Source organism: Glycine max, chromosome 14, assembly GCF_000004515.6.
Source record: "Glycine max cultivar Williams 82 chromosome 14, Glycine_max_v4.0, whole genome shotgun sequence".
NCBI classification, from domain to species: domain Eukaryota; kingdom Viridiplantae; phylum Streptophyta; class Magnoliopsida; order Fabales; family Fabaceae; genus Glycine; species Glycine max.
This window is the reverse complement of record NC_038250.2, coordinates 49,353,833-49,404,831: the sequence shown is the minus strand read 5'-3', so window position 1 is coordinate 49,404,831 and position 50,999 is coordinate 49,353,833. Positions and strand designations below refer to the sequence as shown.

General features: G+C 32.7%; 5 protein-coding genes across 14 annotated transcripts in view; 3 read left to right on the top strand and 2 right to left on the bottom strand.

Annotated features, from left to right (window-relative positions):
- LOC100777310 (protein FREE1) overlaps positions 1–6,571 on the bottom strand; it is a 10,284-nt gene extending 3,713 nt beyond the window's left edge. Inside the window, exons 1-6 of one of the 9 annotated variants that reach the window (XR_001384483.2) lie at positions 6,147–6,571; positions 4,821–4,907; positions 4,604–4,736; positions 3,857–3,931; positions 2,924–3,027; positions 2,115–2,254 (exon numbers count right to left, since the gene is read on the bottom strand). Coding sequence is in view for 3 of the 9 variants with exons in the window: in XM_006596476.3 (XP_006596539.1) it covers positions 2,987–3,027; positions 3,857–3,931; positions 4,604–4,736; positions 4,821–4,907; positions 6,147–6,296 (486 nt within the window). In the remaining 6 variants the exon portion in view is untranslated. The other 8 variants (XR_418186.3, XR_003264576.2, XR_001384485.2 and 5 more) reach the window with 8 other exon arrangements.
- A 4,643-nt stretch (positions 6,572–11,214) lies between these two features.
- On the top strand, positions 11,215–14,197 carry LOC100777835 (reticulocyte binding protein 2 homolog b). 2 transcript variants are annotated; one of them, XM_003544978.5, is made up of 3 exons: positions 11,215–11,533; positions 12,382–12,763; positions 12,855–14,197. In XM_003544978.5, exons 1-3 carry the CDS (start codon positions 11,462–11,464, stop codon positions 13,946–13,948), a joined length of 1,548 nt encoding a protein of 515 aa, XP_003545026.1. In that variant the 5' UTR covers positions 11,215–11,461; the 3' UTR covers positions 13,949–14,197. The 2 variants fall into 2 exon arrangements, with proteins under 2 accessions (XP_003545026.1, XP_006596541.1); XM_006596478.4 differs by having other exon boundaries at positions 12,382–12,772.
- An 881-nt stretch (positions 14,198–15,078) lies between these two features.
- On the top strand, positions 15,079–23,523 carry LOC100778365 (vacuolar protein sorting-associated protein 35B). Its single transcript, XM_003544979.5, has 22 exons — positions 15,079–15,256; positions 15,327–15,423; positions 15,700–15,823; positions 15,916–16,104; positions 16,399–16,492; positions 16,696–16,752; positions 16,843–16,932; positions 17,031–17,153; positions 18,451–18,525; positions 18,593–18,652; positions 19,319–19,435; positions 19,532–19,771; positions 19,844–19,909; positions 20,106–20,195; positions 20,284–20,373; positions 20,898–20,987; positions 21,230–21,298; positions 21,663–21,743; positions 21,836–21,943; positions 22,395–22,498; positions 23,006–23,119; positions 23,199–23,523. Exons 1-22 carry the CDS (start codon positions 15,164–15,166, stop codon positions 23,419–23,421), a joined length of 2,394 nt encoding a protein of 797 aa, XP_003545027.1. The 5' UTR covers positions 15,079–15,163; the 3' UTR covers positions 23,422–23,523.
- A 2,956-nt stretch (positions 23,524–26,479) lies between these two features.
- Positions 26,480–32,004, bottom strand: LOC100787093 (ABC transporter B family member 13). The gene is made up of 10 exons (XM_003544341.5): positions 31,629–32,004; positions 31,401–31,455; positions 31,034–31,209; positions 30,727–30,927; positions 30,347–30,606; positions 29,944–30,257; positions 29,478–29,701; positions 28,499–29,285; positions 28,098–28,339; positions 26,480–27,969 (listed from the first exon to the last, which is right to left on the bottom strand). The coding sequence occupies exons 1-10, from the start codon at positions 31,896–31,898 to the stop codon at positions 26,746–26,748; spliced, it is 3,753 nt and encodes a 1,250-aa protein (XP_003544389.1). The 5' UTR covers positions 31,899–32,004; the 3' UTR covers positions 26,480–26,745.
- Positions 32,005–42,619: 10,615 nt separating this feature from the next.
- LOC100778906 (synaptotagmin-2) lies at positions 42,620–49,256 on the top strand. The gene is made up of 12 exons (XM_003544980.5): positions 42,620–43,136; positions 44,473–44,571; positions 44,679–44,729; positions 44,838–44,961; positions 45,598–45,716; positions 45,864–45,965; positions 46,417–46,491; positions 46,609–46,685; positions 46,765–47,011; positions 47,169–47,519; positions 48,260–48,391; positions 48,896–49,256. Exons 1-12 carry the CDS (start codon positions 43,026–43,028, stop codon positions 49,022–49,024), a joined length of 1,617 nt encoding a protein of 538 aa, XP_003545028.1. The 5' UTR covers positions 42,620–43,025; the 3' UTR covers positions 49,025–49,256.
- Positions 49,257–50,999: the final 1,743 nt, after the last annotated feature.

Genomic DNA, 50,999 nt, shown 5'->3' with positions numbered 1-50,999 from the left:
ATGATTTTCCCGAGCCGATTTTTTGTTTTTTTACAGTACTTTAAAAATTGATTTCTGAAAAACCAATTTCATAACGAGAATTTTGTTTTTTTTTCAAAACTATGTTATTAAATTAGTTTTTCAAGAACCGATTTCATAAAAGGTTTTCCTTTATCCTTGAGCAATAAGTTTGGATGCAACAGAAGTATCTGTATTTATAGAAGCTTTCATATTCGTCCATTTCTGTACATTCAATCTACTCTACGGATAGAGGGAGGAATACATAAAGTTGAACATGGTAAAATAAGAAATTGAAAAGTATGAGTAATGTCTCAAGCCTACCTAAACTCATTTGACAGAAAAATAAATATATTAATCCCAAAATAATTTGTTTAGATTTGTTTTGAGTTTATAATTTTGAATTTTTCTTGTTATTTCTATGCAATAATTTTGGTGTTTTTCTTGTTTATTTGGGGTTCCTACTTAGATTTAACCGTCATCACTCAGTAAACACATTATGCTACATTCTATTCAAAAGCATATATCAACATCTCTTGGTACCCATTGATGAATGCATTGGGTTAATTATGGTAACGCAGACCTCCTTCAAAGTGGGAAAAGACTGGATCAATATCATTAGTTTGTGCCAGTGTTCTTTTCATTATCTTCTATTCATCAAAATAAATATTTATTGCAGATTACTAATGATATATTGTGGTTGAAATTGTTTGGCAACTCAATCCTTGGATTTGTTATTATATTTTGATCAGCTTAAGAATTTATGTGCTCATGCAAGAATTAATGGATTATTGTGTTGAGAATAATAATAATATATGTGTTCTAATTTTAATAATAAAATATTTTATTTATTTTTTATTATTTTTTATACTGTTTTGATAAAATAGTTAACTTAATAAAAGTCCTTGATTAAAATTAAAGTTTTGTTATGATAATAAAGATTATGAAAATGAGAAAAGTTTCTTATAATTTTAATTTGAATTGTTCTTGATCATAGAATTATTGTAAATATGATATCGATAATCTGGATAAACCAATATATATGTAACGATCTTTATTGGATAAAAATTAATAAATCTAATCTATTAAATTACACATATAGATTATGTATATGTAAATATCATCATTGAACTAACTCAATTGAGAATTCATAACACGTACTATTACCTTGATATGTTAATAGGAAGTTCTCATAAAAAAATATAATAGTTTTTCTTTGACTTGAGATTATTATAGTAATTAAAAAATCCATAAACTCTTGGTAACACTCTAGGATAATTAAGACCACAATATTGAATTAGAAAAAAGAGAGTTTCTTAAGTCATTCATTTATTAAATGTGTTAACTTATTAGAATTTAACACTAATATTATACTCTAGCGTTAATCTTGAGCGCATAGAAGAAAATATTACATTATTCTTTTATTGGTTCTTGAATGTAAAAGATATCACTACATATTGTTTAGACATCAAGGAGTGTTTTTAGATGTCTAACTTGATTGCTAAATTAATTATAATTAATTTACCGGTTTAATATTGAAAATACGAAATCACACGCAAACAAGTGCTTCAATATTTGCAAAAAAGAAAAATAATTTATTTGATAATTAAATTAAAAAATTTAATTTAATCAAATAAATATTTTAGTGAAATATTATTATATTCTTTGCTATCACCAAGAATATAATTAATATAAAAAAAGAAGAATATTATTTTATAAATGTGAAAGTTGTTCATAAAATAAAAATAATATCATATTGTTACGTATCAGGATCAAATCATATGATTAGTTATCATAATTAGTCATACGATTAATTGTGAATATGAGCAAGCTTTTTAAAAATATAAGATATTTGATTTTTTTATGAAGATAAAGAAATATGAAATTATTTTAAATAAAACTTTTCATTTTTTTCTTTTGTTTTCTCTGAAAAAAGGCTAAGTTCATATCTCTTCATCAACATTACAAATAGATAAAATCTAGAAAAAGTCGAACCTAATTTTAGACTTTGAGAAGTAGAAAAAGAATTTATTTTATTTCACTCATCAAAGAGTTGAATAAATACATGTAGAGTTTTCCCAATATCGAAAAACTTTATAATTAAATAGTTCATATACGATATGTGATCATTTGATTATGAACACTAATCTTTTCTTACATATTGGTGAAACTGTACTTACCTCATTAATGCACGCGGAAAGAAGACATATATGGCATGCATCGTGATCACTTTGCCCCAATCATATATCTAGGGAATCTGTGTAAATTTCATTTATTTGAAAATTAATGAATTCTGGTATTGTCGAGTTCAAAATTTTTGTGGTTTGTAAACATGCTTAAAAAAACAAATCTAATCCGTGTAATATTAAGGGTATTTTACTAGTTTGTTTTCAAACTGTGTTTTGATTTCTGTTAACCTTGAAGTTTACTCTGGTTCTAGTTTTTGTTTAACGTTTAGCTCATTGCGTCACATTTTAATGGATACATAAACTATTCCTCCTCACAAGTTTGTCTTTTTTCCTGCCAAACTCCATTTTTTAATGTATGTCCATGATATGTTAACAATTTAAAAATAGAATTTTCGTTAAAAAATAATTATTGTTTCAAAAACATATAACCCATTAATATATTTATTGTTAGGCCATTAACTTATTAAATTAATATATTTATTGTTATTAAGCAACTTGTCCATTGTTGGGGGAAGTTACACGTACACTTCCCCATATTAAACTAAACGTTCCCTGAGAAATGCTACTTCGTGAAAGCCAAGAAGTTGAACAATTGTTCCACCCACTTTTGTATCTCCCTGTGCAGTCCAAGAAAAGGGTGCCCTTAAGTTATAACCCATGTGCAACGTGACTCACACACACACACACTCTTCCCTTTTGTATCTCCACAGAAGAAAAAAAGAGAAACAGGGGCATACCGGTGCGGGGTGATGGAGGTGATGGCGCGGCGACGGAGGCGTTTGGTTCGCTTGCGGGAAACATCAAGGAGAAGAAGGTCCTCGGGTGCATTTTAGTTCAGCAGCTGGACAATTACAACTTCATTACTGTTCTTCTAGGCTCTTTTTAAGTACTTAAAACGTTATAAGATAGATACACAACCAAAATTTGAAGTATTTTCCCAGGCTTAAAATGAAAGACCGCACCCTAAATAACAGTTCGGCATTTCCTTAAAAATATGTGAAAATTTAAGAATTGAGTTTTATTAAGAAATTATATGAAAAACTTCTTTGAAATTTTCATCCTAATTTTAAAGGGATACCAAACTAACTCAAAAGTATTAGATATGTACTTGTTACTTAAAGTTGTTTTAAACTCTTGTAGGTGGGCACTCTAAGTTATGTGTCTCTAGAAGCATTATCTGAAAATGGTGTTGTTCCTTGCTGCAGGAGGTTTTTCCCATGAGATAGATGGGAGGGTTGTGGATACTAATTAAGTATTAGTCAGGGACATGAATTGTAGGATTTATTCATTTGCTTCCATAATTAATCCATATCATAGAAAAAGTGTTTTTTAGTTTTAAAAATAAAGAAAGGAACATAAGAAGCTGTTTATTAGAAGTATAGAAATTCTAAACAATACCACGATGTGTACTTTTATTCTTTTAAAGATATACATGCTTTTAAAGGTTAGGGAGAAAATAAACTAATGTAGATTCCTGGGTCTTCGTTTTCTTAATTTTAACTAACTGGGCACTGTATCTATGTGGCAAGATCTTTTCTTGTGTATTTATCATATTCTTTCATCTATAATCTATAAATTAATCCGATCCATCTGGTAATAGAGCCATGCTATTGCTCACACCAACTGCCACTTAAATATTAAATACTAGAGATTTTGAAACTGTGACTGACCTTGTTGATTTTCTTGCTTAAATAAGTTGTACTTGGTCAGCCTCAAGTTTTCAAATGAAACAGCTAAAGCCTTTTCTGCAGTAAAATTGTAACTTTGACATCCAGGTGCTGTTAAAATTCGTTCTTATACAAATAATTATAATCTTTTTTTCTGGGAGACAGGTATTATAATTTCAATCTTGAGGATAATAACCAAGGCATCACTCCTACAAGCCCCTAAGGGCCTCAAAATAAGTACTCACTTGTACTTCATGGTTGCCACCATTTTCCTCCTATGTTGTATTATCTTTAGCAACTTGCAGCACAAGTTACCAGTGATGCAGCAGTATCATCAGAGGCTTCATCAGGACTCAGGAGAGCACCTTATGCACAGGGACAAAATTTTGGGCAGTGGCAGGAAAATTTAAGGGGGCAGCATTTGGAATTTTCATAATCTACATAGTGTCTCTGTCTATTTTCCCAGGATTTATTGCTGAAGATCTTGAATCCAAGCTTCTAAGGGATTGGTATCCTATTTTACTAATAACAGTTTATAACAGTTCAGCCAGGCTACTATTCTATCCACTCTTTGCAGTGTCTTCATGGACCAAAGTGGCTGAAAGCTGAAGTTCTTTTTTGGTTAGTATAGGCTTAATTTTTCAGTGCAATCTGTCTTAGTCTTACTGCTTACTCTGATTATCATTATTCTATCTAATTTATCAGCAACATAAATACTGGCAAACATGAAGAATGAATTTCTCTGTATACCTGTATGGTGGGCAGTTACTGTATCCAAAAGTGTGTTGGTAGTATAACTATTGGATTGCAGTCTTATTCGTCTTGGCTCAACAACATCCACCGAGCTCTTAGACCAAAATGCAAAGGTAGATGAATCGAATTTCTGCATAATTCAATTAGAAAATGTTATATTGAGATTGACTACAAATTAATTTCAAATTTTCACAAAGGAAAACAACAAGCTTACATCACATCTTGTTATGTTCTCAATTGGATATATTCTCAATGTTCGACTAGTATTTGGATCCAACATACGAATTCCATCCAAACCAATCTGAAAGAATTAGCAGTGACAAAATCACCAATTAAAATCAACCACCATGGTAAACAACAAATAGTTTAATGAATGCATAACAAAAATTATGCTAAATGTCTTCGGGATAGAGATTCGCAGAAAAGGTAGGTTCCTGCATAGTGCATACCTACTGGATTCTGACTTTGCATGCAAGTGTAATAATACAACAACAAAAGCTTTGTCCCAAGTGAAAGCTTTTGAGCTGAAAGAAGAAAAAAAAATGATTGCACATACGGACCATCAAAGTGCCAAAAACACACATCTCTGCTAACATATTCCCTTTTGCTTTTCAAATAATTATATTAGGAGGGGCTGATTTTTGGATACCCACTTAATTACAATTATTCCTTCAATATCTTTCATTTTTCTTTATTTCTCTTCTTGTCACATCACACATAAATCATATCAATCACTTAGGTCTCCTCTTTTTCCATCTCTCTCTAACCGATCACACCCAAGGTGCGTCGAAGTATTATTTCCCTGTTAGAAGATATACCTTTCGGGAGTATATTTAGAAATCCAAAGTTGTAGCTTGCCATTATACTCCCTCTAGAAAAACAAGTGAGAATATATTAGGGCCAAGTTCCTAGATTCAAACCCATGCTGTCTTCATTGTACATAAAAATATATATATATATATATAAATACCCCATTTGGTTTCCTCATTTTCTATTTTTAATGAAAATAGGAAATGATACAGAAAATGTGTTTGAGTGTGTTATAGGAAACAGTTTATCTGAAAATATTTTTAAAATAAATCTTAAAACTGGAATTTTTTTTTGAGAAAAAAAATGGAAATAATTTTAAACCCTCCTACAATACAACATCCTCCTATATCAATATCCTCCAATTTATTAAAATTAAATTAATCAAAAAAGTATTGAATACTACTACATTTTATGTCTAAGTGCATTTTCATTTCCATTTTAATAACACATTTCCCATAAACTATAAAGTATCTGGGAGATTATTAATTTACTCGTCCAATTATTAAAATAAAAACATCATATTATTAAATTATATAATATGATAAATAATTAGTAAAATTATGTTTAAGTTTTTTATTTTTTAAAAACTTATTTAAAAATTTTCAATAATCAATCAAACAAATTTTATTTAGTCCCAGATGATTTTTTATCCAGCGTTGCCTAATTTACTGTCAACCAACATGCAAGTGCAATTTAAGCGAAAACTAGCAGCAGAATAAATGCCTAGTACCTGACAGAGAACATCCACAGTGCTCTGACCACCACTTTCCGCCAACATCTTCACCCGAAACTTCTGCACTCCGCTTTCACAACCTTGCTCGTCGCCGTCGTCGCAGGGGAGGAGCAGCATCACCACCACCGACTGCCCTCCCGTAATCATCGAGTGGAAGATGATTTCGGCGCCATCGTCGTAGGATTGGAGATGTTGCAGTTGGTGTTGGTGAGAGGGTCGAATTGAAGGATTGAAGGAGTAAGAGGTTGGGGATAGGTGAAGGGAGATGCGGATGAAGTGTAAGGCCGATGGAGATGTCCAATTCTCCCAAAAGTATAAAGGATCCAAATAGGAATCACAATGAGAGAAGTCGGAGACGGATTTTAACTCTTCTCATTCCCATGAAAAGGTTGGACTCATACGGATTCGGATATAAAGATATGGGTTTGATATTTGAATACTCATGTCCATTCCCATAGAATTCAGTTATACCTATGGCTAATTTGTTACATTATTTTTTTTATAATTTAATTTACTTATTATATAATTTTAATTCAAACAATATATATAAAATAATGAATAAAAAAATAAAGAATTAAGTTATATTTTTATTTAAATGTATAGTTGTAAGTTTGTTATTTAACACTAATTCATTTATATTTTTTTAAAATTATAACAATAAAATCTTTGATATATATATGTTATGACAAAAAAATATAAAAATATAACCATGACAAGTGTGAGTATAGTTTGATATTCATTTCCGTTTAAAAAATTCAAAATAATACTCGTGTTCAAGCTCGTATCTTATCAAGGTGGGTATTTTTTGTTAAAGTCAATAGAGGTTTAAGGTTGTAACCACATGTTCGAGATTAGTTATCATGCCTAGATCCAAACGTGACTCACATCCCTATAGTGTTCGACTATATTATCTCAGAGACTTCCCTCAAGGTCAACATAATCTCCTTTAGAATCGTTGATATAGAAGGTCCAAACACAAGATACTAATTTTGAAAAAGGAATATTAAGTAATTTAGTATAATCCTTTTTGTTATCTTTTTTGCTGATGAAGCTCTCCACCAAGTTTTAATAGTTAACTTGCTAGAGCATATATAGTTATTTTCTTGTTGAGCTCGTTGTTTTAATTATAACTTGCATAGTTAGTGTGGAGCAAAAGAGTTCATTAGGTTTGCAGTTGATTATGTATAAAATTGAGGCAAAATCATATGCCCTTGTTCAAAGTGTTGTTACATAAGGGGGGTTAGTGTGCATGAGTTGAAATAATAGTTAATGTAATGGGTTGAAGTTGCTAGTCAAACTAATGGGTCAATAGTTGAAATGCATGAACTAATGTAAGTAATATGATACTATCTTTGTTCCTAAATATAAGTTTTTTTTTCCAATTTTGTTTGTCTTTTTTATAAGATTATTTTCAAAATTTTCTTTATATTAATTTGTTTACTAAAATACCTTTAATTATTTCACAACAAATGTTATGAATTAAAAAATAAATGCATTATATATCTTATAAGGGTTAGAGAACAAGATTTGCAGATATTAACTAATCGTGTATAAAGTAATTAAGTAGAAAGAGCAAGATGGTGAATCTCAATAATTTTAAGGATGATTTTGGAAAAATAATACAAATTGTTAACAAATTTAATGTTATTAACTAAGTTAATCAAATTTCTTCAATAATGTGAATTAGTTAAAATAATAGTATGTTTAGAGACGTGTGTAGTATTTATATACACGTATATATGATTTATGTCACAAATTTTTAAAATAATTATGGTGGTGTAGTGGTAAGTTACCATGCTAAAACTTGCAAGTGTTAGGTTTGAAACCAAAAGAGTATAACATTTTGCATCCCCCCTTCTCCTAAAATTGACCAACAAATCATTAAGACATGTGAAAGGTGAATGCATGTTCAAAAAGTTGTTGTAGGCATACCAAGACAAGGTAGCTATTGTGAATGCACATATCAAGAAAATCGTTGCACCTTATCACACAAAGGACACAAATTTGAAAAAACATAAAATTCAATTTCTTTGGTTCACTAAAACTTGTTAATACCGAGATAATCCAAATTTTGACAGGTTTTGACTAGTTTAACAAAGTCAACACATGGTCAATACACATGTTTGCTTTTATATTTAACTCGAACTAGTCATAATGTTGATTCCCTGTTCGAGTTGGTTTTAAAACAATGATTTATTTTCTAATTGATTTGATCAAAGTTATACATGTTAAACAAGGCACAATAACAAGAAAAGTGTTGTGATTTGGGGAATAACAAGATGCATGCTACAAATGATACAAACACAAATATGAGCATGATGGTGAAAGTTTTAACTTAGTTGTTGAATCAAGCATGATCGTGTTTCATCTTTTAAGGTCATACTAAGTATGAGCACATACATATCTTTTTTTTAAAGCAAAAACCTCAAAACTCAAGCACAACCGTGTTTTGCATTGAACACGATTGTGCTCCTTTTACAAAGCAAAATTGCATAATTTGAAGCATTGTCGCGTTAGGGATAGCATAATCGTGCTCTCTTCTTGATGAAATTTTTGCCTTATAATAATTAAGACAATATCTATTTTTTCCTCCTAAATTCCTTTTTCATTAATTTTTAACAAATATTCTTGAAGATCCCATGTCTCCAATACTTGGAGGAAATGTTCTACTAATAAAAGTTGATCAAATCAGTTTGATAACTAATAGTAGTGGTGCAAGCAATTACATTTGTGTGGCTTTAGTTGAGTATTATTTAGTGCATGCAATTAAAATTGGGTTAAGTAATTGTCTAATTCTTTCTATGTATAACATGTGAAAATTTGTGAGTAAAAAAACAAACTAAATTCTAACCCTCATTCTCCCGCAAGCCATAGCAATGTATTTTGTTTTGGAGATTAACTCAATCTAATTGTAAGTTGTAAAACAAGTTTAATGATTTCATTGAATGGTCTCTGTGAGTTATAAAATAATGAAGAAACAAATATTAACCGATGACTTATAAGAATTACGAAGAAATATTGAATTAATAATTGTGAGGTTTTTCTTTGTTAAAAATTAAAGAAATGACTATTTTAAGGTTAGTTGGAGTGGATTGGGTTGCTAAAAAAAAAATAAAAAAAGCAAACCCAAATTGTATTGTAAATCAGACTAAATTAAGTCCAACCTATGTCACTATCACCCTTAACTAACATAATGCACGCCCAATTTGGTGCAATGAAAAAAATTTACGAGACTAGAGTGAAATTTTTTAAATACAAGAGATCAAACTTTAAACTAAGATGTAAATAACCGTTTGTTTCATCTCAATGACTTTTAGCAAAATAATTATCATTTCATTGACTTTTAGCAAAATTATTGTTATACAAATAAAATTTGTCATGTTTAAAAGTAATTTTATAATATTAAAACTAACAATATATCAATAATTGAATAAAAATATGAAGAGTACAGTGATACTTCATGTATTTTATTTTGTTATAATTACACATGTACTTTTTGTTTTCAATCTACAGAAAAATCTCCTAACCTTTCTTCTTGTTTCTGTACAGTGACATCTCCCTTTTTGAAATAATGTTTATTCTTTTTGCATATTTGATAATGTGATAGACACATGTTTTTTAAGTTTTTTTTTTCATATTTAAATCATCCTCACGTCCATCAGAAAATAAGGTAAGTTTGGATAAAAATCATGTTATTGATACAATTTTTTATTTGTTACTGGAGATACTCATTCAAATATTAAAATTTTGTCATCTTTATTGACTTAATTATAAATAATATTCCGCACAATTGATTGTGGGTGAAAATAATCCTTAAAAGATAAAGTTAAGCTCCAAATGAAAAAAAAAGTATTCATTAATTCTCATCACTTTAATTAAAACATTTATCGTTTATAATTATGATAATCAACTAAAATGACAATATTGGAAAATGTAATTTTTTAATTTTTTTCAAATATTATTTTTAATTTTTAATTTTTAGTTGAAGAATTTATATTTTGACTTTATTTATATGGGAATTAATTGATATTTTAATATTTATTTATGCTCCTTTTTAGTTTCAAAAACCAGAGCTTTTATTAGACTTACCTAAAAATAATTATGTTTCTCGTTCAATAAAATTAAATATGCTAAAATATATATTTTTTTAAAATTTTAATTATCAATAATGAGTGCATGCAAAAACTATTTTAAATTTTTAAACAGGTTTATGATTCAGCAACTCAATTAAACGCAATTTGAAATTCATAATTTTTTTTAAAGGGAATTAGCTCTCTAACCAATCACAATAATTTCGTTTTTAAAAAACAATAACATAAGAAAAAGTTAACTTAATAAGTAAAATTAATCAAGTAGAGATTAATTTATCTTGCAAATATATTATTTAATTAAAAATAAATATGTTTAATTTAAATTTGATTTGTATCTGAATCAAATTATTTTAAAGTTAGATTTATGACACCTGGCATCCGAACTTTAAAGAATTTCCTAATTTTATCATGTTTTATCTAACCTGTTTTTTGATTTATCGGATTTACAAATATAACAAATATAGATGTATAGGCCTAGGACAATTTCATTCAAAAAAATTACTTGAATAAAACACAAAGTGAATATAAATACAAACCAAAATAAAGACATTAAACATAACAAATATTTTGTTCTTTAAGAAAATAAAATTATTTTTGTTTTTTTAATTATAATTTTCATTTTATTTTATTATATATATATATATATATATATAATACAGTAAAAGTGAAAATAAATTAATATTAATTTATGAATAAAACTAAAAAAAAAATGAATCTAAAAGCCTCCAAAATTTTTGTGGCAGATGCAATTGGCCTTGCTTTCCCGCGGAGCTTTTAATTTTTTCTTTTGATTTGGGGTCTTCCCCCCTTCATTAAAAAAAGATAATCGTTAATTTGAAATTGTTTGGAATTCATATTGTAGCGAGGGTAATATCGTAAAAGCAGCAATACGCGTGGCCGCGTAGGCATCACGAAACCGTGTGGTAACAAAGTCGGTTTCCGTGGCTATAAATAAGCCCTTGGCCCCTTTTATTCTTCCTATTTGGCTGAGACGATTCAGATCTTAGGGTTTCTTCTTCTTTTCTTTCTGTGGAGCCCCATTGACCATAGCCGCCAGCCAGAGAGAGAAGAGAAGCCTTCGATCGTAGGTTTTCTTACCCTCCTTTCTCCCAAATCGGGCCTTTCCGCTTCTCGATTCGCTTCCGCAGCTGAGCGATCTGGAAAACCCAGAAAAGAACCAACCGAACGTTTTATATTTTTCGGATAATCAATCAATTGAAGATGTCTCGTTGCTTCCCTTTCCCCCCTCCTGGGTATAGGGCACGTGGCGAGGCCTTGATCAAATCGATTAAGGTTTGTTGAGCCGTTTCGATTTTGCGTTTGTGCTCAACTCTCTCTGCATGTTGTTTCTCTGCATAAAACTGCCACCCCCCCTTTTTGCGCTTGGGTTGTATATTAGTGCCAAACGCTGCCGTTTTAAATGTGTTTTGATCGAACCCTAGAACCCAGATTTGGCCATGTTGTGAGCAAAGATCTGTTGCCCCGCGGTCATTCTCTAAAACTTTTATAATATTATTTAGGGTTTTCTTTTGGGTAATTAGTAAACCGAAATTGTTTTGTGAGACCTAGAAAAAGGGTTTCGGTTTTTATAAGGATTTTATAATGCATGCAGTTCTTCCAAATCACTAACAATTGTTTTTAATAATTGGTGGGTGTTTTTCACCTATGTTGCCTAAAAAACCTGAAATGTTTTTTTTTAAACCAATAATCTCTGTTACGTAAATGGTGAATTCAAATATTGGATCGGTTTTTTGTAGTTAGGATCACGTTAGGTTATATAATCTGAGGTATAAAGATGCGAAATCATATGAAACTCGTTCATTTTGATTAGTGGGTGATTGGGTAATCTTCGATTTTCTCACTCATTGGTAGAAATGACTCAGGTTATTTTACTATTTTGTGGCATGTGATTGCTACTCTCTTGTATATATGAAATAAAATGTAAATAGTTATTGTTCTTGCAATTGTTGAAACGATTGTTCTTGACTACCAAAAGATTTGTAAATTGTAAAGAGATATGAAATAGCTCTAGTTCTTGAATTGCATGGTGAAGCAAAGATTGAAATGCTTGCATAGCATGTTTGTTTCTTTGGACTTCTTCCCTATCATCTATTTGAAAATGTTATTCTGGTGCTTTAAAGCTCCGAGAGGAGATGGAGAAAGCAGAGAAGGACCGGAGGGAGAAGAAGGAGAAGAAAAGGGAAAAGAAAGAGAGGAAAAGAGAGAAGAAGGAGAAGAAAGAGAGAAGGAAAGCGGAGAAAGAAAGGAAACTTAAAGACGGAGCAAGTGCCTGCCCTGGCACTGATGATGGCAAAAAGTTTAAGCTCATCAACGAACTAAAGGAAACCAAAGCAGATGGAAAATTGCAAAAGGGTGAAGACAGTGAGAATGAACAACATGAGAGGAGTGGAATTACAGAGGAACTTGACCTACCTGTCACTTCTGTGGAGCCTTGCTGCCTTTCTGACTGTACTCAAAGCAGTAAGAGAAAAAGGAGCTCCCCAGAATCAACTCATGATCATGGTGAGGAAGGTTTGAAACTAGTCATTTTATTGTATATTGTTGTGTTTGGGTTAACTTTGTATAAATCTAATTTGTACTTTCTGTGAAACAGGATCTGCTATTAAAATTCGACTTCCGTTGAGGAAGCATAGAGAACCTGAAGAATTGAAATCCAAATCAAAATTTCAAGCGGGGTGTTCTTCTGGAAGTGTGGGGGAAACTGCAAATTCCTTCACTAAAACTACACTTGGAAGTGATCGTCAGTCACAATGTCTCAGGATTACAGAGCTGAATCGGGTACTTGGAAACTCTGATTCAAGACATGGCAAAGCAATGCAGAATTCAGTTCATGGAGATGTTGTGGTCACTAAGAATACCATTGGAAGTAATCGTCAGTCACAATGTCACAGGACTACAGAGCCCAAACATGTTATTGGAAACTCCGGCAAAGTGATGCAGAATTCAGTTCATGGAGATGCTGCGGTCATTAAGAATACCATTGGAAGTGATCGTCAGTCACAATGTCTCAGGACCACAGAGCCCAAACGGGTTCTTGGAAACTCTGGCAAAGTGATGCAGAATTCAGTTCATGGAGATGCTGCGGTCATTAAGAATTCCATTGGAAGTGATTGTCAGTCACAATGTCTCGGGACCACAGTGCCCAAACGGGTTCTTGGGAACTCTGTCAAAGCGATGCAGGCAGTTCATGGAGATGCTGTGGTCACTAAAAAGAACCTTGGAAGTGATCAATACCTCAGGGTTACAGAACCGAAACGGGTTCTTGGAAATTCTGATTCTAGAAATGGCAAAGCAAAGCAGAATCCAGTTCATGGAGATGCCGTTGTCACTAAAAATACCTTTGGAAGTGATCATCAGTTGAAAAGTCTCGAGATTACAGAGCCCAAACGGATTCTTGGAAACTCTGATTCTAAACATTGCAAAGCGTTGCAGAATTTGGTTCCTGGAAGTCAAAAAGTTGAATCTTTGTACGAATCTTTGTTACAGATTCCACCACTAACGTATGATGGATTGGACTCGGTATATGATGATTGGTTATTTAGTTCTGAACCGAAAGAGTCAAGGCCCGTCTCGAAGAAACAGAAGTGTGATTCTGATGTCTTTCAGCTTTCAAATTCTATGTGGCCTCGTGCACAATACTTGCCTGAGGTCGAAGTATATGCGTTGCCATACGCAGTTCCGTTTTGATTCTTTTGGATTATTTTTTGACAATAGGTGGTAGTTTGATGAAAGTAGGGAGCTGTTCTGTGTTCTAATTGAGAACCGGTGGATGATTGTTTTTTTGAAAGAGAAAAACAATTACATGGCATATGGGCAAAGATTGCGTTAATATGTTCAAACATGATCGATGTAATTTTGTCATCCATACTTGGCGGTAGTAGTATTTGTAGAATGCACAGACATAAATATTATAGTAGTAAAACAGTTTTTTAGCAAGTGATTGCGATTATATTAAAATCATTCACAGTTTCACACCACTGAAATGGGTTGTGGGCCAAGGGAGCTGTGCAACGTAGCATGCAGTTTAAAATTGAATGTGATAAAAGTGTGAAACGTTTTATGGGGGTTGGATTAGTTGATAAAGAATTAAAGACTAGCTGATGAAACATGGTTTATCAAAAGGTAAAAATTCAATTGGGATAACTATTCAAAGTTTTACTGAAAGATTGGATTTACTACCATATGTTTGTTTTTCTTGAAACTTTCTTGAAAGTCAATTATTCAATCAAATGATACATGGACAAATACTACTTATAAAAATGTTTACCGCAAGCATATGCAATGGAGTCATAAAATGAAAGTCATTTGATCTACGGACAATATTTTTGTGGTAAAGACTGTTATTTCAAGCAGTCTAATTTAGGTCATCAACATTAAGGACTAAAAGTGTTAATTGAATTTTTTTTATAGAGATTTTGACCTATGGGATAGTAAACCTTAAAACTAATGGTTTAATAATGTATGAACTTTTACACTATTAATTAATTAGGCACCATAATACTAAAAGTCAGTTATCATTCATTTAATTTGTAATATAAGGTGATGAAGTATGATTTGAATTTCTGGTATTTATATTTAATGTCCGATGTACAAAATAAAAAATAAAATTTGTAAATTATAATCAAAGAACCGTGTTAAAAAAATATTTACATTTTCAATGCATGTAAATATAAAAAAATATTAAAAGAACTCACTAAAAGATAATTCAAACAAAAAAATTAAGAGAAAATTGATATCTAAATTAAAATTTGGTTACCAAAATTACACTTTTTTTTTTTTTTTTTTCAATTTCGTCAATCCATGGTGGTTTTACTTTATTATTGGAGTCAATCATCTTCACCTGCGATTCAATTCAACGTCTGAAGAGGAGGAGCGATCTGAGGTGAGGAAATTAAAAGAGCAATGCTAGCACAGGGATTCGAGGACGAAGAGAAATGGCTCGCCGAGGGGATCGCCGGCATTCAGCACAACGCATTCTTCATGCATCGCGCACTGGTATTCACTATTCTTCACCGCAGCACTTCCTAACCTAATTTCTCAATTCACAATTTGCTCTCTCTCGCAGGACGATAACAATCTCAGAGACGCTCTCAAATACTCCGCGCAGATGCTATCCGAGCTTCGAACTTCCAGGCTCTCACCTCACAAATACTACCAACTTTGTAAGTAAATACCTTATTCGTAAGCAAGTGATTGGACACAACTAGTTAATGTGCTGAAGTCAAGATTGAATCGTTTGGATAGTACCTGAGTTTAATCCTTGACTAAAACAATTCTTTGTTAGGCTTTACTTAACTTCCGGTGAAACTCCGATTAGTCAGAGTCATTTTCCCCTTATGAATTGAAGGGTTAAGACCAGAAAAAAAAACCTTCTTTGCTGATTCCAACTTCTAAGCTCTCACTTCAATTATTCATTTCTATTTGGCGTTGTGCCTCAGATATGAGAGCCTTCGATGAGCTCAGGAGGTTGGAGATTTTCTTCAAAGACGAAAGCAGACACGGGGTTTCCATAGTTGATCTCTACGAGCTTGTTCAGCACGCTGGAAATATATTGCCTAGACTGTAAGCGTTTTTTGCGCCCAATTTTTTTTTTTTATTGTTGCTTACCAAATGCCAATGTTCCTGCTTATGATTTGAACTTAATTTACTGCCAGGTATCTCCTTTGCACGGTAGGATCTGTTTATCTCAGATGCAAGGATGCTCCAGTAAAGGATGTTCTTAAAGATCTAGTGGAGATGTGTCGTGCTGTTCAACATCCCATTCGTGGTCTATTTTTGAGGAGTTACCTTTCTCAAGTCAGTAAAGATAAGTTGCCTGATATTGGCTATGAATATGAAGAGGGGTAAGGTTGTTATTTGGTTGTTGATGAATTTATGTTTTTAAATGTCTTGTGCATCTTGTCATTTTAATTTAGAGTAATGTCGTTATATTCTCCAACAATTGTTCTTTAATTTAATAGTAGGTGGTAAATTAGAAAGTAACTGAAAAATAGCTTTTTTTTTGTTTTTAAATTTAATTCCTATGTGTCTTTGGTTTCAATTTTCAATTTGGAAAATTATATTTTGGTATTATGTTTGGACTGGGTGTACAAGCATTAAAGGAATGGAGATTGAAAGGTGCCTCTGTTGTCCTGCAGGGAATCTAATAGTGTGATGGACGCAGTTGAATTTGTTCTACAGAATTTCACAGAAATGAATAAGCTTTGGGTTCGGTTGCAGTTGCAGCATCAGGTTCGTTTAACTTCTTTAACTCTTTTCTAATCTTATTTTATGAGATGCATAGCACCACAGTACTTGCATGCCATAGCCATAGAGGTAAAAATAAATCATGAGAACATGATTTCTGGCCATGCAGGTGTTATGGTGCTTGTGAATCATGCTTAATCTTTGGCTATCCTGAGCTGTGGCCTTCAATTGCTCTTTCTGGTCTGCAGGGACCTGCTCAGATAAGGGAGAAGAGGGAAAAAGAAAGGAACGAGCTTCGTGATCTTGTAATATAAAAATATGATACTATGTCCTGATGAAGCAATGTGTTATACGTTTTGATAGATATATGTGATTTCCTTTTCTGAAATTATTAGGTGGGGAAAAATCTACATGTTCTGAGTCAAATAGAGGGCGTGGACCTTGAGATGTACAAAGACACCGTCCTTCCTAGTGTCTTAGAGCAGGTCTAATAAAGTACATTTTCTCCCCAAAATATAATTTTTCTCTTATTGTAACCCTTGATGTTATATTGTCTCTCAGCTGTTTAAATTGGCTTGAGCAGGTTGTCAATTGTAAAGATGAGCTTGCCCAATTTTATCTTATGGAGTGCATAATCCAGGTTTTTCCAGATGAGTACCATTTGCAGACACTTGAGACTTTGTTAGGTGCTTGCCCTCAATTGCAGGTGGGTAAATTAGATTGGAAATAGATGACCTCTTTTGTGCTTGGGATTTTAAAAATTATACTAGTGGTGACTGGTCAACCTTGTAGAGGCCTAATATACTTGAGTTTAACTTTGTTGTTATTATATTGATTCCTTCTTAAGGGTTTTGTTTTACAAGTATGTGAAGCTCTATGACTTATGAATTGCTGATCATACATTTGGTTGCTCATGAATTTAGGCTATTTGGAATGGTGACCACTGACCTATTCAATTAGATTTTCAAACACCTTGGATTTGGTGCATAAAAAAATTGCACATGATATGCTTAATCACGTGTGGACAATTGGACATACTTAGAGTGTATTTAAATTAAGAGATTCTAGGAGTCAATGTAATTTTTAAGACTAATAAAATAAAATATCTTGATTGGATACTGAACCGGTGAATTTTAAAATCTGTAAGCATTTTGATTGAGTGTAATAAAACAGAGATTTTGGAATTCTGCCTATTGAAGTGGATTTTCAAAAATTCGTCAAGAACTGACTGCACTGTCTTCTTTCTTTCATACTCCTTTAAGCTTCATTGTACATCGTTTATTTTGTACTTATCTCAACTATCATAGTTTATGGCTTCAAGCTATTATTAATTCACATGGTCAACGAATCATCAGACATTTGCTATGCCCACCAATCATTTGACAACATTCCTAGTCCAGATATGGAAGCTGTAAAATTATTTACTTATAATCATTGTCATTGTCATTTTTGATAATTATTTGGTTGACTTTGTTATTAACCAATCATTGTTTTGTTATGGATGTTGATGTAAATTGTTTGATGAGATGCTTGAGAGACATGAGCGTCATGGACAACAATATTGGATGGGTATACAAGGAATGATAATTTTGGTGCAGCTTCTATCTAATCTTCTTCATGGAGGGAATTTCAATTTCACTTCTTGTTACCCAGATACATCATTTTTCAAATGAAGAAAATTAAATTGACAAAATTTGATTTTCTGTATTTTAATTTCTGAAAATTTAAAATTCTCCATCCAAACGCAACCCAGTTTTATTTTTTGTTTCTTAATTGTATCTAGCTGGTGGTAGGTTTCCTTGCAGATGACCAAGAAATTTACTGGATGGCAGTGGTTCACCCATGTGACTTTCTTTTAGAATATATGTGGGGATTCTATTATAAGTGAAGAGTGAAGCAACAGAAAAACTTCTCATAGATCAATTCTGTTCTATTTTTCTCTGATTTTCTTAAAGCTGAAAGCCATTTTTATCTCCCCTATGACTGACTTGATTTATTTGCAGCCCACAGTAGACATCAAGACAGTGTTATCTCAGTTAATGGACAGGTTGTCAAATTATGCTGCCTCTAGTACTGAAGTAAGTTGTATGCACCTTTTGTCAAAAATTAAGCTTCCACGTGTTGTTGATATCATTTCTGCCTCAGGTATTGCCCGAATTTCTGCAAGTGGAAGCATTTACCAAATTAAGCACAGCAATTGGCAGGGTAAACCAGATTTCTTTCAGTTTGCAACTTTTACTCATACTTATTTTGGGAGAACTATAGAAAAGGATGTCCTGATAAAGTTATGGACAATGAACGAACTAAATGTGGTGCTGTTGTCCAAAGGCTGTTACCCCTTCATGATAAATATTTCCCTTTGATAATTTAGTACATGTAGTGATACCTCTTTACATTGTTTTAGTATGGATTTCTGTACTAGCCTTTCTTTTCCTTGTTTTAATTTTTTTTATGAATTCATATGTCAGAAGTTGTATAAGTTGGTAGTGCACTGTTAAAAGTGTTTTGAATTAAAGGTTAATCTTCATGGTTGTGCTAGGCTGCTAGGTGTAACTTATAAATCTGAGGCTATATAACAAGGCCATATTGATTCTTTTTTGGTGCATATTTTAAAAATTTCTTTGTGGATCCAACGGCCTTTACTTGGTAGTTGATCTTCTGTGTAAAAGGAAAAGTCCTTTTCAACTTTCTACGAGAAAAACCAAATAGTGGTTATAGTCATTTGATTTGATAGGAAGAAAAGTACAGAGAAACAAAGGAATGATATCCCATTATCCCTTCTTTGTGCCTTCTAAATACTAGTTATACCTTATTGTATGGACTATGGAGCTGCAATCCAATACCATATAAACTGCATTTGGTTGGTTGCAGGTGATAGAAGCACAAGTTGACATGCCTATTGTGGGAGCAATAGCTTTGCATGTTTCTCTTCTTACATTTACTCTCCGTGTTCATCCAGATCGACTTGATTATGTGGACCAAGTACTGGTATGTTACTTTCAAACATCACAACCTTTTTATGAGATGTGGTATGGACATGAATTGCATTTTAGCTAAGCTGCATCATTTCTGGAATTTGTACAGGGATCATGTGTCAAGAAGCTTTATGGAAAACCAAAGCTTGATGACAATAGAGCAACAAAGCAAGTTGTTGCACTTTTAAGTGCTCCACTTGATAAATACAATGATATTGTGACTGCCCTGACACTTTCCAATTATCCTCGTGTAATGGATCATCTTGATCATGAAACAAATAAAGTTATGGCCATGGTTATTATCCAAAGCATTATGAAGAATAACACTTGCATCTGTACTGCCGATAAGGTATGTTAGTTTGCTTATGGCTCAACATAACAACTTTATCTCTATGTAACAGTGTTCAATATGCCTTTGAAGGTTGAAGTTTTATTTGAACTAATCAAAGGGCTTATAATGGACTTGGATGGAACAACTGTGGATGAGGTGTGCCTGAGTATTTATTATCTTGGGATTTTGTTTATAAAGATATGATTGTTCTCTGTGACCTGTTATTTTTGAATTATTTATTTAACATTTCTTTATATGTCAAAGCAATAAATAATCTATTATTATTCCCTACATAAATATAATATTTTCTCAAGATCATCCTATTTTAAATATTTTTCCATCTTATACACAGGTTGATGAAGAAGATTTCAATGAGGAGCAAAACTCTGTTGCTCGCCTCATACACATGTTTCATAATGATGAATCAGAGGAAATGTTTAAGGTAACGATAAGTGTGTTCATAGTCAAATTGAATTGCACTGGTGTTTCTCTATTAAGTGCTTCATATAACACAACTCATTGACCTTCAGATAATATGTACCGTAACGAAGCATATTATGAGCGGAGGACCAAGGCGCTTACCTTTTACAGTTCCCTCCTTGATATTTTCTGCACTAAGGGTATCTTTCTTCCTTGACGATGATATTCTTTCAATGTTTTATCTCCAGTATCTTTAACATGCTTCTTGAGTTGAGTTTTATATGATGGTTGTCTGAAAATTATATGAATGGACTTGCCTGGTCTTGTCAGGTCCATATTCCACTATAAAGCTACCGATGGTGATCCTATGAACCATGTACACCAGAGATTTGAGACTAAGTATATATGTAAAACTACAAATACTTACAATAATTGTACAGTTATATCTTGAGGTCTTATATTTATGATTTAATAGCCTCATATTATTTTGAAACCTTGTGGCGGCTTCAATGGCGATGCATATTCTTACCCATTAGATTTATAAAAATCCTAATAGTTTTCTACTTCCAATTGGATACTTGATAGCTGGGGCAACAAGGTCTGAAAATATTTACTTAAATTGTATGAAACTGTAATTGGGGGTTTACTTATTGAGATTTGAGAATGATATGTTGGAATGAATAACTCTTTCTTTTTTGCCTTTTTGAATCATATTTTGCTGCAGTTGATCAGGCAATTGCAAGGGCAGGATGGAGATATAGTGGGAGAAGAAGTTCCTACAACACCAAAAAAAATATTTCAGCTTTTAAATGAGGTGATTTAAAAATTTATAATCGAAGTGGAGTGGAGGTCTGGGGTAGAATAATTGTCTCTCTTTATTAGTACAAGTGTACAACTCTAAAATATTTTTTGTTAAACTATCACAGAATAATTTTATCTGGTTTTAGCTGACTACTGTGTAGCATATATTAATTATCAAGTCATTTATGATATTTATGCAATGGACAAATAATGTTACCATAATGTGATGGACAAATAATAGTTATTTTGTTACAGGTAATTGAAGCTCTTTCTTCTGTGTCATCTCCTGAACTGGCCCTGAAACTGTATCTGCAATGTGCTGAGGTATGCTTCACTCTGCAAACTTGAATGATCTAATTGGTTTTGCCTTTGTTTCTCCTCCCTATATTTCCAAACAACTCTGAGAAGAACCAGAAAAGGGGATTTACAAATGAAGTTGTGGCTTGCAAACTTTCTCTCTGCCACCCAAACGTATTTAAAGGGCATCCCCCCCCCCCCCCCCCCCCCCTCCCCAATTTAAATTGAATGATTTTTAAGGGCTATGCTCACACTGGCTGGCTATAGTCATACAACCATGAATTTTAATATTTTCCTGACATTGTAGAGACTCTTTATCCTGATTATTACAAATCTCTCATTTCACAACTGTTTCAGTAATTTTTTTTCTCACTTTTATTATTAATATCAGGCTGCTAATGACTGTGACCTTGAGCCTGTTGCTTATGAATTTTTCACTCAGGCATTTGTATTATATGAAGAAGAAATTGCGGTAATTATTAATAAAAACAGTTCACTTTAACATTTTCTTAACATGACTAAGAAATGGCCGTACTAATCTGTCTCTGTTTATAATGGTTTTAGGACTCCAAAGCCCAGGTAACTGCAATACATTTAATTATTGGGTCTCTTCAGAGAATGAACATCTTTGGCGTCGAGAACAGGGATACATTAACACACAAGGCCACAGGGGTATAGTCTGGTTACTTGTTTTCCTTTTTTTGGCCCCTATCCTTTTCCTTTTAAGAGTTTGTTTGGATGAGGGGTGATGATGGGAATGGAATAATCCTTCTTACTTGGAGGTTTAAAATTTTTTAGAGGGAAAGGGAATACCAGGGCAATCATTCAACTTCTGCTCCTAAGGTACTTAAAATAGTAAACAAGGATTAGGTTGAAATGTTACAATTATAATAAACCTTTCCTTTCCCATTCCCATCACTAATCACTCATACATGGGAGGATTGGGGAAGGCAACCAGTTCCATCCCCGCCTTCCCAACTTAGTTAAAAAATTCAGTATACGTCAGCCATGTGATTAGTTTTCTTAAGACCCGGACCATTATACAAAAGGATTGTGGCAAATGTTATTAATCTCTTTCTATGTATTCATGCCAAGCCTAACATGATGCTCTATCTTTTCACAGTATTCAGCAAAGCTTTTGAAGAAACCTGATCAGTGCCGAGCAGTTTATGCATGCTCTCATCTCTTTTGGGTTGATGATCAAGATGGTATTAAAGATGGAGAAAGGTATGCTGGTAACTGCTCAAATTGGTTTAACTAGGATGATTATATCGGTTTCATGCATCTTTGCCTCTTACTTATGTTTTCTGAAATAATGATCTTCTTTCGACAATATGGAATCAAGTTTCATAAAGTATTTATGCTTCTGCATCATAAAAAAAAAACTTCGTACCCCATTGCCCAGAGGCTCTTCGCTATGCGAAGGTATGGGGGAGGGATGTTGTACGCAGCCTTACCCTTGCATATGCAAAGAGGCTGTTTCCGGATTCGAACCTATGACCAACAAGTCACCAAGGCACAACTTTACCGCTGCACCAGGGTTCGCCCTCTATGCTTCTGCATCATGATTTATCAAATGTAATTATGGCTCTGCATAATTGATGCACATGTTTAGAATTGCTTAAATTAATTTGGGGTAGAACTTTACTGTATGCTGAACAGTCTTCAAATTGTCATCTTTCGTCTTTTCTGTTTCTTTCTCTTGGGGTGGGGCTGTTGACTGTTTGATTACAGGGTATTGCTTTGCCTTAAGCGTGCTTTGAGGATTGCAAATGCTGCTCAACAAATGGCCAATGCAGCAAGGGGTAGCAGTGGTCCAGTGACGCTCTTTGTTGAAATACTGAACAAGTTGGTTACCTTTTGCTATAAAACTACTTGTTATACTATCTTCATGACTTTCTTACTTACGGATGAGAGTGGGTTCCAGGTACATTTACTATTTTGAGAAAGGAAACCCGCAGATCACTAGTTCTACTATCCAAGGGCTTATAGAATTGATCATGACCGAGATGCAGAGTGACTCTGCATCAGCTCTTCCAGCTTCAGATGCCTTTTTTACCGGCACATTGAGGTACATCCAATTCCAAAAACAGAAGGGCGGTATGCTGGGTGAAAAATATGATCCCATCAAGGTCTCAATCCCTGCCTAACATATCCAAGACACCCAAATGTGAACTTGTATGAAAAGCCAAGCATGTTGTTGTGAGTGTTCATCTTCATCTTAAAAAACAAAAAAGGTTTATCAGTGTTCACTACTCGTGCATTATAAAATGTTTGCAGTGGCATCAAGTTTATTTTGAAGTGAATAATTTTAAATCTTCCTACAAATTCTTCTACTTGCTAAATGAAGAAGTAATTGAAAGTATTTTATACGGCAAGATATTAAATGTACTCACATCTTCATTTAATACTTCTGTTGGGAAGATTAGTAGGAGGATAAAGTATATAACATCACTCTTAATGTACAATTAGCATGTGCAGTTTAATTAAAACTGCATGAATTGAATGTTCATTACTCTTGCATTTACATGTTTGCAGTGGCGTCAAGGTCATTATAAAGCACGATTGGCATTTGCATTTAATGTTTTATCAAAGCCATATAAATTGGATGTTCCCACACTCATCAAAGCTTTTTGAGGTGTCCATTCCTTCCTGAAATTGCATTTTATCATTCCTAATCATGGTTTCTATCGCACCACAAAAGCCCATCCATTGGTCACATCCTTCAATTGAGACAAAATTCTGGTAACTTAAACAGGCAAAACCCACAAAAATCATGGACGGAATAAGAATTTAGGGCTCTGAATACTATCACATTCACATAGGCAGGTAGTACTTCTCGTCAATTGCTTACATAAAACAAGAAATACTCGATTACTCGCATAGGATGAAATGTGATAGGGTGGGTCACCCATAAATCTTGTGATATTAAAGCCTTTAACATGTTGTCCAAACTAAATAGAGGATATAGGGAAGATAAAGGTTAGCATGCAACGGCCTGTCTGTGTCCTTTTAATTTCTGTTTCAAGATCACAACGATTGAACAGGCTCTGTGCCTTTTTGTTTCTTTTTTCTTTGGTGGTTGAAGAACCACTTTAACGGCAATATCAAAGGGGGCTTTTACATTCGGTTGTCACAATAACACATGCACGTCCACGCTAACGACCTGAAACAACACAACTTATAAATGTTAAAAAAGTGATGCCCAACAGAACTATGCTGCTTTTGGGCAAGAGCACCAATCAACTTTTTTAATTCTTCTCCCTTCAAGAGTGAACAAGTATTTACCTGAAGATGAAATAACTTCAAACAGCAAACCCCTTCTCCCAATAAAAAAGAAAAGTACGAAAATTAGGTATTGTTTGGTTCAAATTTTTTAGGTTCTCGTTTTCTTAAAAATGAAAAGTCCCCTAATTTGCTTTAGAGAAGCTCCTTCTTTTAAGGCTTTTATTCATTAATCAAATTTAAATAAAGCTTAATTATTTAGTTCCCAAATTATTTTAAAAGATTCAATTTAATCTCTTAATTTTTAAAAGATTTAATTTAATCATCAATTTTTTTTAAATACACTTCTTTGGTCCTTTTCACCCAATCAGATTGCGATTGTGAATTTGTGTGATTTTTTGATTATGAATGGTGACAATTTTTAATCCTCATTATATTTATTATTATTTTAAAAAAAACCCGTTTCTCTCTCATGTGCATGGAAAAAAGCATTCTTAAATCATGAATATCTAGTTGATGGAGTAACAGCCATGGACAAAAACAGGGAAATTGAAGGCATTTGTTCCATTGACAATGTGTCCCCGTAATCTAATTCAAAAACCTATTGATGCGATCTGGCTATTAAAACAATCAAGTCGAGGCAGAGGGAGGAAATGAGGGATCCCTGGTGACCAAGTACTCGAATCTATGGGGAGAATGGTGGGTTCTTCCTCTTCGTGGATGCCAAAGGTGGGGCATTTTCATATCTAGATATTTCCCCTACTTCCTGCACTATAAGAATGTGCAGACAATATTAATCTGATCAGGGCTAAACATGCACATCTACCTTCACTCCAGATTAAAAACCTTACTTTTAATGATAGTAAATATACTAACAGTTAAAGACCCTCAAGATTCATAAACAAAAATACTTGAAATTCACAGTCCCAATAGCATCAGTTTAATTAGATGAAAATGATCAAGTTGATGCATTTAAAAAAAACTTAAAGACTAAATAGAATATTTTAAAATTTGGAAATCAAATTAAATTTTTTAAAATAATTTAGAAACCAAATTGATAATAAAACTAAAAATAAAGGTCCAAATGTAGTTGGCTCAATTGCTACCTTATCATTGCAGAAAAGTATAGGCAATCTCGCTAGTAAAGTAGAAAAAATAGCGATACTATTGACTTCATGAATATCGATCAGGATCAAATAACGAAGTGCAATCCATCAAGGAAGGAGCAGGAAAGGCTTACCTAACTTGGTTCCAACTAGAATTATCGAGCTCCTTAATGACTATTCTTTTGAGTCCAAGAATTCCTTTTCACCGGATTTATCACTGTAAATGCTTACTTTGGAGATATCCAGCAACATAGAGGTTGGATTCCTCCTCAAAAAATATTCCCATTTCAAAAAATATTATTTTTTAATATATCATTCCCTAATTGATGTGAAAACCAAAACCAAAGACACTAACAACTTTCTCGGTTATACCGTTGTAGTGAGTGAACAAATGGGTAAAAGATCACCATCCTAATTAAATTCTTTATATTCAAGGTGTACACGGTACACCTTCGCAGTAATATTTTCATGGCTGGCCTTGCTTTATAAAAGGCAAGTATAAAGACACATGGTTCTGAATTACTCAGGGGTCTTAATCTATTTTTGCCCTCTTGATTTGTTGCAGTCAATAAGTCAAACTACCTCACACAATGTCCTGAAAATAACAAGCAAATTCTATATAATTGACTTTAATGGTGGGTGGCAGTGTTAGCAGCAGTATCCCATACCCTCGGGTTAACGGTGCTTCCGAAATGGCAACATCAGCACTGGAATTGTCAAAACGGTTGGCACGTAGTACTTTTATTGATGATGACAAACATAAATGAAGAAGGTGAAACCATGAAAAGCTACCATTTAGTGAAAAGGAAGGATCAAAGATCTTGTAACTAAAAAAAAAGTTTCATGAGATTTGAAGGAGGATGGAGTGAAAATGAGAAAAGAACAAATTTTGATTGTCCAAAGATCTTGTAAAATTCAAAAAGAAATTACAAAAGTTGTAGCATTCTACAACAAACAGCCAACCATAGGCTTTGAATTTTATCATAGTACTCGTGTATATAAACAGAAAAATGATTGTGGTATGAAAAAAAACATATTTCAGGCATGCTTTTGAGAATAAACTAGGCCTTGCCTCAATTCAAGTTGTAAATTGCAAGTACGCTTTGAATTTCTACAATTGTGAAGCTGCAAATGAATAATTCATCAATGGTCTTGTTGGTCACGTGTTTCATGCTGTAGACTAACCAATTGCTTGTAGATGCTTGCAGGTTTGGCCATCAGCCTCTCATGGCTTCCCATTTCAGCAACCCTGCCATTTTGAAGCACTGCAATGCTGTCGGCATCGCGAACAGTTGATAGCCTGTGAGCTACTAAAATAGTTGTTCTACCTTCCATAAGCTTATCAAGAGCCTCTTGGACCAGCCTCTCTGATACTGTGTCTAGTGCACTTGTTGCTTCATCCAACAAAAGAATGGATGGATCTTTCAGAATAGCTCTAGCAATTGCCACTCTTTGTTTTTGTCCTCCTGACAACTGCGCCCCTCTCTCACCAACCTCAGTTTTGTACCCTTCTGGCATTCTGCTAATGAATTCATGAGCATTTGCTGCTTTGGCTGCCTTCATTACCTCTATTTCTGATGCCTCCTCTTTTCCATACTTGATGTTTTCATAAACTGTGGTTGAGAACAAAGCAGGTTCTTGCTGAACCAATCCTATTCTCAGCCTTAAGGATCTAAGGTTTAGGCTTTTGATATCACATTCATCTATTAGGACTGACCCCAAATCGGGGTCGTAAAATCTCATTACCAAAGAAATCACTGTGCTTTTCCCTGAACCACTTTGCCCCACTACTGCCAGACTCTTACCTGCTGGGACTATGAGGTTTAAGTTCTGAAATATGGTGATATCAGGTCTCATAGGGTACTTGAAGCTAACATTTCTAAACTCTATCTCTCCTTTGACATCAGTTATCATCTTTGAGTTGGGGTCATTTGGGGTGATGGCTGTTCTCCTTTGGATAATGCCAAAAACTGATCCCAATGCTTGTGATCCCTTCACAATGTCTGGGGTAAGAGCTAGTGTTTCTGCTATTGCCAGAGAAGTGATGATTAAGACCATGAAGGACTTCATGATGTCTCCAAAATTTGACTCATTCTTCTTGATTAATACTGATGCATACCAAAGGCCAAGTGCATAGGAACAGAAAGCCAATAGCTGTGTTATGCCATAGCCAAAACCTGATATGTGGCCACGTAGAAGAGCTTGTTTGTTGGGTTTGTTCAGTTCAGATGCAAACTGGATTGAGATTCGATCTTCTGCGCCAAAAGCAGCAACGGTACGTATGTTGGCAATAGCTTCACGAGCCAAAGAAGTTGCTCTAGAGTAAGCATGGCCATAGTCTCCTCCAAACCCCTTGAGAAATAGTTGCTGCATAAATAATTTCAACTTAGCTATTCTGTTTGGTTATATACACTAAAGAATGATGCATGAATCATGCACTAAAACGTCCATCGTAAAAGAGAAAATGGTAAATGAAGTGGATTTATGAGATTAACCTCAGTAATAGAAGCTCCTATGAGAAGGGGAAGGCAGGCTACAACCACTGCTGTTAGTTTCCAACTCAATGTGAAGCCAATAACAAAAGCTGTTACAGTGAGAGCTACATTTTGAACAATGGTTGAGAGTCTGTCAGCTAGAGCACTTCTTACTAATGTTGCATCCGCAGCTAGCATGGCCGTTAGTGAGCCTGTGTTGTGCTCATCCATATCAAACCATGCAACTTCATTGTTGAGAATAGCTGCAAGTTAAATTAATAACAATACTTTTAGTTACATGAAAAAAAAATAAAAATAAAGAACATGTCAAAAGGTGAAGTTAAAATGACTTGAGTTTCTCAGGCCAGAAAAAAATTAATGCATGTGATTCTAATAGCAATGCTTTTGCAGCCATGGAGCACCTGAGAACATTAATAAACGCACACGGGCAGTGAGACGCTCTCCCATCAATGTATAGAAGTAGTGTAGTAATAGATAAATAGGTATAGTAATAACAGCTACTCCAAGAAATATAAAAGCAACCCAATCAACTTCTTGCTTGATTTTAGAACCCTGAGGAGAATAAAATGCAGTCAAAATGTGAGTGATTCCAAGTGCAAAGAGAGGGGCTTCCATGCCAGCCAATATTGCACCTACTGACCCAAGTATTGCATAGGGCCACTCTGGAGCATTCAGTTTCAGTAAATCCAAAATTGATGGAGTGGAAGTAGTCTTTGATGGCAAGTGTTGATCTCTTGATTGCAGTTCTGCTGCTGTATCCAACTTCAACGGCTCCTCTAAGGTCAGGTTGTCTGAAGGTTCTCTAAAACTAGAATTTCTTGAACTTTCGGAGCAAGATATTGATCTAGAGTTTGTGAGGCTTTGTGATGCTTGCAAACTCACCAGATTCACATACTCTCCATTGTTGGACATTAATTCCAAATGAGTCCCACTTTCAACCACCTGGCCGTTCTTCAACACAACAATTGTATCTACATCGCGTATGGTGGATAATCTATGAGCAACAACTATTGTTGTTCTGTTTGACATTATTTTTTCCAATGCCTGTTGGACAATGAGCTCCGATTCAGCATCTAGAGCACTTGTGGCCTCATCTAAAAGCAATACTTTTGGGTTTCTTAGCACTGCTCTTGCTATGGCAATTCTTTGCTTTTGGCCCCCTGAAAGTTGGGTGCCACCTTCTCCAACCTGAATTAAAAACAAAATGTCATTTTGCCAATATAACTTTTTTTATGTTCAATAACCAATTCATCTCTAGTAGAAGAAAGATATTATGAAGCTATTGAAGGTAATTTATTTACACATTTCTACTGGTAAAAAGTTATGACAGTGGAAGTAATTTTATTTGTATTTCCCATCTGTGGGTACTGCAAGACTCACCTGAGTTTGATAACCATCAGGTAATCCTTGAATGAAAGAATGAGCATTTGCAGCCATGGCAGCTTGTATGACTTTATCCATGTCTGCGTCTTCCTTTCCGAATAAAATATTTCCAGCGATTGTTGTGGCAAATAGTGCTGGTTCTTGACTAACCAAGCCCATCTGTTCTCTCAACCATTTCAATTGAAGATTCTTTAGGTCATATCCATCCAACAGGATCTTACCTAGTGAAAATTAATGCATTAACCTCTCCTCCTAAATATTGAACTGTACATTGACAAACAAAAAATGGTTGTACTAACTAACTAAATCAAAATGTGGGGTATGTTTGGCATAGGTGATTTTGGTTCCTACATTTACATCTCTCTTCGCTTGGTGTATCTCTCTTCTATTTGTTCCCACTTCCCAAAAAGGGCCATGGAAATTTCAAACGAATAACCTACTCTTAAATGGTAATATTAATTACCTGAAGTGGGGTCATAGAACCGTTGAATTAGTGAAACGATCGTGCTCTTTCCGGAACCACTTGGACCTACAACTGCTATAGTCTTCCCAGCACTCACTGAGAAGCTCAATTTTTCAAAGATCATATTGGATCTTGAGGGGTAAGCAAAGCAGACCTCACAAAATTCAATTTCCCCTGCTACTTGTGGGACAATATTGCCATCATCCAACTTTTTAGAATTTCTTGAAGCGGACGCAATCATGTTCATGATATTGGCTGCAGCAACGCGCCCTTTGGCAATGGAACCAAGGTTTGGAGCAGCTTGACCAAGAGCACTTCAAAGGATCAAAAGTCAAGTTTGTAATCCAGAACAATATTATTTGAGTTATTATCATATGATATTAATCAGTTTTGATGGACTTACAATCCACTAAAGATGACATTGATAATTGTTGTGAACGCTTTGCCTCCATTTGTCTTATGATGCCTCACAAGTATGCTAGCATACCATAAAAGCAATGCCCAAGCACAAAATAATAGCCCATATGTGAAGCCTACTCCAACTCCTTTTGCAAAACCACCCTTCTTGCCCAACTTCAGAGCATTATCAAGAGACTTTGAGTATGAGCCAGCTGCTTTCTCTTCTCCTACAAATGAGTAAACAGTACGCACCTGAGAAATCACCTGATCCACCCAAACATTGGGACAAAAAGAAGTTATGTTATGCAAGGCATAGTTAAGAATAAGATACCAATTTAAATTTTGAAATAGGCTCAATAAAATCTCAATTCTAAATGGATTTACCTCTTCTGCAACCTTTCCAGCTTCAGCATAAGCTGCTTCACCCTTTTCTGATAAAGTAGACATAATTATTGTATAAGCTCCCCCAGCTACAGCTATCAACGGAACCACAGCCAAGGTGAGTAGTGTGAGCTGCCACACTGAGGTAAATCCAATGGCGAATCCAACAATGAATTGGGAAAGGTAACGAATGGCATGGCCTGTCTGCATTGAGTTCAATAGACAAGATCATTTCATCAACTAAATAACCATCCCCCAAACTAGCCTTAACAATCTTAAACAACACATCTTCTTTGACTATGTTACATACCTTGTCTCCAATTGCATCTTGTACCAATATTGCGTCACTCGAGATGTGGAAAATGATATTAGCATCCCTGGCTTCATTGTCAAAGAAATTAATATCCTTCTTTAGCACTGCCTGCAAATATTTCAAGCGCAAACGTGCCGTTTGCCTCTCCCCTGTTTGCATCCAGAATGCAACACCTGAAAAAATAGTAGTAAATAGTGATCATGTGATGGGTGTGGTTATATGGGTCATAACATCTCTTGTATATCCTTCATTGAGCCCTTTTCTAGTCAATGTGAGAAAAACTAGTAACTACTCACACTGGATTTCCAACAAGAACATTACTTAGAAAGAAAGAAAGAAATGAGGTCCAAGTTATAAGATGTACCCATCCAAGCTGATACCAGAACAACTCCTCCAAGATAGACCAAATACAAAGCATGCTGCAATGGAGAAGAAATCAACATTTACTTCATTACATATTCACATAAAAATAAAAATGTCCAACACAAACACATTAGAGTAGAGCCTCATGGTTTATAATCATGCACCTAACAAAGTACAACAACAAAATAAAATAGTAGGGATACACATAGCTAGAAGATGGAGATAGCACCTCAGAAATTCGCGAGGACAATTTGTGAGGATTATTAGAGAGATGTCCCAAAGAGTCGATCATACGACCAAACAAAATGAAGAAAACGGGAAGAGCAGCACCATGGACACACGAACCGACACTTCCGAGGAACATCAAGACACAGTCAGTTGCATCAGCCGCAGCAAACAAGCCGAAAAACGAAACACTATCGGTTTTGGATTGTTGGACCGTTTTAGATGTTACATTTTGTTCTATAAGTGAATCTGGGGCTAGTTCCACTTCTGCCATTGAGTTTGAATTTCCTTTGCTAGTGCAAGTTGATGATAGATTAAGCAAAAAAAAATAAGTGTTAAATGCTATAGATAGGAGGTACGGTTGCTGTTGTAGTAGTTTGTCTATTCCCGCCAATAAATATAAAGTAGTTAAGTTTAACTATGCCAACGAACTCTTCGGTTCCATGACTGAATTATTGGAAAAAATATTCATGGGGTGATAAATGGTGAATGAGTGGAAAGTGAAGGCGATTACGTTAGTTATTAAGCCAACAACTTTCTCTGCCGATTTTGTGGCTCTAAGAGCACCATCTTTGATCATGTGACCTGTCACTCCATGATCCCATGCTTCTACACAAATGTGGTTCATAATTTCACTTGATTTATTATTGCTTGGGTCATTGATTGTGAGATTGAGATGTTGAGAAATATTCCATGATGCTCTTTTATATAAGTTGAGCTTAAAATGTATTAATAAGTTAAAATTAGTGAAACTTATTTATACTATAAGGGCATTTGTTTTGTGAGAAATTTTTTCATAAATTTGATTGACTATGAGGAATATTTACTTAAGTTTTCTAGGAATTAAATAGTTATTTGATATTTTTAATATTTACCTTAATGTAATAAAAGTAATATGATATTTTTATTGTAGGAAAAGAAAAATTAAACTTGAAAAAAATAAGATTTTCACCTCTTTCATCGTAAAGTTTCCGTAAAAAACCGTTTAAAAAACAATTTCAAAAAATATCATTTTTTGAGAATATTAATTTTTTAAAATAGATACCAAATATGAAAAACTAAAATTCTTAAAAAAATTAAAAGTTTCTCCCTTGCCAAACACACCCCTAATTAAAATCAACTCATGAACTTTATTAACTTTTCACTTTAACATGCTTTTCTAGTCCACGGGTTAGTTTCTATTGTAGAAAAACTAGCTGAAACTTTGTTTTAGTCATATAGGATTTGACTTCAAGAGCCCGTTTACTGCATTCATATCTAGTTACGAAACATTAATGATCCATAACTAAGTGTAGCAATGTGGGGTTGAATCTTTAGGTCTGTGTATGTGAAAGTGTACCTGTTGAGTTAATCACTTAAATTTGAGCGATTATTTTTTTAATTTTCGACTAGAAGATATCTTGCATTTACATAAAAAAAAAGATTATATCCTTATTGAAGATACACGAATGCATCAAGTTTTATGGGGTGGTGGTCCTTTACTTATTTTCTATTTTTTTGGTGTTGGCTAATATATAAAAGACCTCAAACTTCGGAAGGAAGCATTGTCACGAGCTTCATTTACATTGAGCTAACATGCCATTATCGCGTTTAGTAGTTGATTGGCATAAAACATGTTAATTAAATATTTAGGCGATTAACATTAATAATTGGAGCAATATTTTAGTTAAATGTCTACAATATGTGATGCACTTGTTTATCATAGTTTTGGACAGTTACTTTAAAGCTTTTAATAGTTATAAAAAGTTGTACATTCTCGTGCTTTTTTACGTACCAATTAAAAGTGTACAACTTCTTGATTTTATATAACTTAAATAAAAATTATATTCTTTTTGCGTAATATAATCATTATGAATTTTAATGATTTAATGGAAATAAACGGAGTATAGTAATTAATTTATTAGCAATAATAACAAAAAAATTATTAGTCAAGTTTTGTTGCGTAGATTTATTTTGATTATATATTTTTTTGTCAATTAATAAAATAATGGGACAAAAACTTGAAAATTTGTTTTTTTCTTAAATATTTAACTTCGATTTCCTAATTATCTAAAAGTTTGATGGATTCTGGATATCACATCACATACCTATATACACATTAACATCTTAGAAGGATTAAAGTCATTTAAGATGTGTCCGTAGACAACTTAGCTATACCCGTATTGTAGTTAATATGTACATTTTGCTTATAAATGTATATAAGAGTAATTGTGACACCAAACACCTTCATAAAGGTGTGATTAGAAGTTCAATTTGTAAAACTATTTATAATGATGTGTGAGCATAGATTTCTATCTAAAACAAACATTTTTCTTAAGCAATGTTTAGTAAAGGAAATATTTTATTTATCTGTAAAAATGAAATATTTTATTTTCAATTAAATCCCTTATTGATTTTTTAGGAATAAGATCCGTGATTGTTTTATAAAGTAGAATTGATTATCATTTAACTTTATCGTCAATGTTAGAGGAAAGTCTTGTTCCCACTTGTATAGATGAAAAAATTTATTCCCACTTATAAGGAGATGTGTTTGTTTCACAGATATTTTTCTAATTCTCGAGAATATGAGGTTTGAGAAATTTATTCTCATATTTATTATTACGTAATAAAATAATTATTGTTGGATATATAACGTTTTTTTTTTAATATTCAAAGGTATAGTTTAAACAATATCAAAGGTAGACTTTTGCTATATCCACTCCCTTTACTAATTAAATTTTCATTTTTTTTTGTTTTTTAATTTTTATTATCACATATATCCTTTTATAGTATATACTTGTAACTAAAATTATGAAATTTGTTCTGGTCATTTGATTCGGTTGAAGTAATGGGTCAATGGTTTAACCGGTGGGTTAATAATTAACTCGGTTTGATCCAGTATATATTAAAAAATTTAAAATTATATATGTATCTTTTATATATAAGTATATAACTAACATTATTTGATTATGAAAAATTCATTGATATTTCAAAATCTAAAATAACAATTGAAATATTAAAGTTGATAACACAAGTCCACAAATAATAATTCAATAACACAATTACACAAGTCTCAGGTTTCTTTTGGAGCATTTTTTTTATTTTTTTTACGTGAAACTGGTTTTAAAAATCGGTTTGGGTCACCGATTTTATCCCAAACCAGTTGGGTTTGGCCAGGTCATCCCGGACCAGATACATGATCGATCCAATAACTAAATCGATTCGATTATGCTACCGAATCTCGATTGAACCGATCTGATCGGCCGGATCGAACTAGGTTTTTAAATTATACATGTAACGATGATACATAATCATTATTTTGATATGTACTTTATGGAACAATGTCTTATTAACATTTCGAAAAACTATTTTTCATAACACAATTTTATTGTTAACATTTTGAAAAGTATTTTCAAAAACATTATTTTTGTATTCTGAAAAGTACTTTCAAGATTTTTAAAATAAAATTTATGTTCCAAAAAATCATTTCTAGAATGCTTTTTGTGTTTTGAAAAGTATTTTCTAAAATATTACAAAAACATCAAGAAAATTGAAGCAAAACACTAGGACCATTTAAATCCTATATAAAGAAAAAAGTGTACAATGGTGAAGAAATTAAAGTGAAGAAAACATATAGTTGATATTAGTCATTCTGATGATTCTAAGAGGCGGTATGCTACATCAACCTGGACAAATTTAAGATCTAGTCATATGTTGTTGTAAACATATAATGAGACATTAATGGTGATTAGTGACTGGAAAAAAATATAACAAGATATCGGGCAAGAGAGAAATAAAGGGAGATCAAAACTAAAGATGGAAGAAGGATGAAAAAAATGAAAGAGGAGAGAGCGTGATGAAAGAGGAGCATGTGTTGTTGCTATGAAAGAGGATAAAATTTGAAAACAAAAGATTATTTAAATAATTTGATTAAAAAGGGAGAAAGGGAGTGCACTTAACAAAAAGTGAAGTGGATATAGCAGCCTATAGCCTATCTCAGTTGTCACTACGAGAGTACGAGACTCATTTAGAATTATTTTTTTCTCTCATTTATCATATTGGAAAAATAGTTAACTTATAATGAATTGTCTTTGTAGGTATTCCTTCATCTTCATCCGTGCTCATCGCATAAAATACAGGCACTGACATAATGTAACTGACACCAACATTTTCACTGCCAAAATATAGTAGCCGTCCAACCAAAATACAACCAAATCTAGCTTCAATTTATTGCATTATAGCCTTAAAAAATGTTATACCGTTAAAAAATAATATATTGATAAGATTTCTCATATATATATATATATATATATATATATATATCCGCCGCCGTCAGTTAAAGCCATAGCTAGCCAAAATGGTCATGAACTACAGTACATGTACAAGGTCAAATGCATCAAAAGTTGAGATTTCTTTTTAGCTAGCATGTGTGTATAGTAGGAGTAGGACAATGACATCTCATGAGGAGAAAATTCACAGAAAGGGTCAGATGGAACTTATCATAATGGATATAGCATTACATATATAAAAGAAATTAACTTCATTTTTTCATTTTTTTGTGCACCCCAAATTCAAAAACATTGGTGGTGCACATAAAGAAAACAAAACAAGTCATTGGCACAATGGCATTGCCCCTTTCTCTTGTAAAAAGAGGGGGAAAAAAAAAAGGAAACAAGAGATGCGTAGCAGAAAGATACTAAGTAGTGTTAATTAGTTTCTGCATTGCAACTTAGCTTTGATCTTCTCATACAAAACTTTGGCACCGGCAAACTGCTTGGTGGCGGTGACAGATCGAACACCCAACTTGCAAAATCCACATTTTCAGTGCCAAATCCAAATCCATTACCTCCTATTGCCGTTGACCTAAACGACGACGTACAAACCCCAGGAGAAGTAAGAAGCCCCGCTGTTGGTTTCTTCTTATAAGCTTCTTCCTCTTGCATTTGTTTTGATTTTCTGGTTCTGTTTTTTCGACTCTTGACAGTAGTACTTGGAGAAAGAGAAACACTGGGCAAAGGAAGTAGTGGTGGTAGCTGGTTTTGTTGATGATAGTAAAAAGAAGAACGCAGTGCAAGCGGATTCATGAGACCTGATGCATAGGTTGCTACATTATTTCTCGAGTTTTTCATTTTATTTTGCTTGTAGGAAGAACCCCTTTGTTCCCCCGCTTGGTATGGTTTCAAAACACCATCCATGTTTTTTTTTATACCAAAACAAACAATCTTGTATATTCTTCCAAATATTTAACGAAAATGCATGTAGCAGAAAAATGATAAATAATGGTAAAGCAAATTCAAAAGGCTATATGTAATAGAGATGGAAAAGCAAATTAAAGCATATGAGTACTTGACCTAAGAAAATCAGATCAACAGAAAACCTATATAATATTGTATCATATAAAAGATAGCATGCATGCGTAATGTGGAGATTTTGATCCCACGGAATGGATCTGTGTGTTTATTTTCTATGCATGCCGTGGATCTACGTTCATATCCGACCTGATTCGGTTATATATATATATATATATATATATGGTGGAGTTCACGCAAATTTTATTTTTACACGGTGCATAATTTAATGCAATGTGGTGTGGTGTATATTTAAAAGGAAGTAAAGAAGTCGCCATTTGCTGCGGTCGGCTACCGGAAAAAAAGAATACTGTAGGACGGTGACCGCCGGAGTGTTGAGTACCGTTGGATTGTGTCACTTGGAATATATAGCCGTTCAGAAGAGGATGACCGTTGATAAATATTTTTTGGGACTTGGTCAATCAATGAAATTAATAACGTCTTTATAGTGGAAGTGGTGGACATCTTTGTAAAAGTGGAGTGATTTTTAGAGTTTATTTTTGCTATGTACTCATGTGTAAAAATTTAGTGTTAATTATCATACACTTGCAGTGTGAATATAAAGTTTTTTTTTTATATATATTATCAATCATTTAAAGGTTAAATACTTTTTAGTTGATTTTTAATGTAATTATCGTAAAGTGAATAAGTTTACTGTATATGATGTTTGGTTATATATAGATAATAATATAAAGATCTTTGTACTAAAAATGCATTTGATTAAATTATTTTTTTATAATAAAAGAGAAAGAGAACCTCAATATAGTTTGAGTTGAGGTATATTTGGATTAATTATTTTTAAATACTTATTTTATATAATTAAAAATTATAAAGAATAAATAATTTAAATATATAAATTATATTTAACTAAAATTTATAATAAATAGTATCTTTAAATCTTAAATTATTTTTTAGATTTAATTACATGACATGAACAATTTAAACAGTCATATAAAATTATTTTTAATTATTGAATTATTTTTAAAAAAATTGAAATTCAATTTAGAGTAAATAAAAGAGGATAAATGGTAAGATGCACCTTTAAGAAGATGAAGTGCAGAAATAAAAATAAAAGGAGAATCGTTTGAAATGGTTGAAAGGGAAGAAAAGGTTGTGAAAGATAGAGAGAGAATGAGAAAATAGGTGTAAAAAAGAGACAGAATTTTCAGAAAAAAAAAAAAGATGGAGTAGTTAAAATTAAGTGATGTGTTTTATTGTAAATTTATGTGGATTAATTTGTATAATTCTCATGTTAAATAGATTGAACTTTCATATTTGTATACCAATTTGCTTACTTATAAAATTTATTTTTTTAAAAGAAATAATTGTTTTAAAGTTAGAAAGAAATCCAAGTAAGAATTTTAACAAACAAAAAACATAAAAGGAAAAAATATATTTAGATTTTAGACTATCATAAAACTAATTCACATAACCCACCGATATAGTATATATCTGATTTGACGTTTGAAACATGCTCAATGGAAAAACACGCATTCCAAGACACAAAAGCTAAAACTTGTGAGTGTAGCTTCTTTTTTTCCAACGCCAGAACGCAACTAGCTCCAAACACGCATAATCTTTTATATAAGAAAAAGGTAATATTTTGTGTGATTATAGTGTTATTCAGTGGTTGTAAGGTGAGTGTCTTCTTTGCAAAAAATTTATTATTAAATGATCTAAGATCATCTCATTATTTATGATCTAACTTGATAATTTCGTGACACATGGACAATCACATCAATATCGTCTCAAGCCCAAAAATGATCACAAACTAAATCAAAAACCTAAAGAGAAAGTTTTTTCATGAGTTATCATTAGTGTTCTATGATAAAAACAAAAATAAGATCAAAGGAAGGAAAAAAAGATGCTTATCATTCCATGACTCACCCAAACAACATCAGAAGGAAAGAGGGGGGATCTTCTTTAATCACCAACACTAAACCTCACATTTCTAAGTTTTGGGTATCTTTTAGAGAAGATAAAGAGAGTCTTTGCAAATGAAATATGAAATGTGAGGATTTAGGAAATAATTTATAACTCTTAGAATTTATAACCTCAAATTTTCTTATTTACACCAGAGCCTAATTGCTCAGGCCCAAACTGACAAAAACTCTCTAAACACTGACATATATAAGCCGAACATCTTCATATAAATAACTTATTTGTTTCATACACTTAAATTAAAATTTATTTACACTTGCTGATTAAATAAAATCACTTGATAAAACATTATAAAAAAAACTCAATGTTACAACAATCACGTATATAGAGTCAAAAAGGGATGATGCAACTTTTTCTCATATCTATTCCAAAACATATTTTTCCAATTTTGTATCACTTTGAAACTTTGCCATACCCATTAGCCAAACAGACGTTACAACTTACAAGACATGAAAGGTAAAAAGGAAATAAGACTTAATATATGGTTTATAACAAAGAGTATGTGGCGAAAAAAATGTTTTTCATGACTATAGGAGGAGAGTGGGAGCTGGAAGGATTGCTGAGAGTTAGAGCTGCTCATAATTTTCTTGTAGAGTCAGTTAATTACCTACACCTGGACTTGTCTTTTGTCTTTTATGATTTAAGTTTTCTCTCCTCATATATTTCTCTGTGCACCCACCATCAAATTTAATTATTGGCAACGTTGAACAACGCTATGAAACACTAAAATGTTTGATTTGGGGTTTGATAGGGTCCTAGGGTTTGATTTGGGATTGATTAGGTTCCTAGAGTTTGATTTTCCCTTTGTCCAAATTCTGTCATCTATTCTTAAGTTGAGCTTTTATTTTGCTTTGACATAGTTCTGAAGGCATTCAGGTTTCAAGAGTTTCAACATTTACCCTTTGATTAACTTGTATCTGCATGAAACATTAACAAAGCCTCAAAACAAATGGTTTACATAGTCTGTTTTGTTTTTGTCAAAATTTGAAACAAGGACCACCAATAGTTCCCTTTATAACATATTTTCCAAACGATTACACACGTGCCTGAACCTTGTATGGGAAGGAAACAGAGCGTGTGAATATCAATTGCCTTTGCCAACTAAGATGAATTGACTTTTCCATACACCTTTGGTTTTTGTTATTCTTTCATGAGAATTTTCTTCATTCATGTATTTTCCCAGCATAGAAGACGTAACAATTGAAGTCTTTGCTTTCAAAAGGTTAGTCACAAGAGATGGTTCAATGTGCAGGGTTTTTTTTAATTTCTATTTTTTGGTGAAAAATAGGTGAAAAAGTTAATCTGGCTTCATGTATGAAGGAATTACATATAGGAATCATCATATAGAATGCGAATGCATAAAATTTTATTCTTGTTAAAGCTATACGGTTAAGCATGAATAAGAGGGGGGATATGGCCTTTGGGGGTGGGTTTTCAGCCCTTAATTATAAATTTTGGTCTTAGATCGTGAGCCTTCCCTCCTTGGAGATATAATGTGCCTTGGGAGTGGTATACACTGTGACTCCTCTATCCTCCTCCACCTGTCATTTTAGAGTTAGGGGTTGGTACTACAAGCTAAAACTGTGGTCCCAAAATCACATAAAATATAGAAAAATATTTGTATGCTATCATCCATTGTGGACTAGTTTAACTTGCTAGATGATGATGTTCACATACATGATCTCCCATCACCCAGGATTTTGGTTCAAAAAGATTTTCCCTAGCTAATGGATGTTGGAAAATGTTTTCGAACAAATGAATCTGGTTCTGATGTAAGATTTTGAGTATGTCGTGCAGTAACAATTATCATGTTGATTACCATGTTCAGTATTAATGGGAGAGGTAAATGATGTGTCAAACAAAAGAGAATCAAATTCAGTAGTATTTGTGGTATTAGAAGGTCCTTGGGTTGTCTTATGAATTATGAAAAAAATGATTTTGGTATGTGTTATTGATGTTATGTAAAATTTGTCTAAGATATGAAATTTATATATAATTTTTGAGAAATTTGTCGCAAGAGAAATATAAGAGTGCATTAAAAAATGATTAATTTATGAAATAAAATTCAAGAAGTTAAATGTGTCATTGAAAGAATTTATTTTGATAGAAATTGATGTTTTCGACGACTTTATTAAAGTATGTGTGAAGTTTAAAAGTGTTCAAAAATAAGGTTATTTCGAATTTTGAAAGATCAGTTGAAGTAGTTATAAAAGAAGTTATTCAAATAGCATTAGATCTTTGTATTTAAAAATATTGTTGTACAGTGTCAAAATCATAGAATCAATTTTCTGGTAGATTCAATCATTATCACTTAACTCCTCAAATAACAACAATGTCACACATTGAAATTGACTACTAAGTCGGACGATCATTTTGTATTTATTCATTCTGACTCTTTATGAATTCATGTTTCTTTATTTTAGTGTATCTTTCTTAACCTTTTACCTTTTTAATCTTCATTTTTTCTTGAAATCTTTACTTTTCCTTTCTACTTCTAGTGATTATTGAAATTACTACCAAAGGATAATCATTATTGAAATTAATTTTAAAATAAAAAAACATTATTGTAAAATTTACTTAACAAATTATTATACAAAATTATTATAATTATCTGTGGATATTTTTATCGAAATTACTATTATTATATGTATTAAGTGTTAGACAATATTCTGATAAGTTAAAAAATATTTTTTTTTGTTTAGTTAAAAAGAACTTACAATCAAGAATCAATTTTATGTCTATTTTTAAAATATTTATTTATCGATAGAATTATTTAATAAAAATTATTTAGTTATTATAATAATATATTCTTTTCAAAGAATAAATATAATTCCTCACTGTTATTTGGATAAGCTGGCTTCAATTTTCTCCTATTTAGTCATTAAAAATTTTGTTTGAACTTGCAGCTATTTTGCATGTTCCCTTGAAATAGTGACATATTTAGCTTTGCTTTTCTCTAGGTATCGTCTTAGCATCTCAATTTGCAGCTTGTGAAGTGGTTGAGAAATTTCTATTATGTAATATTTTTTTAACCTAAAAAGAGGGACTAAAATGGCTTCAATGGGTTCAGTTCAGAGATTGTGATAGTTGCTGGACTGTTTACTATGATCCTTTAAGGAGACTGAGATGGGCTTTTGAGTGACTTATTTCCAGTAACTGTGCATGCAACGAAAATAAGAATGATTAAAGTTAAAGTAAATATTAATCAGTCTCCTTCAGATATTGGTTAAGATTTAAGAAATTAGAAGAAAAAAATATTTATTAAAATATATAAAATTGTATTACTCATGATATTTTTTATGTTTTTTTTTATTTTTACAATAAATACTTTATTCTTTTGATTTCTTAACTAATTTCTTGATATTAGTAAAATCCTAAAGTTATGACGAAACGGAAGCACAGACTAGAACCTGTAAATTAATCAGTTTCCTTGAGAATAATTCTATATCTTTTTACGTCATTTTCTTATAATTTTTCATGATGCGAGAAAAGTAAGAAAAAAAAATACTTTTATGTTTCTAAAATATTAAATATATATATATTTTGTATTGAATAGTTATATTTGAGTAATCAGTAAGAAGATAACGTAAAACCATTACTCCTTTCTCCGTTTGTAAAAGCCAAAATAGGAAGCATAGTGGGACCTGGCTTTTATTGCACGACTTTAAGACACATTTTTCTGATGAACATGTTTCACTGTTGGATCATTATCTTCTAAGTTAACATCTACGATGTCGAAAACTTTGATATTTGCAAAAAAAATCTGAAAGAATAGACCTTACCGACACTCTCACGCGGTTACAAGTTTCCTTGTCAAGTGTTGTGTGGATCAAGTGGGAGTTAAACAAAGTCTTTATTGGCCACTTGTTTCAATGCCCCTCTTTATTGCATATGTATCATAACATAACATTAAGATATATATTCAGCTTCTTGTCTTTTCCGTTACCTTTTTCCCCTGAAATCACTGATCCACAACAAGAGGCACTCAGAGAGCATTTGTTGATTTGGATTTGGAAGGTTCCACTTTGGTTATGGAAGCAACTTAGCTCCCTTCCTCTCTCTTTATTTTCCACATTGTACAAATGAATTTTCAGGGTACTTGTTGGTAGTGGTGGTTGACAAAGATATTGAAGATGGGAATTTTGAGCACTATAGCAAGCTTTTTTGGATTTGGAATGGGAACTTCAATTGGGCTAGTCATTGGATACTATTTGTTCATATACTTCCAGTCAACAGATGTTAAGGTTTAGTTTTTGTCTGTCTCTTATTTATTGTTTATTTTAATTTTTGGATTGCGTACGGGAACTGTGAAATGTGAATTATATCGTTTTCATCCTTCTTTCTTTGCTGAATCATTATTTATGGTATAACTTGGTATCATTATCCTGTTCTTACTTTTTGTGCTGAAGGTTGAATAAGCTAACTTCCGGTATTTACATTTTGTTGTCATTTGTTTATTTATAAAGACTTGTGCAATCACTTTTTCTACATGCATAAGTGGTAGGAGCATAATTCGGATAAAAGAAGAATGTTTTCCTTCTTCACGGAATAGGAAATATGTTTTGATGTTTGCCATAAGATTCACTTCACTCCTTGGTCTTGATTTTTTACTGAGAATGATTTTAGCCTGAACTGAGATGTTGTGACATTAATTGTAGATAAAATCTGTTGTAACGAAACTTCTATCTGAGGAAAATACAATAGTTGTTTTGAATTTAGCTAAATTTGCTTTTTTTCCCAGTTAAATTGTTTGACTTTGGTAACCCATGGAGGAAAATGCAATACTTGTTTTGAATTTAGTTAAATTTGCTTTTTTTCCCAGTTTTACATTGTTTGACTTTGGTAACCCATTTTTTCATTTAAACTTTTTGTTCTGGACTTTCTGATCTATAGGGGACTTTTAGAACGTTGAGAGGAATTTCAGGAAATGCTGAAATTCCACAGAGGAGAAAGAGAGGTTTCTTAGGGTGGACAAAACTGAAATTAGATAAACATAAAGGACCAGATTGTTTTATTTTTCAGGGAACTAAGCAGCATTGTCTTAAAATACTTCTGCTATGATTTATGTCAAATCACAAGTTTCGAGTTGAATGTTGATAAATTTTGATTTATCATTGTTTCAGCTCAAAGAAAAGGACCTGCAAGACATTTTCTTCTCATAATTTTACTACAGACTTGTAAATAGTAGAATACACAGGATTAGTTTAGTCAACTCTGGGAAAAATACATAAAATATTATTAACCAACAGCTATATGCAATTTATGTTCTTATACGCCAAATAATGTACTCAAGCACACATGAACAACACATTCAAAGATATGCTTTATGCTTTTGATAGATATTCTTTTTTCTCTTTTCCATGTATTGAAAGGTAATTTCACTTTTTCTTTTAGCATTTTGGAACAAGAAAAAGATTGTGTTCTTTCTGGTTTTATTATTTTTGGAAGAGCCAAGCGTATTCCAGTTTAGTTATTTGATATTTCAACATTGTGAGTAGAAGTTAGTGACCACGTTCTGTTATTCTGTCACATTTTTAGTTATTGTCTTACACTTTCAAATTATGGCATGCATGATTTCAGGATCCAGTAATTCAACCTTTGATTGAGCAAGATGCTAAAACATTACAACTGTTGCTTCCAGAGATACCCACTTGGATTAAAAACCCAGACTATGATCGTGTACGTTATTCTTTACAACTATATGACCTTTGTAAAAGTGTTTATCTTGGCAACCAGAAAGGCATTGTAGGTTCTACAGCAAATTAATAATATTTTCTTGTTTGCAGCTTGACTGGCTTAATAAATTTATCGAGTATATGTGGCCTTATCTGGACAAGGTATGCACACTTTTTTTTATTGATGTTTGAATTTGCTCCTATGGCATCTATGAGACTGTTACTTTGTTTATCAATTTTCAATGAGTACCTACGATTCAATCTTCATAGGCAATTTGCAAGACTGCAAAGAGTATAGCAAAGCCCATTATTGCTGAGCAAATTCCGAAGTACAAAATAGATTCAGTTGAATTTGAAGAACTTAACTTGGGTTCTCTGCCACCAACTTTTCAAGGTTGATCTCTCTCTCTCTCTCTCTTCCTCACATAGACACACATCACATGAGTATTATGTATGTGAAGCTGCTATTGTGTAAGACTCACTTTTGTTATCATGACCTCATTGCTTAAACAAGTATATGTTTAATAGTTGTCTATGCAATGCTGTTTATGTGTTTTTCATTCCCAAATTAATGGTAAAAGAAGAATCACAGAAATAACATTTTCTATTTTTTCATATTCTAACTTCTAAGGCAGGCTTTTATATTCTAATTCTGACTTGATTCACGTGTCTTGTCTTTCTACTTGTTAAACGCCATATGAAGCTGACCTTCCAATACTTGACATGATTACAGAATTATTTGAGTTATAATTTCCGCAAATTTTTGTTGTGGGATAGTTTGCTGATTTTGCTCAGATGCAACCAAAGATAAGAATTGTGTCAATGATAAACAATAGCTTTGTTTGCATTTGAGATGATTAAAAGGGCAAGAAAAATATTATAGTCAATATTTGAGAAATATGCTCTGATAATAGCAGTGTGTCCTTGGAATTAAGTTGATTTGACCATGAATCTGGTCTCTACAGTGTGACAGGTATTTTTTGAACTGCAAATAGACTGATTAGTGTTTATTTTCATCAATATATGGCAGGAATGAAAGTCTATGTGACTGACGAAAAGGAGTTGATTATGGAACCATCAGTGAAGTGGGCTGGGAATCCTAACATTATAGTTGCAGTTAAAGCATTTGGGCTTCGAGCCACAGTCCAGGTATATTAGTACCTTCGTGACCTTTTGAAGAACAGAAAAAATAATGTTTGGTTTAATTTATGTTTGCAGCTGTAAAAGGTTGCAAGTAACATGCATACACTTTGTTTTCACCCCATAAAGGGTATTTATGCTTTTAAATTATCTCAGGTTGTTGATTTGCAAGTATTTGCTGCTCCACGTATAACTCTGAAGCCTTTGGTTCCAAGTTTTCCATGCTTTGCCAATATTTACGTGTCTCTCATGGAGAAGGTGTGTATGATGTCAAACTCCTTAGAGTGTGTTTGGTTTGCAGTTGGCAAGTAACAAACGTCTGTTCAACAGAGAAGTAACAAATTGTTACTTCTCATTTTTGTGCATTGGAGAGTGGGAATTTCCGTTTGCAATGATGCAAATGGGTTCCCAAACAAACACTTAATAACTAAATTTCATTGTAGTTTTTAGTGAGGAGTGAGGACAAAGATATCTGATGCATTGGTGATTCTATATAACTGACAATGTGGTACGCAAAAGAATAATTTCAGGGTGTTCTTAAACACTCAATTGACAATCCTATTTAATGGAAACTATATCAACGTGTGTCTGTATAACATGCTAGCACAGCATCCATGTCATACCTGCCTGCATCCATCTTTGCATTTACGTTCTTACCTTTTCCTTTTTTTTTTCTTTCCTTTTGTTGCTTTGAATCTCTTGGATGAAGCCACATGTTGATTTTGGACTAAAACTGCTTGGAGCTGATGCAATGTCTATTCCTGGTCTTTATAGGATTGTCCAGGTAGCATATAGCACTTTCATATCCTCTAAAAAATTTCAATAATTGTTTATGGATAGTCATTATTATGCTTGTCAAGTTTTAGTATTGATTTCTCTTTCTCATTTATTTTCCTTACAGGAAATCATTAAAGACCAAGTTGCAAAAATGTATCTGTGGCCCAAGGCCTTAGAGGTTCAAATAATGGATCCAACAAAGTATGTATGATTTCTTCCTTTCATCAAGCTTATAACATTAGGTGTTGGACTAGCTAATTTTGCTTGGTTTGTGAATCAGAGCCATGAAAGTGCCAGTTGGAATCCTTCATGTGAAAGTTGTAAGGGCAGAGAAGCTTAAAAAGAAAGATCTACTGGGGGCATCAGACCCTTATGTGAAACTCAAACTCACAGAAGAGAAACTTCCTTCAAAGAAAACAACTGTGAAATACAAGAATTTGAATCCAGAATGGAATGAGGAATTTAATATAGTCGTCAAAGATCCAGAATCTCAAGTCTTAGAGCTTACTGTTTATGACTGGGAGCAGGTAAGTATCATCTTCAGATGCAATTCTAGATTAACAAAATTGGATGTGAGATTTCCTTTAGGACACTTCTAGAAACTGTCAGGACTCTAAAATATTTTCATTGCTAAAAGATTCCTCTTAGATATTTTCAGGCATGATTTTTCTTTCTTTTGACTAGATTGGCAAGCATGACAAGATGGGTATGAATGTCATTCCATTGAAAGAGATTACACCTGATGAACCAAAAGCGGTGACTCTTAATTTACTCAAGACCATGGACCCTAATGATCCTGAGAATGCGAAGTCACGTGGGCAGCTAACTGTTGAAGTTCTGTACAAACCTTTTAAGGAGGATGAGTTACCTCAGAGTGCAGAGGATTCCAATGCAATAGAAAAGGCTCCTGAAGGAACACCTGCTAGTGGTGGTCTGCTTGTAATTATTGTTCATGAAGCTGAAGATGTGGAAGGAAAACACCACACAAATCCATATGTGCGACTGCTATTTAAGGGAGAGGAGAGAAAAACCAAGGTATTATACACTGATTATGATATAGTCAACTTTGATTTTTTTGCTATCAGCCTTGTCATCATTTTCTTCTTTTTGATCAATAAGGTGTGTTATGCTTCTTCATCCGGAAGAGGATAAATTTGACATTAGACAGTGAAGTGCTAACAAGAGCAAAGAATAAGGGTAGCAGAAACGAAAATGTTGAGTTAGATGAGTGGATATTAAAGAAAGGTAAGATTAGGAACATACATAACCGAAAGAAAATAGGAGTAGTGTGTATCAGGAGAAGGGCTAGAAGAAGACTAATAGAGGTCTAGTAAGATAAGTGGATCAAATGAAAAACAGTCCCATTAAGTCAGGTAGAGTAAAATCTAAAAAATCTTTAGGAGTAACCATAAAAGGGATTTTTCTCTAGAGTTGCCACATTTAGTATCAACAGTGTTTCAGACAGAATTGCCTCAAAAAAAAAAAAGATATATATATTTGTAGGGAACAAAAGAAAAAGAAGGGATCCAATGAGATAAGACTTTGTTGATGTGGTTATCGAAGTCATAAACCTTCACGTAATGGTTGAATCCAAATCCCCACCATGTGTATGATGTGTTTTTGCCTTGTATTTAACGAGCACCATGTGTATCTTCTTACTAAAGACTGCTACTATAAACAAACCTCTCCAAGGACAACTGCATCTGTTGTTTTTAGAATTTGAATATAGCTTATATTTCTGTGAAATTTGACTATGGCTCACCGCAACCATACAGCATGTCAAGAAAAATAGAGATCCAAGATGGGGTGAGTCGTTTCAATTTATGCTTGAGGAACCCCCCACCAATGAGAGACTATATGTTGAAGTGCAAAGTGCTTCCTCAAAGCTAGGCCTGCTCCATCCTAAGGTAAATTAACTATCATCTCAAAATGATACATCTCTCACTCAACTCATGAGTTTAGGTTAACTTTCTACCATATGAAACTAGATTATTAACGGTTTTAATTTATACCATATCATCCTCATGAGTCAAATTGTTCCACTTTTCATCATTTTTGAATTATTATACTCTCTCCGTCCCTACATATAAAATCCTTTTAACTAATTGAAGCTCCTCAAGAAAAATATTTAATTTAGTTAATTACATTAAATATCTCAATCATTTATACTATCATTTCAAAATTATTTTTTTCTTATTTCTATATGCACTTAATTATTTCTCATTAATATTTGGAGAGAAAATAATTAAATAAGAATATATAAGAAAAAATAATTAATGTATCTATAAATTTAAAAAAAAATTAAAAAAGGATCTTATAATCAAAGATCGGGAGAGTATATATTTGCATTCACGTCATTTAAGATGATAATACTAATACTTGGTTTTCATTCATTCAACCTTATTAATCAGGAAAGTCTGGGTTATGTGGATATAAAATTGTCTGATGTTGTTACCAACAAAAGAATCAACGAGAAATATCATCTCATTGACTCAAGAAATGGACGAATTCAAATCGAGCTTCAGTGGAGAACTCCTTGATAATGGCTGGTACCAGTTGCATTGCACACACAAATTTCCAGCGTACATAATTGTGTAAAGCAATTTTTCTTCTGATAAGGTTTGGATGAAAGCCTTCAAACTTGATTTCTCATTATTGTTGATAAAAACAATAACGTCAGTGACTCAATACTGTCTTACGAGTTACGCTCCCATAGAATGTTGTTCATAACTCTATTGATAATTTGATATTCAAGTTCTGTTCCTCTGTTTATATGCTTTCCAAAAGATAACAGATTAGAAGTATCCTGTTATTGTTATTGTTAGGAACTTTCAAATTGATTAAAGAAGGGAAACTTTCAAATTAAATACAGGACTTTTGAAACCAAATTACTCATGAGTTTAATGTCTATACGTGTAAAATATTTTTATATTATCATACATCTTTTGAAATATTTTAAGATAATTATTTTAAAAATTAATAAATTTATTATATATAATGGGTTGTGATTGAATTTTATACTCTTAGTGTATAACTTTTTTTTTTTAGGAAGAATAATGTATCTTGTATAAATTGGTCTCATGTGCATAGATTATAGATACATTATTTCTTGGCCTTATGGCTTGTCATAAGTGGTTGTATGACATGATTCCGAGATTTTGGAATTTTGCAATCAGTTATGTGATTGTTAGGTAGTGACTAGTGAGTTCTTACAGTGGATAATTGCGTTTGTGTGGTGTGTACGGCTCTTATTTTTGTTACTCCAAGAATCTAAAAAGTAATTTGGTAAATATGTATTATACTCTGAATTTAAGTTGTAACCTTATTTCTAATCAATAAAAATATGCAGTTGCTTTGTTTCCGAAAACATAAGCAAATTCCAGAATGTCATTTATTCTTTTGAAAAAAAAGAATTATTCATTGATAATGTAAAAAAATTTATAAAGTCATTCAATCATAACTCATAAATTTGTTAATTTTTAAAATAATTATCTTAAAATAATTCAAACAATAACAACCTAAGATTATTTTATATCAATGTATACACATTAAACTTAATCCTAACATTGTTTTATGTTTTTCTTTACTTTAAAAAGTGTTGTTGAATTCTCAACAATTGGCCTAAATAGTTTATGGTGGACTTAGGCCGAAATCTAGAACAAGATTTTACTTTCCTAATTTTTATTTTTTTAATACCTCAATATTTATTTATATTTATAATCAATATAAGAATTTAATAGACATATATTATTAATGTAAAAAGTTTATAGCATATCACAAAATCTTATTTGTAATGAATTAAAGAGGGACATTGCTTGTATTGCTTTTCCTAAAAAAAAAAATTGTCCTCTTATTCATTCATAAAAAAATCTCGAATCACTTTTAATATAACTTTTAGAATTTTTTTTATTTTTTTTACAAATTTGCTATACTTTGCATTTTCTTTTGTTAGTAATGATATTCAGGCCGAAAAATATCTCATAGATAACTTATTATTCATGGTCTTCCTTCACTCTTTTTTTGGATCAGAGGTTTTTATTTTATTTTTTCTTATAGATCCTCAGTGCACAAGGTTCTTCCTTCATTGGGCCTTTTCTGAAACCCAGGTCCCAGCAGTGCTATTTGGAAGCTCCATTGAAAACCAAAACTCAGAAAGCAAGGAATCTAACCATGCACACCATTTATGTTTTTTTGGGTCCAACATCAATACACCAGGCACCTAATCTCTCCATTTATTAGAAATCATCAGTAGGAGAGAGAAAAACATATATATTGGATGAGAATTCAATATATGTGTCTTTCTTTCTCCTATGGATAATTGGGTCTCACACAGTGTATTTTTTTTTTCTTTCATATCAGTAATTTTCCATAAATGAAGAGGAACTTTACTCCCACATCATGTGCGCATGAATTCATGTGGCACACATGATCTAACGAGACCTTTTTTTCTTCTTGCCCTCTATTTGGATAGGAGGTAAAATTCAGAAGAAAGAAATAGAAATGAATTTAGAGTGA

Excerpts from the sequence above, each read along its gene's own strand:
- LOC100787093 (XM_003544341.5), bottom strand. The coding sequence starts at position 31,898 with ATGGCAGAAGTGGAACTAGCCCCAGATTCACTTATAGAACAAAATGTA. Across the intron at positions 31,210-31,400 it reads TCTGGTATCAGCTTGGATGG|GTGTTGCATTCTGGATGCAA; the intron begins GTACATCTTATA and ends CTATTTTTTCAG. Across the intron at positions 30,928-31,033 it reads AAGATGCAATTGGAGACAAG|ACAGGCCATGCCATTCGTTA; the intron begins GTATGTAACATA and ends AACTCAATGCAG.
- LOC100777835 (XM_006596478.4), top strand. The coding sequence starts at position 11,462 with ATGTCTCGTTGCTTCCCTTTCCCCCCTCCTGGGTATAGGGCACGTGGC. Across the intron at positions 11,534-12,381 it reads CCTTGATCAAATCGATTAAG|CTCCGAGAGGAGATGGAGAA; the intron begins GTTTGTTGAGCC and ends GGTGCTTTAAAG. Across the intron at positions 12,773-12,854 it reads TCATGATCATGGTGAGGAAG|GATCTGCTATTAAAATTCGA; the intron begins GTTTGAAACTAG and ends TCTGTGAAACAG.
- LOC100778906 (XM_003544980.5), top strand. The coding sequence starts at position 43,026 with ATGGGAATTTTGAGCACTATAGCAAGCTTTTTTGGATTTGGAATGGGA. Across the intron at positions 44,962-45,597 it reads TCTGCCACCAACTTTTCAAG|GAATGAAAGTCTATGTGACT; the intron begins GTTGATCTCTCT and ends AATATATGGCAG. Across the intron at positions 46,492-46,608 it reads GTCTTTATAGGATTGTCCAG|GAAATCATTAAAGACCAAGT; the intron begins GTAGCATATAGC and ends TTTTCCTTACAG.
- LOC100778365 (XM_003544979.5), top strand. The coding sequence starts at position 15,164 with ATGCTAGCACAGGGATTCGAGGACGAAGAGAAATGGCTCGCCGAGGGG. Across the intron at positions 16,493-16,695 it reads GGTTGCAGTTGCAGCATCAG|GGACCTGCTCAGATAAGGGA; the intron begins GTTCGTTTAACT and ends TCTGGTCTGCAG. Across the intron at positions 21,744-21,835 it reads TATATGAAGAAGAAATTGCG|GACTCCAAAGCCCAGGTAAC; the intron begins GTAATTATTAAT and ends TAATGGTTTTAG.